Source organism: Dendrobates tinctorius, unplaced genomic scaffold, assembly GCF_039654945.1.
Source record: "Dendrobates tinctorius isolate UK_male_01 unplaced genomic scaffold, ASM3965494v1 ptg000017l, whole genome shotgun sequence".
NCBI lineage: Eukaryota > Metazoa > Chordata > Amphibia > Anura > Dendrobatidae > Dendrobates > Dendrobates tinctorius.
In genome coordinates, this window is record NW_027361685.1 from 14,758,062 (window position 1) to 14,830,150 (window position 72,089).

General features: G+C 44.2%; 2 protein-coding genes across 2 annotated transcripts in view; both read left to right on the forward strand.

Moving 5' to 3' along the window:
* The first annotated feature begins 13,868 nt into the window (after window positions 1–13,868).
* On the forward strand, window positions 13,869–38,851 carry LOC141082358 (uncharacterized). The gene is made up of 5 exons (XM_073566299.1): window positions 13,869–14,204; window positions 30,269–30,392; window positions 30,476–30,573; window positions 30,772–30,862; window positions 37,354–38,851. The coding sequence occupies exons 1-5, from the start codon at window positions 13,869–13,871 to the stop codon at window positions 38,535–38,537; spliced, it is 1,833 nt and encodes a 610-aa protein (XP_073422400.1). The 3' UTR covers window positions 38,538–38,851.
* A 31,021-nt stretch (window positions 38,852–69,872) lies between these two features.
* Window positions 69,873–72,089, forward strand: part of LOC141082359 (uncharacterized) — a 3,884-nt gene continuing 1,667 nt past the window's right edge. Inside the window, exons 1-2 of the mRNA XM_073566300.1 lie at window positions 69,873–69,879; window positions 70,859–72,089. The exon at window positions 70,859–72,089 is cut by the window's right edge and continues 1,667 nt beyond it. Coding sequence (XP_073422401.1) covers window positions 69,873–69,879; window positions 70,859–72,089 — 1,238 coding nt within the window. The remainder of the gene's footprint in view (window positions 69,880–70,858) is intronic.

The window sequence follows — 72,089 nt, forward strand, 5'->3', positions numbered from 1 at the left end:
CCCATGCTTAATGCGAATAAGATTATACGCCCCCCTGAGGTCAAGCTTGGTAAACCAGCAAGCACCTTTAACTCTGGAGAATAGATCCGAAATCAGGGGTAACGGATACTGATATTTAACAGTAATCTTGTTGAGGGCACGATAATCAATACAAGGTTTTAATGATCCATCCTTTTTGGCTACAAAAAAAACCCAGCACCTAAGGGTGAAGAGGATGGTCTAATATGACCCTTCTCCAATGCCTCCTTAATATAGGATCGCATAACCTCGTGCTCGGGTACAGATAAATTGAAAAGCCGACCCTTGGGGAATTTACACCCCGGGTTCAGCTCAATAGCACAGTCATAACTCCTATGAGGAGGCAAAGACGCAGACTCATTCTCACTAAATACATCATAAAAGTCAGCCAAATAGTCAGGAACATCATGCGACTGGGGAGAGGTGGAGAAAACAGGAGCATCACTAAGGGCACACCGACAACCCCAACTCACCCCAGAGAAAGATTTCCAATCCAGAACTGGATTATGGATTTGTAACCAGGGAAACCCCAGAACAATAGTATCATGCAGATTATGCAACACCAAAAATCTGCAATTTTCCTGATGGTCTGGGGCGACCCGCATTACCACCTGGGTCCAAAACTGAGGTTTATCTTTAGCCAAAGGAGTAGCACAAATCCCCCTCAAAGGGATAGGCGTCCGCAGAGGTGTCATAGGAAATCCACAACGTTTAGCAAAATCCAAGTCCATTAGGTTTAGAGCGGCTCCCGAATCCACAAATGCCTTGGCGGAAAATGTGGACAGGGAGCAGTTCAGAGTAATAGCCAGAAGAAACTTAGGTTGAACACCACCAACAGAAAACGTGTGTGCAAAGCGTTTCTCTCGTTTAGGACAGACAGAAATAATATGTGAGGTATCTCCACAGAAAAAGCACAACTTATTACGCCTTCTGAACTCCTGACGCTGCTCTCTGGAGAAAACTCTATCACATTGCATAGGTTCAGTCATTTGTTCAACAGGTGGCAACACCTCTCGTGCAGTCTTGCGTTCGCGCAAACGCCGATCAACCTGAATGGCTAATGACATAGAATCGTCAAGACCAGAGGGAACAGGAAATCCCACCATAGTATCTTTTACGGCTTCTGACAAACCCTTCCGAAAGAGAGCAGCCAAGGCATTATCATTACAAGTAGTAAGTACCGCCCACTTTCGGAATTTTTGACAGTACAATTCTGCAGCATCTCGACCCTGATTCAATGCCAGCAGGGTCTTTTCAGCCTGATCAATGGCATTAGGTTCATCATACAACAAGCCCAAGGGTTGAAAAAATGCATTCACATTAGTCAGAATAGGATCATCTGGTTTCAAAGAAAACGCCCAATCCTGGGGATCGCCACGCAGCAAAGAGATGACAATTTTAACCTGCTGCGCGGAGCTCCCTGACGAGTTAGGCTTCAAGGCAAAAAATAATTTACAATTATTTTTGAAATTCAAAAATTTAGACCGATCACCACAAAATACATCAGGTGTAGGAATCTTTGGTTCAGCAGCATGTGAATGAGCAAGGTAGGCGGAAATTCCCCACACTTCCACAGCGAGCTGCTCCACACGATCAGACAATTGCTTTATCTCCATTGAGAGAAAAAAAAAATTCCCCCTACGGCCTCAGAGATATAGAGTAAAAAATATACACACTTTTTTTTTTTTTTTTGCAATTCTTCCCTGCTATTGAGTACCCTAGGATCTGCAGTCAGGCAGGTGATTCTGTTATGATTGAGTGACCGTAGGAGGCAGACACAAAAATAGAAGCTACGTCCAGAAAACCAGAGGATCTGGCAACTATCCGATTGCAGACCCCTGAACCTAACAACACAACTAGCAGTAGCCGTGGGGGGTACCTACGGTGCCCTAGACCCCTCGAACACAGCCGGAAGACTATATAGCCTAAAGATAGAAAGGGAAATCTAAACTGCCCCAGAGCAGACCCCAAAGTAAAAGGCTGCCCCCAAAATATAATGACGGTGAAGCAAGATGAAAAAACACTGACACAGATAGAAAGAGAGGCTGAGCAAACGTTGGGGCCCAATCTAATCTAAACAGGAAAGGAAAGGAAAGCTGCTGTCTGCAATCGGCAAAAAACCCTATCAAAAACATAGGCCAGCAAGCTGAAATGGAAAAAGACCCTGAAGCAACTAAGCTTCAAAACTAAAACAGCACTCTGGTATTTTCAGGAGACAGCGCTAAGGAGTTCAGCTCACCCCAGCAGGGGATGGCTGAAATCCAGAAAAAACAAAGCAAAGCACAAATGCAAAAAGCAAGGAAGAAAACTTAGCTTTAGCAGAGCAGGAATTCAGACTGGACTCCAAGGATACCACAGAGTAATCACCCGCAGGGAGAATGGGCGTATGCAGCCTTATATCCAGTCTGTGACTCCACTCAGCCAGTCATCATCATTAATCTCAGGTGTCTGATAATCAGATTCACTACCTCTCCTTACCAGAAGAGGGAGTTCCTCGGGCCTCAGTGATGAAGGGGAAAATGAACTCACAACAGCAGGTGGTCTTCTCTTCCATCCTCCCAGTGGATGGCCATGGAACAAGGAGGTGGAATAAGATTCTGCAGGTGAACAACTGGCTACGTCGATGGTGCCGTCAGCAATGATTTGGATTTCTGGATCACGGAGTGAATTACTTATACGATGGACTACTTGCTAGAGATGGGGTGCACCTTACGAAGACTGGAAAACATGTATTTGGAAGTCGCCTTGCTACACTTGTAAGGAGAGCTTTAAACTAGAACAAAATGGGAAGGGAAGCAAAAGACCAGAAAAAGCCATACACCTGACAAATATATATGTAAAAACTCAGGAGGGCACTACTGAGTAAGATATGCGGATCAACCAGCAGTCAGTATAAACACAAACTGAGAAAATGGAGAAAAAGCTACTGACCAAAATGCAGGGATCACTGCAAAATTACAAATTTTATTGGTAACAAAAAGACAACATCCATGTAAAAACATTTAAAAAGTTATACAATGACATGAAACTATCACAAAGGCTTATAATAAAGCCCAAAGAGCTCCCTCCAGTAAATGGACATATATAAAAAAGGCTCTAGAATATATCACATACAATAGCATACCTGCAATGAAGAAATGTTCAGAGATGTAATACTAAACATAATGATCCATTGAATAATCCATCCAAATAGACTATAGTACAATAATGAATGCAAGTGATAACAAATGTAAGCAACTGAGCCATGAAAATAAACACCATAGGGTACTAAGCATAGATGAAAAGTATAGCAATCATGGTGTAGCCAAGAGGCTAAAATGACCAAGATTAAATCCTGCCTGCATAGTCCCTATATAATGCCACTTACAAGGGGGAGCTTGTGGAGTGCCCTACGTGTGTCGCACAACAAAAGGTGGCTTCATCAGGGGCTAAACTAGAACAACATGGGAAGGGAAGCAAAAGACCAGAAAAAGCCATACACCTGACAAATGCTATTGAGAACTCTGCTATTAGAAGTGGAAAGGAAGAACAAAGACAAAAGAATCTAATTAATAAAAATATTGGAGAAAGAGAAACCAATCACAAACTAAAATGTTTCTATACTAATGCACAAAGCATGGGCAACAAACAAGGAGAATTGGAACTACTAACACAGGAAAAGAAATATGATGTCATTGGAATCACTGAGACTTGGTGGGACAATACACATGATTGGAATACAAGACTAGAAGGATACAACTTATTTGCAAGAAACAGACTTGATAAACGAGGAGGGAGTGTCGCATTGTATGTTAGAAACGCGTATATCTGCACAGAGATTGAAGCTTCAGAGACTGGGAGTTCTGTGGAAACTGTTTGGGTAAGAATACAAGGACAAAACAATGGAAAGGACACCATTGTAGGCATTTACTACAGGCCGCCTGTGCAAGCTGAAGATATGGATGAACTCTCTATGCATCAAATGGCCAAGTTCTCCAAAAAATATGACATAGTTGTCATGGGAAATTTCAACTATCCAGACATTTGTTGGGAATCTCTCTCAGGCAAAACTAACAGGTCAAGGAAATTCTTATCCTCTCTTGCTGACAACTTTATCTTCCAAAAGGTAGGGGAGAAAACAAGGGGAACTGCTACCTTGGATCTAATCCTTATAAACAGGAAGGAAATGGTTGAGGAGGTAAAAGTGGCTGGGACCCTAGGAGGTAGCGACCATGCTATTTTAGAATTTTGGATAACTAGAGGAGGAAGACCTGTGAAGACTCAGACGTCAAGGTTAGATTTCAGAAAGGCAGATTTTAACGGATTCAGAAAGAGAATTGGAGGGATCCAATGGCTGGATAATCCTTAAAGACAAAAATGTCCAGGAAGGATGGGAAATCTTGAAAAATGAAATTCTCAAAGCACAATCGTTAACAATTCCGAAAAGAGGGAAGAATAGGAAGCATTTAAGGAAACCAGGATGGATGAACACAGAACTTAAGCACATGCTAAAAAGGAAGAAAGAAATGTTTATAAAATGGAAAGAGGGAGGCATATCTAAAGAAGAATATAATGCTGTCTGCAGGGCACAAATCAGATTAACTAAAGCTGACAATGAATTGAGGCTTGCAAGAGATGTCAAAAGCAATAATAAAGGATTTTGGGGATATGTCAAAAGTAAAAGAAAAGTCAAAGATGCTATAGGATTTTTACAGGATGAAAATGATGAAATGGTAAGACAGGATGTTGAGAAGGCCGAACTTTTAAATTCCTATTTTGCATCTGTTTTCTCTCAGAAAGGAAATGTAACATCAACTGTTCTTCACTGTCCTATTAAGGGAATAGAGGAATCCAGGATATCTATAAACAGAAAGATAGTGAGGAAACACTTAGCTAATCTAAATGAATTCAAGTCTCCATGTCCAGATGAATTACACCCGAGTACTGAAGGAGATAGCAGAAGAAATTTTTGAACCCCTCTCCATAATCTTTGAAAATTCTTGGAGAACAGGAGAAGTCCCAGAAGACTGGAGAAGAGCAAATGTTGTTCCTATCTTCAAAAAGGGGAAGAAGGTGGACCCAGGCAACTATAGGCCGGTGAGTCTGACTTCTATACCAGGAAAGATCTTTGAACAAATTATTAAACAACATGTATGTCAGTACCTGGATAAGAATGAAGTGATTAAACAGAGTCAGCATGGGTTTGTAACTAATAAGTCATGTCAGACTAACTTAATTTCCTTCTATGACGGAATCACTGATTGGGTGGATCAAGGAAATGCTGTAGATATAGTATATCTTGACTTCAGCAAAGCATTTGACAAAGTCTCTCATACAATCCTTATTGCAAAAATGACTAAGTATGGAATGGACAAGGCAACTGTTAGGTGGATTCATAACTGGCTTAGTGATCGGACCCAAAGAGTGGTCGTAAATGGCTGCACATCCAGTTGGAAGAATGTCTCAAGTGGGGTACCACAGGGCTCTGTCCTGGGCCCTGTATTGTTCAACATCTTTATCAACGATTTAGATGAAGGAATTGAGGGTAAACTGATTAAATTTGCTGATGACACAAAGCTAGGAGGGATAGCTAATACTAGAGAAGAGAGAGAGGATTCAAAAAGATATAAATAAACTGAAGCAGTGGGCAGCAACTAACAGAATGGTTTTTAACAGGGAAAAATGCAAAGTACTACATCTGGGCAATAAAAATGAAAAAAGCATATACAGAATGGGAGAAATAGGGCTAAGCAACAGCACATGTAAAAAAGACTTGGGTATACTAATAGATCACAGACTGAATATGAGTCAACAGTGTGATGCAGCAGCAAAAAAGGCAAATGCAATTCTAGGATGTATTAACAGAAGCATACAGTCTAGATCACGTGAAGTCATTATTTCCCTCTACTCCTCTTTGGTCAGACCTCATCTGGAATATTGTGTCCAGTTTTGGGCACCACATTTTAAAAAAGACATCAACAAACTGGTGCACGTTCAGAAAAGAGCGACCAGAATGGTGACCGGTCTGCAAACCCTGTCTTATGAGGAAAGGTTGCAGGATTTGAGAATGTTTAGCTTGCAGAAGAGAAGACTGAGAGGAGACTTAATAGCTGTCTACAAATATCTCAAGGGCTGTCACATTGTAGAAGGATCATCTTTATTCTCATTTGCACAAGGAAAGACTAGAAGCAATGGGATGAAACTGAATGGGAAGAGACACAGATTAGATATTAGAAAAAACTTTTTGACAGAGTGATCAATGAGCGGAACAGGCTGCCACGAGAAGTGGCGAGTTCTCCTTCAATGGAAGTCTTCAAACAGAGGCTGGACAGACATCTCACTGGGATGATTTAGCGAATCTTTGAGCAGGGGGTTGGACCAGATGGCCCAGGAGGTCCCTTCCAACTCTACGATTCTATGATTTTATGGGTTTTATAGAGAAAAATATCAATTACGCCATTTTGTTTCTCCCGTAACTTACCGATTCCTGTAAATAGTCTGATCGCTGTGTTCTGCAGGTCATTACAGTTATGTGTATTCTACAACTATGTGTAGAGAAAAGAACATATTCTCACTTTCTTAAGTAAGAGCACGGTGAGGATAGAAAGGAAAACAGTATTGAATTGTGTGGCTAAAATAAATCTTGTTTAACCCCTTAGTGACAGAGCCATTTTGCAGCTTAATGACCGGGCCAATTTTTACAATTCTGACCACTTTCCCTTTATGAGGTAATAACTCTGGAACGCTTCCATGGATCCCGGTGATTCTGACATTGTTTTCTCGTGACATATTGTACTTCATGTTAGTGGTAAAATTTCTTCGATATGTCTTGTTTTTATTTATGAAAAAAACTTTAAATTGTTTATGCCCTTAAATAAGAGAGATGTATCACACAAATTTCTTAATAAATAACATTTCCCACATGTTTTCTTTACATCAGCACAATTTTGGAAACAAAATTTTATTTTGTTAGGACGTTATAAGGGTTAAAAGTTGACCAGCGATTTCTCATTTTTACAACAAAATTTACAAAACCATTTTTTTTAGGGACCACCTCACATTTGAAGTCACTTTGAGGGGTCTATATGGCATAAAATACCCCAAAGTGACACCATTCTAAAAACTGCACCCCTCAACCTACTCGAAACCACATTCAAGAAGTTTATTAACCCTTTACGTGCTTCACAGGACCTAAAGCAACGTGGAAGGAAAAAATTAACATTTAACTTTTTTTGCAAAAAATTTACTTCAGAACCAATTTTTTTTTATTTTCACAAGTGTTAAAAAAGAAAATGAACCACAAAATTTGTTGTGCAATTTCTCCTGAATACGCCGATACCCCATATGTGGGGGTAAACCACTTTTTCAGTGCACGGCAGAGCTCGCAAGGGAAGGAGCGTCGTTTGACTTTTTCAAAGCAGAATTGGCTAGAATTGAGACCGGATGCCATGTTGCGTTCGGAGAGTCCCTGATGTTCCTAAACAGTGGAAACCCCCAACAAGTGACCTTATTTTGGAAACTAGACCCCTTAAGGAGCTTATCTAGATATGTGGTGAGGACTTTGAACCTTCAAGTGCTTCACAGAAGTTTATAACGTAGAGCCGTGAAAATAAAAAATCATTTTTTTCCACAAAAATGATATTTTCGCCCCCAAATTTTTATTTTTACAAGGGTAACAGCAGAAATCATACCCCTACAGTTGTTGTGCGATTTGTCCTGAGTACGCCGATACCCCATATGTGGGGGTAAACCACTGTTTGGGCGCACGGCAGAGCTCAGAAGGGAAGGAGTACCGTTTGACTATTTCAATGCAGAATTGGCTGGAATTCAGATAGGATGCCATGTTGCTTTTGCAGAGCCCCTGATGTGCCCAAACAGTGAAAAAACCCCACAAGTGACACCAACAGCAATGAAAATAAAAATCACTTTTTTTTCCTCAAAAATGATTTTTTTCAGCCCGCTATTTTTATTTTCCTAAGCGTAACAGGAGAAATTGGACCACAAAAGTTGTTGTGCAATTTGTCCTGAGCAGGTTGATACCTAATACTGTATGTGGGGGGAACCACTGTTTGGGCGCATGGGAGAGCTTGGAAGGGAAGGAGCGCCATATTGGAGAAAGTAAATGGATAATGGGAAAATAATGTAAATAAAGCAAATGAAATGGGAATAAATGAATGTGAAAATAACGGAACAAAATCATTTTTGGGATGAAATTTATACAAAAGAATGGATGAATAAAAAAAATGGATGAATAAACCAAATGAAAAAATGTTGAAAAAAAGGGAAAAAAATTAAAATAAAAAGGGGGAAATTTTTTTTTAAGAAAAAGGAAAAAAAAAATGAAAAAAAATGAAAACAAATATATTATTATTTATCTTACCGCCAGGGAAGGTGTCAATATAGACTCATAGGGGCACCTGTTCAGTGGGTCTGAAGGGAAGAAAAAACCCTGACTGTTGCATCACCATCGCACCAAAACCACCTAGACTCCCTTTTGTTCATGGCAACCATCCTGCAGAGGGTCCATAATCTCATCCATAAACATTGGTTTCTACTTACCAAAGCCTGCCCCAAAATTGACATTTTCAAGAACCCACCATTGATGTGTTTAAGAAGACCTCAAAACATCAAAGACAAGTTGGTCAGGGCCGACCTAGGACATTGCAATCAGACTTCCACACGAACACTGTCAGGTCAAAAAAGGACGGGTACTTTCCCTTGCCTCAGTTGCATGAGTTGTTCCAACATCATTAAAGTTAATGAAGTCATTCACTCACGTACAGGCAAATCTTACCCCATTAGGGACTACTTCACATGCAAAACCAATTTCGTAGTATACCGTATTTTTCGCTTTATAAGACGCACCTGATTATAAGACGCACCCCCAAATTTGGTGAAGAAAAAGAGAAAAAAATGTATTTTTATGTTAAATGGAGGTGTGTCTTATAATGCCAGTGTCCGTCTTACAAATCATATATATGTCCCTCATCCTGGTATCTATATAACCCCCATCCTGGCACATGGCCCCCTTGTGCTGGCACATAGCCCCCATCCTATCCTGGATATGACCCCCCCCAGTCACTATATGCCTCCCTGCTGACACTCACATGGCCCCCCTCTCTCTATATGCCTCCCTGCTGGTACGGACACGGCCCCCCGTCCCTATATTTCCCCTGCTGGCACACATTGTCCCCCTGTCCCTATATTCTCCCCTGCTGGCATTCACACAGCCTCCCCCGTCCCTATGTTCCCCCCTGCTGGCACACATTGTCACCCCGGTCCTATAATCCCCCCTGCTGGCACACATTGTCCCCCCGGTCCTATAATCCCCCCTGCTGGCACACATTGTCCCCCCGGTCCTATAATCCCCCCTGCTGGCACACATTGTCCCCCCTCCATATATTTCCCCCTGCTGGCACACATTGTCCCCCCCTCCATATATTTCCCCCTGCTGGCACACATTGTCCCCCCCTCCATATATTTCCCCCTGCTGGCACACATTGCCCCCCCTCCATATATTTCCCCCTGCTGGCACACATTGCCCCCCCCTCCATATATTTCCCCCTGCTGGCACACATTGTCCCCCCTCCATATATTTCCCCCTGCTGGCACACATTGTCCCCCCCTCCATATATTTCCCCCTGCTGGCACACACTGCCCCCCCATCCCTTTATTCCCCCCTGCTGGCACACATTGTCCCCCCCTCCATATATTTCCCCCTGCTGGCACACATTGTCCCCCCCTCCATATATTTCCCCCTGCTGGCACACATTGCCCCCCTCCATATATTCCCCCCTGCTGGCACATATTGCCCCCCCATCCCTTTATTCCCCCCTGCTGGCACACATGGCCCCCCCTCCATATATTCCCCCCTGCTGGCACACATTGTCCCCCCCTCCATATATTCCCCCTGCTGGCACATATTGCCCCCCCATCCCTTTATTCCCCCCTGCTGGCACACATTGTCCCCCCTCCATATATTTCCCCCTGCTGGCACACATTGTCCCCCCCTCCATATATTTCCTCCTGCTGGCACACATTGTCCCCCCCTCCATATATTTCCCCCTGCTGGCACACATTGTCCCCCCCTCCATATATTCCCCCTGCTGGCACACATTGCCCCCCCTCCATATATTCCCCCCTGCTGGCACATATTGCCCCCCCATCCCTATATTTCCCCCTGCTGTCACACATGGCCCCCGTCCCTATATTTCCCTCCTGCTGGCAAGCACATGCTAAATTAATAAACAGTTAACTCACCTACTGATGATCGCTCCTGCTCCCAGCTCCCCTGTGGCTTACCTGTGTCTGTGCTGAGTCATCCTCCTCCTGCAGGGCACACGCAGCTGCTGCTCATTCAAGCAGCTCATTGTAGCTACAGGACCTTCCATGATGTGACCAATAGGAGCTGCTCAGCTGCGGTCATGTGACTCGCAGTGCACGGGAGTCATGTGACCGCAGGTCCTATGGTCACATCATGGAAAGTCCTGAATTGATGAGCTGCCTGAATGAGCTGCTGCTGCCGCTCACCCTGCAGGAGGAGGATGACAGCAGACTAGACACAGGAAAGCCATGGGGGAGCTGAGAGCAGGAGTGATCATCAGTAGGTAAGTGTCTATAGTGACTGGGGGTGAGTGCAGGCACATGTAATATGCACCGCTCCCCTGTCTACCAACTCGGCACTGTTTCAGCACCAAGGTGATGGACAGCGGGTGCAGTGAATATTACATGAGCCTAATGAGCGGGAGCACAGGACCTCCCGCTGTCTCTGCAGCCCCCATCCAGCCCACCCCAGCCCCGACTCCATGCCAGAGCCGCCCCCCCCACTCTATAGCACAGCAGCACACATTCGCTTTATAAGACGCACTCCCCACTTTCCCCCAAAATTTGGGGGAACAAAAGTGCGTCTTATAAAGCGAAAAATACGGTATATGTTTTTTCTATTAGTCATCTATTGACTAACCTTCAGGGGCAAATTATGGGTATAGTTTTAGATTTGGAATTAATAAAGTTTAGTTTTATCCTTTTGCCAGCAAACATGAGGAATGACAAGAGACAACCCAATTAAGAAAATTCAATTTTGATTAAAACTATTCCAAGACTATGAACATAAAAAGGCTTCTCCCCTATGTGACATCTCTGATGTTTATTAACACTTGATTTCCAAGTATAATATTTCTCACATTAAGAAAATGAAAAAGGCTTCTCCTCTGTGTGACTGCTCTGATGGCGATCAAGAAGCACTTTCTGGTTAAAATATTTCCCACAATCTGAACAGGAAAAAGGCTTCTTCCCCGTGTGAGTTCTATGGTGATTAGCCAAATTTGATTTCCGGTTAAAACATTTCCTACATTCTGAACATGAAAAAGGTTTCTCCCCTGTGTGAATTCTCTGGTGATTAACCAATTGTGATTTCCGGATAAAACATTTCTTACATTCTGAACATGAAAAAGGTTTCTCCGCTCTGTGAGTTCTTTGGTGCCTAACCAATTCTGATTTGTTGACAAAACATTTCCCACATTCTGAACAGGAAAAAGGCTTCTCCCCTGTGTGAATTCTCTGGTGCTTAACACAATCTGATTTACTGTTAAAACATTTCCCACATTCTGAACAGGAAAAAGGCTTCTCCCCTGTGTGAGTTCTTTGGTGCCTAACAAAATGTGATTTCCAAGTAAAACATTTCCCACATTCTGAACATGAAAATGACTTCTTTGCTTTAGGAGCAGTTTGTTTTTTACTGCCTCTTTTGTGACTTTGATTTTCCTTAGTAGTCAGTAATGAATCAGAAGATGGGACCTGTTTCATAGGATCAGATGACAGATCTTTGCTGTGAATGGATGATGGCATATCTGGAGTAATGGCATTCACTTCAGTTGTATCTTGTAGGATCTCAAGATCATCAGATTTAAAAATTGAAGATGTCAGCTGTCCTTCTGATCTCCTGGTACAGTCATCTGCTAAGATAAAAAACAATTTTTTTAATAACATATCCTTGAGTTTTATATTTTTAAACATTTCCACTTAAACTGTCCATAAAAATGGCAAGCTATGTAAAAAACGTTAATTATTTACCAAGACAATAACTGTTCACAGTCTAATAGGAAACCTTGTTGGATGAACCAGTAGTGTGCGGTGTCCAACTGTTTGTTCATTCTGCCTCCCAAATATCGAATAAAAAGGAACCAATCAATGTTATGTAGGCAAAAATAATACCAATTCTCATCTCACAAAAAACAAGTCCCCACTCAGGTCCATCATCTGTCAATAGAAAAACAGATAAGGCAGGTTACAGTTAGCGCTATAGTTAGGGTTAGTGTTGGGGTAAAGTTAGGGTTACTTTTAGGTTAAAGTTAGGGTTAGTGTTATGCTAAAGTTAGTTACTGTTAGGCTAAAGAATTAGGCTTTTCTCAATTGTCTCCCCAATAATTTGGTCACGTCAGTCATGTCAGAGATTTCTATTTCCGGAAAAAGAAATAAAAACAAATAAAATGGCCCGTCAGTATTATAGTGCAGAGGAGGCTTATGCACTTTTTATGTTCTGACAGTGAAAAAAGCGCAGTGTCAGATGGCGATGTGGATTTCGAGGGCTTTAGTAGCAGCGACAGTGATAGCTCAGAAATGAGCAGTGATTCCGGTCCATCCTCACACACAAGGACCAGTACAACAAGAAGGACAAATAGCGCTTCTGGAGAAATGTCTCCAACTCAGGGAACAATGCCCAGTACTAGTGCTGTCCCTAGTGCTCGTGAATTGGTGCACACCAATGTCCAAGGGGCTTTGCCTCTTGATGTAGCATTTCCCAGATGGGAGGCTTCGGATTCGGCTACTCCATTCATCCCTAATTTTAATGCCATTCCTGGTATATATGTGGAGGTGGAAAATTTTGGACCAATTATTTTTTTATGACAGATAGCTTGCTAGAGCATATTGTCCTACAAATTTATGTGTCCCAATTCGTCAGCCAGAATCCACGATCCGATTATGCTAGGTCAAATTTATGGACACCAACTAATGTCCTAGAAATGAAAACATTTTTAGGACTTACATTCGCTATGGGGCTTGTTAAAGAAACGAGCATGACGTTGGTAGTGTCGAGTTGCCACCAGACAGGCGTGGGAACAAATCTCACCCTGTCACCAAACCTCCCCCCGCATCACCTCCAATAATCCCCACCACAGAACACGGAGACTCGGAATTTCTTTTGGAATGTTATGGCCACAGCAGCCTTTATTATAAACACCAAAAACACAAACAGTGAATCATAAATCACTTTAACAAAAACATGAACCTGAGAAGGAGTCCTTGAAGCCCCAAGATCTTGGTGAATAACCCCAAAAATTGCTGTGGACAAAAATCCCTCATGATTGCTCCCAGCCGATACCCCACTGGCTCGGGAGCACCAACACCGATATATCTTGTCCACTAAGCTACTCGGGGATCCGCCACTTCGGCCGGAAACTCCCCCCCACCTTTCACCAGATCATCCCCAAGATACCTGTTTAACCAAGGAGACCCTAGACACTGAGTTTCCACACCCAATTTTTACCGACTTCAAGGACTCCCCCCTCTTGAAACCGCCACAACAAGGGCCCATTGATCACCTCAATGGCCCGAGACCCCCCCGAACCCGCCATGCCATGGGCCGCTCAATACCCTCCTGGAATCCGAGAGCCGAAATGTCAGAACCAACCGAATTCAAATGAACCTCATCGGCCAGCCAGAAATCACCCTCGCCTTTTTCCAAATCAAAGTGTCGCACCGCCACCCCTCCATTCCTGATAACAAAAGAAGACACAGCCCTGTTCACTTTTATCCGGGCCTTATTAACCTTAGCGAGAGACCTCATGGAACGCCATCACCTCTGAGGAACAATGTCGGACCAAACGATAGTGACCCCTCGGTACAATAACCACAAGCGCAGACAGTCCTGTTTGATGTCCCGTATCAACTCCCGAAAAGGTCGAACCGCCAAGTCACTACCCCCCAACATGCAACACCAGGATGTCCAGAGCGCGGTCCAACCGAACGCACTCGTGTATCTCCGGCAAGACACGTCTCCACTCCATCCCCCTAAAACCACACCAACGCACCAAGGCCGTGTTCCTGGAAAAACCGAGCTGTCTGCCTTCGTTCCGGACATCCACCCGCAACGCTCCCCAGTAAACGAAGGAATGACCAAAAATCCACACCAGCAACGGCTCGACAGAGTCAGTGATATCGTTCTTAACACCTGGAACATGCGTCACGGTCACTTGTGCATTCAGGTCCAAACAGAGGAGAACCAACCGCTGTAACACCCGAACGACTGGGGGAGACGATGCAGTAAGGCCATTAATCGTGCACACAGCGCCCATGTTATCGCAATTAAAACGCACCCGCCGATCCCGAAACTCACGTCCCTACAAATGGACGGCTACCAGAATCGGAAAGATCTCCAGCAAAGCGATATTGCGCACCAAGCCATCCGCAATCCATCCCTTAGGCCACCGGGACGCACACCACTGCCCCCGAAAGTAAGCCCCAAAACCAACACCGCCAGCCGCATCTGTGAACAACTCCAACGCGTCACTGCTGACCACCTCTTCATCACCAACGAACGGCCGTTGTACCCCTCCAAGAATGACTCCCAAATCGCCAAATCGGCCCTGAGTTCCGCTGACAACCTGATGAAATGATGAGGGGCTCGAACACCCGCGGTCGCACTGGCCAGACGACGTGAAAAAACATGCCCCATTGGCATGACTCGACATGCAAAATTGAGCTTTCCCAGCAACGACTGGAGATCACGCAGCGAGAACTTCTCGACCCTGCGCGCTCAGACCACCTCCGCCCGCAAATCAGCCAACTTATCCTCAGGCAGCCTGAACTCCCAATTCACCGTATCAATGACAATTCCCAAAAAACGCAAACACGTACAGGGGCCTTCGGTTTTTTCAGGCGTGAGAGGAACACCAAAACGCTCCGCCACCCACTCGATGGCCTGTAACAGTCTCTCGCAACAATCGGAATCCCCGGAGCCCACGCACAAAAAATCATCCAAGTAATGAATGACCGAATCAAAACCGGAAACATCGCGCACGACCCACTCCAAAAAAGAACTGAAGGCTTCAAAATACGCACAAGACAACGAACATCCCATGGGTAGACACCTGTCCACAAAAAACATGCCTTCCCAATAGCAACCTAACAACTTCATGCTATCCGGATGAACCGGGAGCAAACGAAAAGCGGATTCCACGTCCGTTTTAGCCATAAGGGCACCCCGACCACATTTTCGCACCCACCCCGCTGCTTCATCAAAGGAGGAGTAAACCACCGAACAGCTTTCCGGATCGATACCATCGTTAACAGAACCCCCGCGAGGGTACAACAAATGTTGGATAAGCCGAAACTTATTCGGCTCTTTCTTCGGAACCACTCCTAGAGGAGAAACAACCAAATCCGAAAAAGGGGGGAAACAAAGGGGCCAGCCATACGGCCCAACGAAACCTCCTTTTCCAGCTTTTCTGAAACCACTGAACCATGTAACAAGGCCGAACGCAAATTTTTTAAAACCCGCGGAATAGCAAAAGGGGGGTGAGGGATAACAAAACCGTCCTTGAAACCCGCGTACAGCAAAGCCGACTTCTCCCTGTCCCCATATCTATTTAGATAAGGGACCATCCTTTCCAGCCTCACTGGAGTCTCCCCCTTGGGAATTACCACCGCCGGTTCGGGGCTTCCCTTTCTTGAAACACTTGGCGGCTCCATGGGACGCGCTATTGCAGTTGGAGCAAAGATGTTTAAATTTGCAGTTCGCCCCGAATTTACATGGGCCGTCGTTGAACTGCCAGCACACCCCCAACTTATGATTTCCCGTTTGAACCTGCCCGCCCCCTCCTGAGACGCCAGAACTGCCGCTACTCCTGCTGGTACTCCCAGCCCCCCCATGAAAGGAGCTACCAAATTTATTTTGAGCTATGACCCGCATCCACAGCCCAATGTCCTTCTGGTCCCAACGGATAGCCGGACGGACGGCCTTCCTCTGCCGAAATTGCTCATCATAGCGCAAACAAGCCTGACCCCCGTACACCCTATAGGCCTCCCCTATGGCGTCAAAATAACGCCGAGCAATTATCAGGGGACTTTTCTCCAATGACGCTCGCCAAAATAGCGAACGCCTGTTGCCAATTAACGAACGTTTGCGGGATCAGACGCCATCTACGCTTCTCTTCATCCTCCTTTTTGCTATCCTCCTTCTTGCCCTTATCCAAATTAAATTTCTCTAATGGCAAGAGGGAAAATATTTCCACATACTCGTCCTTCCAAATGCACTCCTTTACTTCTTTCTTTAAATGAGCCCCCAACTGACCCTCAAAACAAACATACCTCCCCATGCGCTCTATCGTCCAATTGTATGCGACATTCTTTCTCTTTCTCAGTCTGCATCGACACCGACACCGGTTCACTTGCGCGCCCGGCCAAATCCGACCCACTGCCTGGGGATGATGATGGCAGCCCTGCCAGGCTGCAGGCCGAAGCTTCCCCGATGTCCACCCCCCTGCTGGAGGGGGAGGCAGGCCGCGCGGCGAGGAGGTTACCGCCGCGGCCTCCCGCTGATGCAGGAGCTTGCTGCCGCCCGGCGCCTGACAGGCCCGCCCCCCGCCTGGAGGTAGGCCGCGGCCTAGCCATCGCCGCGGGCCCTCGTCTGGCCTGCGGATTCCTCCCAGGCCGGATAGCGGCGACAGGCACAGAACGCTGCGCCCGGCCTGGAGGGTCCCCGAAGGGGCTCCGGCGGCGTCACCAGGCCCTGGGGGATGAATCGGGTGAGAGCCGCTCGGGATGCCTCACCTGTCTGTAGCGCCGTTCCCTCCCCGCTGCTGCTGCAGACTCTCTGGACGTCCCAGGAACAATGCCGGCCACCTGTGACGCCAGCCAGCCTGGGGGCTGTGACCGCGCCGCCGCTCGCAGCTGCTCCAACACCCGCTCCACATCAGACATGGTAAAGGTGACTTCTTCTTGGGGGGACCAGATCCAAAGAGGAAGGGGACACCCACACCCCTCCTCTATATACTCCCCCACTCCAGGGTACTCCCCCTGGTAGCCGACCACCCCCCATCATGCTGGCCTCCGCCTATGCCTCCTTGGGGGGGGCAGGGGAGGCTCAGCTCCGGCCAATTCTTTCAGTCCTATTGGTCCAACCGCCCTGTTCAAGCCACGCCCTACTTATTTGGGGACATCTGGAAAAATCGCTTGGGAGCTGATGACTCCATTTTTACAAAAATGCTACAATCTGTATGTTGACAACTACGGCACCAGCATACCCCTATTTAAAAGTCTGTTTTGAACATTAGGGGCTTCTGGGACCATTCGAAAAAACCATCAGGGGTTTCCACAATCAGTGGTCAGCAAAAAGTTCCGAAAGGGGCTGTCAGGGGCTTTACACAATGGAGAGCTGCTTGCCCTTAAATATAAGTATAATAAAGATATTTTTATCCTGAGCTCGATCCACACAGATGCCACAAGGGCCACTGCAGACCAACAGGGATCCACTACTCCAAAACCTTTGTCTGCCATTGACTACAACAAATATATGGGGGTGTGGACCTTGCTGATCAGGTTCTACAGCCATACCAAGCATCAAGAAAATCATATATCTGGTATAAAAAGTTAGTCATGTATTTGTTTCAGGTGGCCACATATAATTCTTTTGTGTTATACAAAAAAGTCAGAAATGCAGATACTTTCCTTGATTATCAGGAAAAGGTCACTGAAAATCTTGTTTTTGAAAATTTTGTCCCCACCAATCCTTTAGAATGTGAAGATGTCAGAAGACTCACTGAGCGACATTTTATTGCACTCATCCCAGTAACTGAAACAAGAAAGAACCCCCAGAGAAGATGTCGTGTATGTTCCTAGAGAGGAATGAGGCATGATCCCCGCTATTATTACCCACAATGCCCATCACTGCCAGCCTTATGCCTCCATGACGGCTTTACAATCTTCCATACAGAACCACGTTTTTGAACTGTTTTCACATTCAAGCATTTGGTTTATTTAGTGACAGACACATTTGAGTAGAGCTGACTTAACAATTTCCGGGGGTAGGTGGGGGCAGGTCTCCAGAGACACAAGCTGGGCACAATATGTTATTGTGAGGCTTAGAAAAAAAATGACATTCAGCAAAATGTCACCAGTCATGGCGGCTCCTGCGCAGTAGCATCTATAAGTAAGAGATAGATGATACTGTGCAGGCGCCGCTGGTGTCATTTTGCTGGATGTAATTTTTTTCTAAGCCTCACAATAGCCACAATATTATAGGAATTATCACCAATAATATCAATGCTATTATATGCATTAAGTAATAATGGGGGGTATGTCAGTGAGGGATCAGCGACCTGTCATAAGCCAATACAGATGAACATGTAATCAGAGCACCACATAAAGCCCCGCCCACAGCCCCACCCACAGCCCCGCCCCAGAGCACGAGAATCTCATTAACTGAAAACTACAAATACAGATTACACAACAGTAAACCAGAGTTGCCCTCATTTATGGTGGACCATTGGAGCTACTATGGATCCTGAGCAGAAGATTAGAGGAAATAATATTGCTCCCCATTTCAGGAGAGATTGTGCAGTAATCTGAATTCCTTAGGATCAAAAACAATGTAATTTATGACGTGGAGTGAATCCATGACACCAGGGCTGGAGCCAACACATCTCCTGCAGGCGGGAATAAATGTATATTACAGCCATCAGCCACGCACAGCTTAGAGATCTATCATGGCACAGGTGGAATGTTTGTCCTGGAGATTATCACAATCCTCCTTGAAGTTAGTTGGTTTTAATACAAATTGAAAAGTCAGGATAAAGGGAAACTCTGCTGTTATTGGACAGAAATTCACACTTGGCCTCACTGCACATTTACTGTTGTCGATCATAAAAGGGAAGTTTGGCCAGAAAGACTGGACCTGGTCTTGTAGGGACCATGAGACATTGAGCAGCACAGAAGGGAGAGAAGATTCATCCGATAAGATCTCAGGGATCTAGGAAGCCAACAGCATCATTACCCTCCGCTTTCTCTTACAGGCCGAGCATAAGATTTTTCTCCAAGTGATTTTCTATCTTGTCAGCACATTATACGTACGCTGTCATTTGGCTTTATAGTTACAGATCTGGGCAGGTAACGGTCAGTGTCTTCTAATGTGAAGCAGAGAATGGCTGATGAAATCAATTATTAACCCTTATACAAGTCAGTTCACATATGGTGTACCAAGATGGCGTCTGTGTCTTCAGACAACACCCTGTAAGGAATCCTTGGAATGCAGAAGCTGAGATACTGGATACCATATATGGAAGTGAAGCTGAAATGGACCTATCATAGACTGACACTGGCTACTCAGGAGATTGTGTGACACCCATTTCCTGTCTCTTTGTCTTGAGAATAAACTCCAGTTCTGTGCAAGCCTTTGCTGAGAAAGGAGTAGACATCTAACTCTGTGTTCGGTGTGACTCCTTAAGCACGCACTCGGCCTATATTAGGTCAGGTACAAGCAATTATATAGATCTCGCTTTAAAGGTTCACCTTCACACTAATACCAGGGGGTAGGTAGATACTCCGGGTTGTAAGTTCTATAGAAAAGGGCTTTCATTGCCCAAAGTCGTTGAACAGTTTTGGGTGGAGGAGAATGTTGTGGTCTAGAGGCAAAATGGTGATCATGGTAATACGGCCGGACTACACCACCGATAAAGCAGCCACAGCCGGTGACTGAGAGGAATCTGTGACGTCTCTGCATTCAGTGGTTACTACTCACCTGGGTAGTCATATGTGGGAATCTCCTCTTTACACCGCTCATCATCTCTCACATATGTCTCTGTAGTATTAATATGGGTCATATCTTCACCCTGAAACAAATATTGTAAAAGTCACAGACAGATGGAGAAGTCCCATCTATGATCAGCTCTAATCCTGCCATCTCCACCGTTCTCATTACACAAGTATAAAACATATAATACTGGTGGATAAAACAAGACTGAGCACAAGACCTTCACAGCCATCTACACATCATAGGGGAGATCTCCTGACACCTTCTCTCCATCTACCTGATGATCCTGAGGAGCACTGGGATCTACTTGGTTACAGTCCTGTGGAAGAAGAGGACGGGGACATCTCTCTGGTGTTGTCCTCTTACTGGATAGATCTGGAGGAAACACATACAGGGACTGAATTCATTCTCTACATACAGATAATTATAGGCCGTGTGTACTTAGTCCTGTCTATTACCTGGAGATGTGAGGGGCTGGGGAACCTCCATTATGACGTTCTTGTACAGATCTCTGTGTCCTTCTAAATACTCCCACTCCTCCATGGAGAAATAGACAGCGACATCCTGACACTTTATAGGAACCTGACACATACAATGATACCGTCATCCCCTGATCCCTTCATAGTGTTACTGTATAATGTCCCAGCATTCCCAGCAGTGTCACCTCTCTAGTCAGCAGCTCAATCATCTTGTAGATGAGTTCTAGGATCTTCTGGTCATTGATGTCCTCATGGATCAGGGGGTGAGGTGGAGGCTCCGTGATTGGGCTCAGGGGTCTTCCCCATCCCTCAGACACAGGGTCCTGACAGCGATCACTAGAGGTCTTCTTCATCACTGTGTAATCCTGGTTATGGAGAGACACATTAATAAATCTCACTCCAGACATTTCCAGAGTCCTCACCTCTCCAGTTCTGTCCATCTGTTATTCCCATAGATAAGAATGATGTAATGTGAAGTCATCAGAATCTCTCACCTCTCCAGTGAGACGGAAGAGGATCTCTAGGGTGAGGTGTAACATCCTCTCCGCCATCTTGTCTCTGTCGATATCCATCCTTGATGGGTAAATCAGGAAAACTCTCTTATGTAGATCTTCACTGAGAGGATCCGATATTGTAGAGACCTGAATGAGAAGAAGATGATCCGATGTAACATCATAAGAATCCTGTGTAATAATACAATTACTGGAGATAATAAGGGAAACATATGAGGAGATTTATTCTCTTACAGGGTTTAGTTTTCTTCCCTGACATCTACTAATAAAACCTATATATTTAGGCCACAGACAACAAGCAGTTTCCTCCTCGGAGTCGGCAGCTGAACACGTTCCTCATAGACTCATCTTCCATAACGCTAATTCTCCTCTCATTACCGACACTGGAATCGGCATTAGCAATACTGCAGGAGATATTCATTACACGCGACATGAGAAATAACTCCTTCATGATGAGGACGACATCTTCATCTTCTACTGCGGCTCTAGAGACAGATTTGGCCAGAGTCGGTCACTGCCTACATCCCCACCGGCCGTCTATATGAAGGTTTCCCGTCTTCCCCGCACTGGAATCTTCTATCACGTTAGATCTCAGCTCTGAGTCACACACAGAAGTTTGAGGCTTTTAGAAAAGATTTTTTGTTTCCACAAACACAACGGACAGAAATGATCTGATCCCAAAGTCTCCATGTACAGTGATTTATGGGGATTATTTCTGGCCTTAGGCTTTCCTATATTACAAGAAAAACTCCAGAAAAAGCCGATATTAAAATGTTTCTAAAGAAAATTGGCTCCAACAATTCTTGTAAGAAGAAAAAAATATGTAAAAAGCAGAAGACACATTTTATAATTTTTAACATGTTGAACATTTATTAAGAAGAAATGAATCTTTTTGGGCCCCAGAACATAGATGTACACCGCAGGGACGGCACAGAGGAGGCTTCAACAAAAACCCTGAAAAGCAAACATGGCATCTAAGACGGTGTGACAGAGTTTGACTGAATGCCCCCCGCCTCCAAGTACTCGATAGTATGGGGCGGCCTAGATACTCTGATACTTAGGCCTGTTTCACACTTCAGTTTTTGTCCATCAGTCAAGATCCGCCGTTTTGCAAAAAAAACGGATCCGCTATTTTGTTTGGCGGATCTGTTTTTTTTCCCATTGAGTTGCATTACCAGTGGATCTTGACGGACGGCCAACCGTTGGATCCGTTTTTTTGCGGATCTGCCAAAATTTTGCCGTCTGCCGACATGCCCGAACGGAGCATGTAACGTTTTTTTGGGCGGAAGGATCCGCACTTCACACTGCGCATGCCCGAAAAACTTCACTCACCCTGAAATGTAACCCTAAAGTCTGTTCTGGTGCCTGGAAAAAAAAAATCTCTCTCTCTTTCTTTCTCTCCCCCCTCCTCCCCCCCCCCAGGCTGCAGTTCCTTTAAAATTCTTCAATCATCGGATCCATCAAAAAAACGGTCCGGTGGCATCCGTTCACATCAGTTAGCAACGGATCCGCTTTCCGCCATTTTGGCAGATTTTAACTGACACAAAAAAACTGAAGTGTGAAACAGGCCTTACATGCCTAATAATGGTGTCTGGGCTGCAATGTATGAAGGTCTATTAGGCCGGGCCAGAGGCAGCGTCCAATAAGTTACCTTATAACGCCCCCATACACATTAGACTAAAGTTCCATGAAAGCTCTGATTTCGGGGGGTTTGGCCGACCATATAATGTATTTGGGGGCCTCCCGACAGATGATGTCAGGGCAGAGAAGGATCTGGCATCCTGAATTTCAGCGGATAATCCGTCTGTTCTTCCAGTAGATAATCCTCCTCTAGAGGAGTCTGGAGGCGATTCTCTCATACAGACCACAGGAAAGCTGGAATATTTGTGTGTATGGCGGAGTCGGGAGAGATAGCCATCTGCCAAATGACCGATCAGCCAACTCTGATCTCATGTGTATGGGGCCGTTAGTATTACACTGACAGGCAGTGATGATACACGGCACTACAGTAGTACAGGGCATCACCGGAGCCATCAGAGGCTTGTATGTTGTGTGATCGCACTGATCAGAGGGGTTTAAAAAAGGTTTAAAGTGGAAAAAATCACAGTTTCAGCAACAAGAAATATCCATCACTATATGGAAAGCGGAGTCACTGCACAATGTTAGTTACGTCACGTCCATAACTACTTTATTATACTCTATTATCCTGTACACAGTGGAGTAGATAGAAATCACAGATCCCACAGCAATAGCTGGAATTGGACCCTCCAACGTAAAGAAAAAAAAATCTCTCTATCTATATACACTGCTCAAAAAAATAAAGGGAACACTTAAACAACAGAATATAACTCCAAGTAAATCAAACTTCTGTGAAATCAAACTGTCCACTTAGGAAGCAACACTGATTGACAATCAATTTCACATGCTGTTGTGCAAATGGAATAGACAACAGATGGAAATTATTGGCAATTATCAACACACCCTCAATAAAGGAGTGGTTCTGCAGGTGGGGACCACAGACCACATCTCAGTACCAATGCTTCTGGCTGATGTTTTGGTCACTTTTGAATGCTGGTTGTGCTTTCACACTTGTGGTAGCATGAGACGGACTCTACAACCCACACAAGTGGCTCAGGTAGTGCAGCTCATCCAGGATGGCACATCAATGCGAGCTGTGGCAAGAAGGTTTGCTGTGTCTGTCAGTGTGGCACCCCCAAGAGTATGGTCGCCACACTGGCTTTGCCTTCCTCCAGGGGAGGGTAATGCCAGGCTTGGAAGCAGTGATGGGTCTCTCCAGCAGTTAACCTAATGCATGCAACACAGTTCCACTCCGGGCCAGCAGGGGGAACTCTGAACCAGGATTCTGGAGAGGAGTGTCCTCTGAGGGCCAGGAGGAAGAAGGGGCAGATAGCCTGCGGAGGGTGAAGTGTGCAGACGGGAGGAACGAAGCTGAGCTGCAGAAGGCGAGCTCCCTCAGCTTGAGAGCGCACAGAACTGGAGCCTGGTCTCCACGGTGGTACGGATACTAACGGTCCTGCCACAGATACCAGAGGAGTAGGAGGCTGTAAATGCCCTGCTCTCACCAAAGACTAGGGACACAACAGCAACTGACTAGAGAGCGAGGACTCAGGAGAGTAGTCCCCGAGAGAGGCTACAGCTGTCTGTCATACAAGTAAAGTTCTAGGAACATCTGCAGAGAGGCATTTCAGAGTAACTAAGTACTGGAGTGCTTCACACTACAAAGCGCTAGGAAGGAGACTGCACAGCCCTTCTGCAGAGAGAGAATCATGATCTGCTTCCAGGCTAACCTGCTAAATACCATCTGTAATCAGGACTCTGGACTGCATATACTCAGTAAAGGTACAGAAACTGCAACCGCTGTGTCTTGTCTGTTCCCTATGCTTTTGGCACTGCTACATCCCGTGCCAGCTACATCTACACTGCCCTAGTACTACAGCTCCACCTGTGGGGAGCTTTACCATCTAAGCTGCACATACCATCAGTCCCAGCGGATCTGTATGCAGCGTTGGCCTAACACCATATTTACCAAACACCACGGGTGGCGTCACAAACTATTCCACCATTAACTACATCTCCCCATTGCTTGGGCGCCCAGGGCCACGGACCGGGTCACCGCTGCTGTGACACATCCCCATGACACCGGCCCGATACCGAGTACCCCACAGCCCTGGGAGGGCGACCCATCAGCGTAGTGTCCAGAGGCTGGAGGCACGACCAGGAGACAGGACACTACACCAGGAGATGTGGAGGGAGCCGTATGAGGGCAACAACCCAGCAGCAGGACCGCTACCTCCACCTTTGTGCAAGAAGGAACAGGAGGAACACTGCCAGAGACCTGCAAAATAATCTTCAGCAGGCCACAAATGTTCATGTGTCTGCACAAACGGTTAGAAACTGACTCCATGAGGATGGTCTGAGGGCCCGAGGTCCACAGATGGGGGTTGTGCGCACAGCCCAACACCGTACAGGACGCTTGGCATTTGCCACAGAACACCAGGATTGGCAAATTCACCACTGGCGCCCTGTGCTCTTCACAGATGGAAGCAGGTTCACACTGAGCACATGTGACAGACGTGACAGAGTCTGGAGACGCCGTGGAGAGCGATCTGCTGCCTGCAACATCCTTCAGCATGACCGGTTTGGCAGTGGTCAGTAATGGTGCGGGGTGGCATTTCTTTGGAGGGTCACACGATGTTGGGCTGTGAGCACAACCCCCATGGAGACACAATTGTGCCTTTACCTGGAGATAAATTCCCAGTGGGGGCAATTTCCAAAATGCAATAACTTAAGTGGGGAATTCAGCTCTTTTCACACTTAAGGGATCTGTATATGGAGTCTACAAACTACAGTGGGGAAATAAGGATTTGTTACGCTGCCAATTTTGGGGCTAAAGTCACATTTTTGTGAGGAAAAAAGTAAAATTGTCATTTTTTCCTTCCACATTGCTTAAATTCCTGTCACACTGTCCGAATTCAGATATTGTCCTGTCAGAAAGGAGAATACAGGGAGCGAAAGGGTTAATAGGACTCACAGGAGGAACCGGCCCAGAAAGCAGAAGATCCAGGAGTGTCTGCCACATATATGACCGCTCTGTGTGCACAGGACCTGTGATGAGGTCACAGGAGGGGAGGAGTCAGGGGTCACATGATCAGGGGCCTCAGTGTGTGCAGGACTCAGTGTGCTGGAGCGCTCCCGATAATCAGCTGCGTGTGTCGCGCTGTGTGATAGTCACAGCACCTGCATGGAGGGCGACACATGCAGCTGATTATCGGGAGCGCTCCAGGGATCCGGGGTCCCGATGCAGCTATTCGGTAAGCGATATTAGCCAATAACAACTTCTCCGACGATATTCACTCATCTCTAGTAATAACAGCTCAAAGAAATTCACCGAACTTTTCATTAAGTTTAATAGTGAGACCCTATTAAATATTGAGCACCAGCGGGACGAAGCATTGACAGCGGCATGTAAAAGTGTGGGCGCCCCTGGTCAAAATGACTGTTATTGTGAGCAGTAGTAAGATGAAGATGAAATGATCTCTAAAAGGCCGAACCTCTAAGATGGCACATGGCCTTTGTATTTTAGGCAAAAAGAATAATAAAACATATATATATATATCTATCTAATATATAAAGCTCAAAGTGTGTATGTATGTACAGTCATATGTTAAAGTTTGGGCACCCCTATTAATGTTAACCTTTTTTCTTTATAACAATTTTGTTTTTTGCAACAGCTATTTCAGTTTCATATATCTAATAACTGATGGACTCAGTTATATTTCTGGATTCAAATGAGGTTTATTGTACTAACAGAAAATGTGCAATCTGCATTTAAACAAAATTTGACAGGTGCAAAAGTATGGGCACCTCAACATAAAAGTGACATTAATATTTCGTAGATCCTCCTTTTGCAAAAATAACAGCCTCTAGTCGCTTCCTGTAGCTATTAATTAGTTCCTGGATCCTGGATGAAGGTATTTGTGATCATTCCTGTTTACAAAACAATTCCCGTTCAGTTCAGTTTGATGGTCGCCGAGCATGGACAGCCCGCTTCAAATCATCCCACAGATGTTCAATGATATTCAGGTCTGGGGTCTGGATAGATGGGCTTCCTCAAAGTTATCCTGGCTCGGCAGAACACAGGCATTAAAAATGGTGTCACTGCCTCGCTTCTTATATCTATTTAGGTCCCTCCCAATTATGGTACCAGCCAGAACGTTCACTCATTTACACTGTACGATGTCTAAGTTTCTTTGGCTAGGAAAACAACCCAGAATTGTGCAAAAACTTATGTTCCGACACAGAAAAGAAGGGGGTTTATCCCTCCCTAATTTTACACTTTATTACAAGTCGGCACAGATTGCTCCATTAATAAGTGCGTGTTCATATCCCAATAGTCCGAGATGGGTTATTCTGGAATCATTTCTCTCCAAACCATTCTCTTTATCAGGCCTAATGTGGACCATAGACCGACTTCCACGGGGGTTAATGAATGTGGCTCCTTTTACAGTCCACTCGTTGCTTCTTTGGAGGAAAGTCCGGTTTAAATATAACTTACAATCAAGCCCTTCTCCCCTGACAGCTATATTACAAAACCCCATGTTCCCGCCAGGCCTTGAGCCACAAATTTTTTCTTGGTGGAAGCTGAAAGGTATTCATATACTTAAACATTTGTGTTCCCCATTTAATATCTTACTTGACAGACAGGAATTTGTTCAAACATTTGACCCTCCAGTTAGTGAGGTAATGCGATTGAACCAGATCTCCCACTTTGCAAAGCAGATCCTCCCGAGCGGTACTACTCTCAGGGGAACCAGTTGTGAAAAAAAATGTCTAAATGACCCTTTGGGCAGGGGAACGATCTCATTGATCTACTATGCTATAAATTCTCCACAAAATGATAAAAAATTGAAGTATACACTATGTTCCAGTGGGAGGAGGATCTGGGGTTTGAACAGTCAATTGATGAATGGTATCGTAGCTGTGACACCATATCAGAAGGTAGTCACCAGACTTCCCTTGTGGAGACCTCCTTAAAACTATTGCACAGAGTCTATTATGTACCGGAAAAAATTCACAGCATTTTTCCTAAAATCTCGGGAGACTGGTTTAGGGGCTGTGGAATATCTGGTGACATGAGACATATTTGGTGGACTTGTACGGTGGTTTCTGGGCTTTGGGAGAAGGTGAAGCGTCTGATAGCACAGATGTATGGTGGACCGGTTGATCTGGAACCTTCTACCCTTTTACTGGGAACCAGGCCTTCCCGGCTTCCAGAAAGCTTTCAGAAGCTAGTAAACTACTTATGTATGGCCACTAAAATCCACATTGCGGCAAAGTGGAAGTCGCCCTCACTGTCAATATCTATGGTGAAAGAGAAGATGACGACATTATGTTATTCTCATTTGTGGCCCCAGCGTTTCTTGTAGAATAAATCCCTTTCTCACACAGTCCTGTAGTAATGACTTTGTTCTCACGGTTTGTAGGAGGGTTCGTCTGACTCCATCTTATGTTATCGGTATAAGTGCGAGAGATGAGAGACAGACGACCGCAGTTTTACCGTGTGTGTCCGGCGTCAGTTCTACAGTGTGAGATGTGCGGGGTCTGTGACCGAAGCTGGGGGTATATGGGTGTATACAGAGTACACAGGGGTCTGCGACCAAAGCTGGGGTTATACGGGTGTATACAGCGTACACAGAGGGGTCTGTGACCAAACCTGGCGGTATACGGATGTATACAGCATACACAGGGGTTTGCGACTGAAGCTGGGGGTATACGGGTGTATACAGTGTACACAGGGGTCTGTGACCGAAGCTGGGGGTATACGGGTGTATACAGTGTACACAGAGTGGTCTGCGACTGAAGTTGGTGGCATACGGGTGTATACAGAGTACACAGAGGGGTCTGGGACCGAAGCTGTGGGTATACAGGTGTATACAGCATACACAGAGGGGTCTGTGACCGAAGCTGGGGGTATACAGGTGTATACAGTGTGAGAGATGCGGGGTCTGTGACTGAAGCTGGGGGTATACGGGTGTATAAAGAGCACACTGAGGGGTCTGCAATCGAAGCTGGGGGAATACAGGTGTATACAGCATACACTGAGAGGTCTGAGACTGAAGCTGGGGGTATACAGCGTACACAGAGGGGTCTGTGACCGAAGCTGGGGGTATACAGGTGTATACAGTGTGAGATGCGGGGTCTGCGACTGGAGCTGGGGGTACACAGAGGGGTCCACACAAACGCGGCTCCGCTCCGTACACCTCGTACACACGCGGCTCCGCTCCATACACCTCGTACACATACGACTCCGCTCCGTACATCTCGTACACACACGGCTCCGCTCCGTACACCTCGTACACACACGGCTCCACTCCGTACACCTCGTACACACACGGCTCCGCTCCGTGCACCTCGTACACACACGGCTCCGCTTCGTACACACACGGCTCCGCTCCGTACACCTCGTACACACACAGAAACTTCCCCTCATCTAGCACCATGACAACCAGCACAGCAGAGTCCTGCACACACTGAGGCCCCTGATCATGTGACCCCTGACTCCTCCCCTCCTGTGACCTCATCACAGGTCCTGTGTGCACAGAGCAGTCATATATGTGGCAGACGCTCCTGGATCTTCTGCTTTCTGGGCCGGTTCCTCCTGTGAGTCCTATTAACCCTTTCGGTCCCTGTGTTATTCTTTCCTTAGTTTCCCTGTCTCTGTGTTTCGGGTCGTTGTTCTGTTGTAAGACCCAGCCTCCACCCATCTTCAATGCTGTTACTGAGAGAAGGAGGTTGTTAGCCAAAATCTCCCGATACATGACCCCATCCATCCTTCCTTCAATACGTTGCAGTTGTCCTGTCCCCTTTACAGAAAAGCACCCCCAAAGTATGATGTTTCCCCCACTAGGCCTCTCTGTTGGGACTGTGTTCTTGGGGTTGTACCCATATATTACATATAGATAGAAGATTCCAGTGCGGGGAAGACGGGAAACCTTCATATAGACAGCCGGTGGGGATGGAGTCAGTGACCGACTCTGGCCAAATCTGTCTCTAGAGCCGCAGTAGAAGATGAAGATGTCGTCCTCATCATGAAGGAGTTATTTCTCATGTCGCGTGTAATGAATATCTCCTGCAGTATTGCTAATGCCGATTCCAGTGTCGGTAATGAGACGAGAATTAGCGTTATGGAAGATGAGTCTATGAGGAACGTGTTCAGCTGCCGACTCCGAGGAGGAAACTGCTTGTTGTCTGTGGCCTAAATATATAGGTTTTATTAGTAGATGTCAGGGGAGAAAACTAAACCCTGTAAGATAATAAATCTCCTCATATGTTTCCCTTATTATCCCCAGTAACTGTATTATTACACAGGATTCTTATGATGTTACATCGGCTCATCTTCTTCTCATTCAGGTCTCTACAATATCGGATCCTCTCAGTGAAGATCTTCTATAGAAGAGAATTTTCCTGATTTACCCATCAAGGATGGATATGGACAGAGACAAGATGGCGGAGAGGATGTTACACCTCACCCTAGAGATCCTCTTCCGTCTCACTGGAGAGGTGAGAGATTCTGATGACGTCACATTACATCATTCTTATCTATGGGAATAACAGATGGACAGAACTGGAGAGGTGAGGACTCTGGAAATGTCTGTAGTGAGATTTATTAATGTGTCTCTCCATAACCAGGATTACACAGTGGTGAGGAAGACCTCTAGTGATCGCTGTCAGGACCCTGTGTCTGAGGGATGGGGAAGACCCCTGAGCACAATCACGGGGCCTCCACCTCACCCCCTGATCCATGAGGACATCAATCACCAGAAGATCCTAGAACTCATCTACAAGATGATTGAGCTGCTGACTGGAGAGGTGACACTGCTGGGAATGCTGGGACATTATACAGTAACACTATGAAGGGATCGGGGGGATGACGGTATCATTGTATGTGTCAGGTTCCTATAAGGTGTCAGGATGTCGCTGTCTATTTCTCCATGGAGGAGTGGGAGTATTTAGAAGGACACAGAGATCTGTACAAGAACTTCATAATGGAGGTTCCCCAGCCCCTCACATCTCCAGGTAATAGACAGGACTAAATACACACGGCCTATAATTATCTGTATGTAGAGAATGAATTCAGTCCCTGTATGTGTTTCCTCCAGATCTATCCAGTAAGAGGACAACACCAGAGAGATGTCCCCGTCCTCTTCTTCCACAGGACTGTAAACAAGAAGATCCCAATGCTCCTCAGGATCATCAGGTAGATGGAGAGAAGGTGTCAGGAGATCTCCCCTATGATGTGTAGACGGCTGTGAAGGTCTTTTGCTCAGTCTTGTTTTATCCACCAGTATTATATGTTTTATACTTGTGTAATGAGAACGGTGGAGATGGCAGGATTAGAGCTGATCATAGATGGGACTTCTCCATCTGTCTGTGACTTTTACAATATTTGTTTCAGGGTGAAGATCTGTCCCATATTAATACTACAGAGACATATGTGAGGGGTGATGAGTGGTGTAAAGAGGAGATTCCCACATATGACTACCCAGGTGAGTAGTAACCACTGAATGCAGAGAAGTCACAGATTCCTCTCAGTCACCGGCTGTGGCTGCTTTATCGGTGGTGTAGTCCGGCCGTATTACCATGATCACCATTTTGCCTCTAGACCACAACATTCTCCTCCACCCAAAACTGTTCAAATGACTTTGGGCATTGAAAGCCCTTTTCTATAGAACTTACAATCTGGAGGATCCACCTACCCCCTGGGATTAGTGTGAGGGTGATCCCTTAAAGCGAGATCTATATGATTGCTTGTACCTGACCAATATAGGCCGAGTGCGTGCTTAAAGAGTCACACTGAACTCAAAGTTAGGCCGGAATCACACTACAGTGTGTGATGCAAGAAACTTGTACGAATCTCTCGCATCAACATGCGGCGCTTCCGCCGCTACTCGGGACCGGAGCTGCGGCTGCATAGAAATCCTAAAGTTTATTCTCAAGACAAAGAGACAAGAATTAGACAGGTAACGACCAGAGTCTTCTAAACTATAAAGCCAAATGACAGCGTACGTAGAATGTGCTGACAAAATAGAAAATCACTTGAAGAAAAATCTTATGCTGGGCCTGTAAGAGAAAGCGGAGGGTAATGATGCTGTTGGCTTCCTAGATCCCTGAGATCTTATCGGATGAATCTCCCTTCTGTGCTGCTGAATGTCTCATGGTTCCTACAAGACCAGGTCCAGTCTTTCTGGCGAAACTTCCCTTTTATGAGCGACAACAGTAAATGTGCAGTGAGGCCAAGTGTGAATTTCTGTCCAATAACAGCAGAGTTTCCCTTTATCCTGACTTTTCAATTTGTATTAAAACCAACTAACTTCAAGGAGGATTGTGATAATCTCCAGGACAAACATTCCACCTGTGCCATGATAGATCTCTAAGCTGTGCGTGGCTGAAGGCTGTAATATACATTTATTCCCGCCTGCAGGAGATGTGTTGGCTCCAGCCCTGGTGTCATGGAGTCACTCCACGTCATAAATTACATTGTTTTTGATCCTAAGGAATTCAGATTACTGCACAATCTCTCCTGAAATGGGGAGCAATATTATTTTCTCTAATCTTCTGCTCCGGATTCATAGTAGCTCCAATGGTCCACCATAAATGAGGGTAACTCTGGTTTACTGTTGTGTAATCTGTATTTGTGGTTTTCAGTTAATGAGATTCTCGTGCTCTGGGGCGGGGCTGTGGGCGGGGCTTTATGTGGTGCTCTGATTACATATTCATCTGTATTGGCTTATGACAGGTCGCTGATCCCTCACTGACCTGCCCCCCATTATTACATAATGCATATAATAGCATTGATATTATTGGTGATAATGCCTATAATATTGTGGCTATTGTGAGGCTTAGAAAAAACATTACATCCAGCAAAATGTCACCAGCGGCTCCTGTCCAGTAACCTCTATCTCTTACTTATAGATGCTACTGCGCAGGCGCCGCCATCACCGGTGACATTTTGCTGGTTGGCCCTATCTTCTCTGCTTTCCATATCCCAAGGATTGCCTTGCTCATCGCCCTATAACACCCTTACATGGAATCTGGACTTACACTGGGACCCCTAGGCTTGGACCATGGTGTTACCTGCTATTCTGTGGTGTTAGATGGTAAGAAGAATAGTCAGGTAGCTGGGTCAGAACCAGAAGGACAGAATACAGAATCAGAAGACACAAGAGTAGTCAGTAAACGGGCCACGGTCACAGCAGGAAACAAATACACAAGCCGCAAGCTGAGCACAGAGGACTGAACCAGAGGAGAACAGCGCTGTATCTGGCAGATTCCGGCCATGTGCTTTGCGCTTTAGTAGGGTGTGGTACTTTCCAATTGGCTGAAGTAGGGAGCAGATTACTCCAGCTGGACAGCAGGAACAGATCCCAGATGAGATTGGACACACCATATGCAGAAGCCCTAATATAACTAAATGACAGAAAACCAGAATAATCGAAATCCCCATAAAGTGATTCCATGTTATAAATTAATTCACTGAGGGTTATAATCTATACACACGGGGTCAAAATTGTTGTTACCCCTCGTTTAATGACAGAAAAACCCACAATAGTCACAGAAATAACTTGAATCTGACAAAAGTAATAATCTATCAAAAATCTATGAAAATGAACAAATGAAAGTCAGACATTGCTTTTCAGCCATGCTTAAACAGAACTTAAAAATAAATAAAACTCATGACATAGGCCTGGACAGAAATGGTGGTACCCCTGAAAATGTGACAAAAGGGACATGATAAATCGCGGTGTGTCCACTAATTATCATCACAGGTGTCTACAATCCTGGAATCAGTGAGTGGCCTGTATAGAGGCTACAGATACTCACTGTGCTGTGTGGTGACATGGTGTGTATCACACTCAACATGGACCAGAGGAAGCGAAGGAAAGAGATGTCTCAGGAGATTAGAAAGAAAATTATAGACAAACATGTTACAGGTAAAAGTTATAAGACATCTCCAAGCAGCTTCATGTTCCTGTGACTACAGCTGCACATAATATTCGGAAATGTAAGCTCCATGTGACTGTAGCCGACCTCCCTGGACGTGGCCGCAGGAGGAAAATTCATGGCAAATCAAAGAGATGGATAATATGAATGGTAACAAAAGAGCCCAGAAAAACTTCTAAACGGATTAAAGGTGAACTTCAAGCTCAAGGAATCACACCATCACAAAAATTTTCCTTTAGACCTAATTTTTTTTTACTTTCGCAAGGGTAATAGAAGAAAATGGATGATACATTTTGTTTTGCAATTTCTCCTGAGCATGCCGATACCCCATATGTGGGGGAAATCTACTGTTTGGGCGCACGGCAGGGCTCGGAAGTGAAGGCACGCCATTTGATTTTTTTGAATGTAAAATATGCTGTAATAATTAGCGGTTGCCATGTCGCGTTTGGAGAGCCCCTGATCTGCCTAAACAGTGGAAACCCCCAATAAGTGACACCATTTTGGAGACTAGACCCCTTTAGGGAACTTATGCAGATGTGTATTGAGCACCTTGAATCCACAGGTGCTTCATAGAAGTTTATAACTTAGAGTCGTGGAAATAAAAAAAATAACATTTTTCACAAATAATTCATTTTTTGCCCCATATTTTGCATTTTCATAAGGGTAACAGGAGAAATTACTCCATGTGATTTGTTGTGCAATTTCTCCTGAGCTCGCCGATACCCCACATGTGGGAGAATACTACTGTTTGGGCGCATGGCAATGCTTGGAAGGGAAGAAGCGCCATATTGGAGAGCAGATTTTGCTGGAATTGTTTGTAGGTGACATGTCAAATTGTCAGAGCCCCTGACGTGTCTAAACAGTGAAAACCCCCAACACATGACCCCATTTTTTAAACTAGACCCCCAAGGAGCTTATCTAGATGTTTGGTTGGCTCTTTGAACCCCCAAGTGCGTCACAGAAATTAATTACGTAGAAATGTGAAAATAAAAAATCATATTTAAAAAAAAAAAAAGATCTTTTCGCCCTCCATTTTGTATCCAAAGGGTAACAGGAGAAATTGGACCGCAAAAGTTGTTCAATTTGTCCTGAGTATTCTGACACCCCATATGCGGGGGTAAACCACTGTTTGGGCGCATGGCAGAGCTCGGAAGGGAAGGAGCGTCATACTGGAGAGCAGATTTTGCTGGAATTGATTGTGGGTGACATGTCACATTGTCAGAGCCCCTGAGGTGCCAGATAAGCATAAGCCCCAAAAGTGACTGCATTTTACCAAATACTTCCCTGAATGAATTCTTCTAGTGTCGCAGTGAGCATACTGACGCCACCGCTGTTCCATAGAAAATTATACCATTGGCCAGTGAAGAAAAAATAATTATATTTTTACCACTAAAATGTTGTTCTAACCCCAGATTTTACATTGGAAAATAGGTAGATGGTCATCATAGGTAAATCTATGGGTGTACATACATGAATTTGCAAGAGGTGTCATTTCCTATTCCCAGAGGGGTGTCATTTCCAACATGGGGTCACTTCAGGGAGGATTCCATTGGGCAGTGAAGAAAAATAATTACATTTTTACCACTAAAATGTTGTTCTAACCCCAGATTTTACATTGGAAAATATATAGATAGGTAAATGGTCACTACACCCATAGATGAATTCACAGAGGGGGGTCGTTTCCAATTCCCAGAGGGGTGTCATTTCCAAAATGGGGTCACTTCAGGGGGGATTCTGCTGTTGTGACACTTTGGAGAGCCGCTAAGTGCCAGAACAACAGAATCCCCCATAAAGTGACCCCATGTTGGAAATGACACCCCTCTGGGAATTCATCTATGGATATAGTGACCATTTTCACTACATGGAAGATTTCCAGAAACTCGTAGTAGAAGTTTTAGAGCAAAAATTGCAAAAATGTCATTGTAGTGTCCAATATATTGTTCCCAGCTTGTGTCTCTGGAGACCTCCCCCCACCTACCCCCAGAAATTGTTAAGTCAGCTCTACTCAAATGTGTCTGTCACTAAATAAACCAAATGCTTGAATGTCAAAACAGTTCATAAACGTGGTTCTGTGTGGAAGAGTGTAAAGCCGTCATGGAGGCATAAGGCTGGCAGTGATGGGCATTGTGGGTAATAATAGCGGGGATCATGCCTCATTCTTCTCTAGGAACATACACGACATCTTCTCTGGGGGTTCTTTCTTGTTTCAGTTACTGGGATGAGTGCAATAAAATGTCGCTCAGTGAGTCTTCTGACATCTTCACATTCTAAAGGATTGGCGGGGACAAAATTTTCAAAAACAAGATTTTCAGTGACCTTTTCCTGATAATCAAGGAAAGTATCTGCATTTCTGGCTTTTTTGTGTAACGCAAAAGAATTATATGTGGCCACCTGAAACAAATACATGACTAACTTTTTATACCAGACATATGATTTTCTTGATACCTGGTATGGCTGTAGAACCTGATCTGCAAGGTCCACACCCCCATATATTTGTTGTAGTCAATGACAGACCCAGGTTTTGGAGTAGTGGATCCCTGTTGGTCTGCAGTGGCCCTTGTGGCATCTGTGTGGATCGAGCTCAGGATAAAAATAGCTTTTTTATCCTTATACTTAAGGGCAAGCAGCTCTCTATTGTGTAAAACCCCTGACTGCCCCTTTCGGAAATTTTTTTGACTACTGATTGTGGAAACCCCTGACGGTTTTTGCGAATGGTCCCACAAGCCCCTACGTTATGTTCAATAAGATTTTTAAATAGGGGTATGCTGGTGTAGTAGTTGTCAACATACAGATTGTAGCCTTATTGTCAAAATGGAGTTATCAGCTCCCAAATGATTTTTCCAGATGTCCCCAGATAAGTAGGACATCCTTGTGGGTTTAGTTGGCTATCTTTCCTCTCATATATGCGAAAAGCTTTCTTAACGGGTCCTAGGAAGAATGGCAGAAAGCATAGGGGTGTCTTGAACAGGGCGGTTGGACTAATAAGACTGAATGTTCGTTTTTTAACAAGCCCCATAGCGAATGTAAGTCCTAAAAATGTTTTCATTTCTATGACATTAGTTGGTGTCCATAAATTTGACCTAGCATAATAGGATCGTGGATTCTGGCTGATGAATTGGGACGCATATAAATTTGTAGGACAATATCCTCTAGCAAGCTATCTGTCAGAAACAAATTAAAAAAAATAATTGGTCCAAAATGTTCCACCTCCACATTTATACCAGGAATGGCATTAAAATTAAGGATGAATGGAGTAGCCGAATCCGAAGCCTCCCATCTGGGAAATGCTACATAAAGAGGCAAAGCCCCTTGGACATTGGTGTGCGCCAATTCACGAGCACTAGGGACAGCGCTAGTACTGGGCATTGTTCCCTGAGTTGGAGACATTTCTCCAGAAGCGCTATTTCTCCTTTTTGTTGTACTGGTCCTTGTGTGTGAGGATGGACCAGAATCACTGCTCATTTCTGAGCTATCACTGTCGCTGCTACTAAAGCCCTCAAAATGCACATCGCCATCTGACACTGCACTCTCTTCACTGTGAGAACATAAGTGCCTAAGCCTCCTCTGCACTATACTACTGACGGGCCATTTTATTTTTTTTTTATTTTTTTTTCTGGAAATAGAAAACTCTGACATGACCAAATCATTGAGGAGACAATTGCGAAAAGCCTAATTCTTTAGCCTAACCCTAACTTTAGCCTAACAGTAACCCTAACTATAGCACTAACCCTAACCTGCCTTATCTGTTTTTCCATTGACAAATGATGGACCTGAGTGGGGACTTGTTTTTGTGAGATGAGAATTGGTATTATTTTCGCCTACATAAAATTGATTGGCTTCTTTATATTTGATATTTCGGATGCAGAATGAACAAACAGTTGAACACCGCACACTACTGGCTCATCCAACAAGGTTTTCTATTAGACTGTGAACTGTCATTGTCTTGGTAAATAATTAAAGTTTTTTACATAGCTTGCCATTTTTATGGACAGTTTAAGTAGAAATGTTCAAAAATATTAAAAAAAATTGTTTTTAGCAGATAACTGTTCCAGGAGATCAGAAGGACAGCTGACATCTTCAATTTTTAAATCTGATAATCTTGAGATCCTACAAGATAGAACTGAAGTGATTGCTATTACTCCAGATATATCATCATCCATTCACAGCAAAGATCTGTCATCTGATCCTATGAAACAGGTCCCATCTTCTGATTCATTACTGACTACTAAGGAAAATCAAAGTCACAAAAGAGGCATTAAAAAACAAACTGCTCCTAAAGGAAAGAAGTCATTTTCTTGTTCAGAATGTGGGAAATGTTTTAGCAAGAAAGCGATTCTTGTTAGACATCAGAGCATTCACACGGGGGAGAAGCCTTTTTCCTGTTCAGAATGTGGGAAATGTTTTAACCAGAAATCAGATTTGGTTAATCACCATAGAACTCACACGGGGGAGAAGCCTTTTTCCTGTTCAGAATGTGGGAAATGTTTTAACAATAAATCATATTGTGTTAAGCACCAGAGACTCCACACAGGAGAGAAGCCTTTTTCCTGTTCAGAATGTGGGAAATGTTTTAACCGGAATTCACAATTGGTTAATCACCAAAGAACTCATACAGGGGAGAAACCTTTTCCGTGTTCAGAATGTGGGAAAACTTTCAACCAGAAATGTCATCTTGTTAGTCACCAGAGAACTCACACAGGGGAGAAGTCTTTTTCCTGTTCAGAATGTGGGAAATGTTTTAACCGGAAATCATATTTGGTTGATCATCATAGAACTCACACAGGAGAGAAGCCTTTTTCCTGTTCAGATTGTTGGAAATGTTTTATCCAGAAATCACATTTGATTGATCACCAGAGAACTCACAGAGGGGAGAAGCCTTTTTCATGTTCAGAATGTGGGAAATGTTTTGCACATAAATCACTGCTTGTTACTCATCAGAGAACTCACACAGGGGAGAAGCCTTTTTCCTGTTCAGAATGTGGAAAATATTTTAGACTGAAAGTCAATCTTGTTATGCACCAAAGAACTCACACAGGAGAGAAGCCTTTTTCATGTTCAGAATGTGGAAAATATTTTAGACTGAAAGTCAATCTTGTTAAGCACCAAAGAACTCACACAGGAGAGAAGCCTTTTTCATGTTCAGATTGTGGGAAATGTTTTAACCAGAAAGGGAATCTTGTTAGGCACCAAAGAACTCACACAGGAGAGAAGCCTGTTTGATGTTTAGAATGTGGGAAATGTTTTACTCAGAATTCAAGTCTTGTTACACATGAGATAATTCACACAGCAGAGAAGCCATATTCATGTTCAGAATGTGGGAAATGTTTTAAATGGAAAATAGATCTTGATCGCCATCAAAGAACCCACACAGGGGAGAAGCCTTTTTCCTGTTCAGAATGTGAGAAATGTTTTAACCGGAAAGCTATTCTTGTTAGACATCAGAGCAGTCACATAGAGGAGAAGCCTTTTTCATTTTCTTAATGTGGGAAATATTTTACTTGGAAATCAACTGTTAATAAACATCAGAGATGTCACACAGGGGAGAAGCCTTTTTTATATTCATAATGTTGGAATAGTTTTAACCAAAGTTGAATCTTCTTAAATGCGTTGTCTCTTGTCATTCCTCATGTTTGCTGACAAAAGGATAAAACTAAACTTTATTAATTCCAAATGTAAAACTATATCCATAATTCACCCCCTGAAGATTAGTTAATAGGTGACTAATAGAAAAAACATATACCCCACAGTTGAATACATAGGGTGAGGTGAAGTATACACACTCGCTCTCCAAGCCTCTCATTTCTATGGGTTTCATCATCCTCACCAAAGGCGACTCATCAGGAGACTATTTAATATTAACCTATATTCAAGCGAGACTAGACAAAAAAGCTAAAATCATGTATCATGTTATCCGAAACAGTCAGAAAACTAGCCACATATTGGCAGATCCCAGACCTCAAACTATATACTGTGTAAGTATATAAGCCACTCCAGTGTCAGGAATAGATGGTATGTGACAATACAGTATAATTCTTGTGTTTTTCTCCTATAGGGACTGCCCTAGTTTGGTAATGTAACTGCTGTTAATTAGTAGTGCAGACAAATTGTCCTAGACTAAACTCAGTCTTCAGACGGCCCAATATGTACCACTCAGGGAAAACTTACCTGCTTCAAAGATCATTAGCAGCTTCTAACTAATGGCCATGCTGCGGTCTGTCAGGGAATGAGTGCAATATCGTTATAAAGACTAGGGATATGTGCAATCATAATGTCTGGGAGATCTGTGCCATTATTTAGTATGAATATGGAAATTATCTCTGAAAGGTAAGTGTTCCCTGAGTGGTATATACGGTATTCTCACTATCTATTCCTGACACAGGAGTGGCTTATAAACTTACAAAGTAGCGATTATCTAAAAAAGCACATAGTTCGTTTCTTAGAGCTTGAAGACAGACTGATAATTTTATGATTTATTCCCCAAAGAGGGCAGTAATTACATAGATAAAAAGTTGTTACAAAGGTTAGACATTAAATATGTACAAGGCAAATATAAAATAACAGGGATGATAGCAGAAAGTACACTTACATGTGCTTAGTTGGTATTAGGCAAACAATGTGCTAGGGGGAGGGGCAGCCAGCCAGCCACACATCCCCAGACATCTGCAGGTCTTTGCAGCATGAAAACTCCAGCTTAACTGAAGAATTTTAAGGCAGGGATATCTTATAGCCTAGGGTCGGTTACATCACGAAAGGGGCAGTCTGGAGAAGTTCAGCCCCCCTTTCTGCAAGTTGCAATTCAACTGTAAAACTTATAATAACTATATCTTAACGAGGGAAGCTCGTATAAACTCGCTCATGGTCTCATTTTTCTCAGTTTATCGAATCCAGTAAAACAACACCAAGCATGCCATGATATGGACACTCCATTTGGGAATAATCCATATCTCAGTTTCGGGAGGTTTTAGAACTTTGCAAGATCCACTGTAGCGGAGCTGGGTCTGCGCAGATCACAGAAATGTCTGTATAATTTTTCTGCCGCGACCGGAGCCCGTGCTAGCTTAGTTTAATATCTCTCATAGTTTTGTTCAGCCACATGTCTCAAACAAAGAAATGCTCTCCTCTCCAGCTTAATTAACACTCCTTTCACTTAGCTGTGACAGGCCAATTTTCATCTGTGTGTGGAGGAAGGGAAGATTCTAGAGTGTTCCAGAACATCATATCTTACAGTAATATCTCACGTAACATTACAGAAATAAATACATTTTTTTTAATTGTATTATTTTTCCCTAACTAAGGTGATAAAGGGGGGTTTGATTTACTATATATGGCGGGTTTTTATGTTTGGTAGCTGTCGCACGCTAAAATACGCTTTTTATTGTAAAAATAGTTTTTGCATCACCACATTTTGAGAGCTATAATTTTTCCATATTTTGACCGACCGAGTCATGTAACATAGTAACATAGTTATTAAGGTTGAAGGAAGACTTTAAATCCATCTAGTTCAACCCATATCCTATCCTAACTTGCCCTAACATGTTGATCCAGAGGAAGGCAAAAAAACCCATGTGGCAAACAGTAAGCTTCACATTGGGGAAAGAAATTCCTTCCCGACTCCACATACGGCAATCAGACTAGATCGCTGGATAAACGCAATATTAAGGAAACTAGTGTATATACCCTGTAATATTATATTTTTCAAGAAAGGCATCGAGTCCCTTCTTAAATTTTAGTAGGGAATCACTCATTACAACATCACATGCCAGAGAGTTCCATAGTCTCACTGCTCTTACAGTAAAGAATCCGCGTCTGTGAGTATGCTTAAACCTTCTTTCCTCCAGACGTCGAGGATGCCCCCTTGTCCCCGTCACAGGTCTAAGAGTAAAAAGATCATTAGAAAGGTCTTTGTACTGTCCCCACATATATTTATACATTGTAATAAGATCACCCCTAAGCCTTCGATTCTCCAAACTAAATAACCCCAAATGTAATAACCTGTCCTGATATTGCAGACCCCCTAGTTCCCTAATAACCTTGGTCGCTCTTCTCTGCACCCGCTCCAGTTCAGCTATGTCTTTCTTATACACCGGAGACCAGAGCTGTACACAGTATTCTAAGTGTGGTCGCACTAGTGACTTATATAGAGGTAAAATTATGTTCTCCTCATGAGCATCTATGCCTCTTTTAATGCATCCCATTATTTTATTTGCCTTTGCAGCAGCTGCCTGACACTGGCCACTAAATGTGAGTTTGTCGTCCACCCATACACCCAGGTCTTTTTCAGTGACAGTTTTGTCCAGTGTTTTACAATTAAGCACATAATTATACATCTTGTTCATTCTACCCAAGTGCATGACCTTACATTTATCCCCATTAAAGCTCATTTGCCATTTATCAGCCCAAGCTTCTAGTTTACATAAATCCTCCTGTAATATAAAATTGTCCTCTTCTGTATTGATTACCCTGCAGAGTTTAGTGTCATCTGCAAATATTGAAATTCTACTCTCTATGCCCCCTATAAGGTCATTAATAAAAAAGTTAAAAAGAAGCGGGCCCAAAACTGACCCCTGTGGTACCCCACTGCTAACCTTGACCCAGTCCGAGTGTGCTCCATTAAAAACTACCCTTTGTTTCCTATCCCTGAGCCAGCTCTTAACCCACCTACACATATTTTCCCCTATCCCCATTGTTCTCATTTTATGTATCAACCTTTTGTGTGGCACCGTATCAAAAGCTTTTGAAAAGTCCATGTACACCACGTCCACTGCATTCCCTTGGTCCAGTCCGGAACTTACCTCTTCATAAAAGCTTATCAGATTAGTCTGACAGGAACAGTCCCTTGTAAACCCATGTTGATATTGGGTCATAAGGTTATTCTTCTCCAGATTCTCCAGTATAGTATCTCTTAGAAAACCCTCCAGGATTTTACCCACAGTTGAGGTTAAACTTACTGGCCTATAATTTCCAAGTTCAGTTTCTGTCCCCTTTTTGAATATTGGCACCACATTTGCTATACGCCAGTCCTGTGGTACAGACCCTGTTATTATGGAATCTTTAAAGATTAAAAATAATGCTCTATCTATGACTGTGCTTAATTCCTGCAGTACTCGGGGGTTTATCCCATCCGGGCCCGGGGATTTGTCAATTTTACTGATTTTTAGACGCCGCCATACTTCCTGCTGGGTTAAGCAGGTGACATTTAATGGAGAATTTTTTATCCCTGATCATGTTATCCGTCATGGGATTTTCTTGAGTAAATACTGTTGAAAAAAAGTCATTTAGCATATTGACTTTCTCCTCATCCTCATCCACCATTTCACCCAGACTATTTTTAAGGGGGCCAACACTATCATTTTTTAGCTTCTTACTATTTATGTAGTTATAGAATATTTTGGGATTATTTTTACTTTCTCTGGCAATGAGTCGCTCTGTCTCAATCTTTGCTGTCTTGATTTGCTTTTTACAGAATTTATTTAATCTTCTGTATTTAGTTAATGCCTCATCACTACCTACTTGCTTTAATTCTCTAAATGCTTTATTTTTGTCTGTTATTGCACCCCTTACAGCACTGTTTAGCCATAGTGGTTTCCTCCTATTTCTAGCATGTTTATTCCCATATGGTATACCTTTGGCTTGGGACAGCTCATAGAATCCCACGGTTTGCAGTATCACCACTATGCCGATGACACTCAGATCTACCTATCTGGAACCGACCTCGCCTCCTTATTGAATGAAATCCCACAATGTCTGTCTGCTATCTCAGCCTTCTTCTCTGCTCGCTTTCTCAAATTGAACATGGACAAAACAGAATTCATCATCTTTCCCCCATCTCGCTCAACCCCTCCACCAGACCTATCCATCAATGTCAACGACTGCTCTCTTTCCCCAGTCCCGTACGCTCGGTGCCTTGGGGTGATCCTCGACTCTGCGCTCTCTTTCAAACCACATATCCAAGCCCTCGCCTCCTCCTGCCACCTCAAACTCAAAAATATTTCCCGGATCCGCTCATTCCTCAACCACGAAACCACAAAAACACTAGTGCATGCTCTTATCATCTCCCGCTTCGACTACTGCAACCTCCTACTCTCTGGCCTCCCCTCTAGCACTCTGGCTCCGCTCCAGTCCATCCTACACTCTGCTGCCTGACTAATCCACCTGTCTCCCCACTATTCCCCAGCCTCCCCCCTATGCCAGGCCCTTCACTGGCTTCCTATCGCCCAGAGGCTCCAATTCAAAACCCTAACCATGACATACAAAGCCATCCACAACCTGTCTCCTCCATACATCTGTGACATGGTCTCTAGGTACCTACCCGCAAGCAACCTTTGATCATCTCAAGATCTCCTCTACTCCCCCCTTATCTCTTCTTCCCACAACCACATACAAGACTTCTCCCGTGCTTCCACCATACTCTGGAACTCCCTGCCGCAACACATCAGACTCTCACCATCAACGGAAACCTTCAAGAAGAACCTGAAGGCGCACCTGTTCCAACAAGCCTACAGCCTGCAATGATCCTCGGTCTACTGAACCACCGCCCGACCTGCTCTACCCCCTCCTACTGTATCCTCACCCATCCTTGTAGACTGTGAGCCCTCGCGGGCAGGGTCCCCTCTCCTTATGTACTTGTGTGTCCCTTGTCTTACACATGTTTGCTATACTTGTCTATATTTCCCCTTTTCACATGTAAAGCGCCATGGAATAAATGGCGCTATATAAATGCATAATAATAATATGGTATATATTGTGCACAGGTCCTATTCAGGATGCTAATAAACGTCTCCCATTTTCTTTGTGTATTTTTATGTCTCAGGATATCATCCCAGTTAATTGCACTAAGATCATCTCTCATCCGTTGGAAATTTGCCTTCCTGAAGTTTAGTGTCCTTGTAACCCCTCTACTACACATCTTATTAAAGGACACATGAAAACTTATTATTTTGTGATCACTATTACCCCAGTGACCCCCAACCCTTACATTTGATCTGCGGTCTGGCCTGTTGGTTAATATTAGGTCTAGCAGTGCCCCCCCTCTTGTTCGGTCCTGAACCAGTGGTGAAAGGTAATTGTCTCTCATAGTTGTCAGACACCTATCACCTTTGCTGGAACTGCAGGTTTCTGTTCCACAATGTATTTAAGGGTAGTTGAAGTCCCCCATAATAATGACTTCTCCTTGAGTCGCTGCTTCATCTATTTGCTTTATGAGGATATTCTCTGTTGCTTCCATTATTTTTGGAGACTTATAACAAACCCCTATCACTAATTTACTATTTCTTCCCCCTCCCCTTATCTCCACCCACCGATTCCTGCCCTAAAAGGCATCTGCCCAGGTGATGAGTCGCCACATCTTTTCTTCCCTGTTTTGGCCCACTGCTATGATGCACAGTGGCTGTGGATAACGTGGGTTGCAGCGCTTTAACATTATGTGGCTAATGAGCTGTCCGGGTCTATAGCCCATGTGGACACTTGGGCACCCTGGCCGGGTCTGACCTAACTTCCTAGAAAATCCTGTCTTACCACCCGGCAGCCCCTCCTATACTTAACCCTCTATAACCATCCTATCAACTATACCTAACAGAGCACACTAGTATGCCCCCATCTAGTGGTCCACAAATGAACTACACTTGCCCTTGTATATCATCAACATGTAAGGAAAAAGCCAGACAGCACTGCCAAAACTACTGCCGATATAAAGCTGTTATATCCATATTGCTGATAGAGGCTGAACCCCGTGATCTCGGGTGCTGGAACAGAAGACACAGTATATAAATCCACATGGAAGAAAAGAAGACCATAGCACTCACCGATCCAGGTGAAAAAGTCTGCTTTATTTAGCAATCTACATGAAAACGTCATGGCCAGGAGGCTGGAGGAAAGAGTGAGCATAATCTGACGACGTGCCTACTAGCACTTCAACGGGTCAGTGAGTAGAAGAATGTGACGTGGGAAATTATACCTTGCCACCTTATTGCTCCTCCTTCTACAGCTGCTGCCATAATGACATGAAATACATAGACATTTAAAAACAATTAAAACCAAGTCACGAACGTGAAAACACAGAAATTCACATAAATGTGTAGGGAAAAATCTTTTACACTATAATGTAGTTCATCAGATTCCATATATATACATTTATCTGCAAAACTATTTTACTATAAATATCACTGTCTTGCACACTGAATGGATAATCAAATTAGATATTAAATTAAACATTAATAACATGTAACCTAATTATACAAAAATTATGCGATCTAAATATAGCGATAATAATTAAAGAACAGACATGTGATGACTAAAATATACTCAATGATATATCATATACACTCACTGGCCACTTTATTAGGTACACCATGCTAGTAAGGGGTTGGACCCCCTTTTGCCTTCAGAACTGCCTCAATTCTTCATGGCAGAGATTCAACAAGGTGCTGGAAGCATTCCTCAGAGATTTTGGACCATATTGACATGATGGCATCACACAGTTGGCGCAGATTTGTCGGCTGCACATCCCTGATGCGAATCTCCCGTTCCACCACATCCCAAAGATGCTCTATTGGATTGAGATCTGGTGACTGAGGAGGCCATTTGAGTACAGTAAACTCATTGTCATGTTCAAGAAACCAATCTGAGATGATTCGAGCTTTATGACATGGCGCATTATCCTGCTGAAAGTAGCCATCAGATGTTGGGTACATTGTGGTCATAAAGGGATGGACATGGTCAGCAACAATACTCAGGTAGGCTGTGGCGTTGCAACGATGCTCAATTGGTACCAAGGGGCCCAAAGAGTGCCCAGAAAAAATTCCCCACACCATGACACCACCACCACCAGCCTGAACCGTTGATACAAGGCAGGATGGATCCATGCTTTCATGTTGTTTACGCCAAATTCTGACCCTACCATCCGAATGTCGCAGCAGAAATCGAGACTCATCAGACCAGGCAACGTTTTTCCAATCTTCTACTGTCCAATTTCGATGAGCTTGTGCAAATTGTAGCCTCAGTTTCCTGTTCTTAGCTGAGAGGAGTGGTACCCAGTGTGGTCTTCTGCTGCTGTAGCCCATCTGCCTCAAAGTTCGACGCACTGTGCGTTCAGAGATGCTCTTCTGCCTACCTTGGTTGTAACGGGTGGCAATTTGAGTCACTGTTGCCTTTCTATCAGCTCGAACCAGTCTGCCCATTCTCCTCTGACCTCTGGCATCAACATGGCATTTCCGGCCACAGAACTGCCGCTCACTGGATTTTTTTTCTTTTTCGGACCATTCTCTGTAAACCCTAGAGATGGTTGTGCGTGAAAATCCCAGTAGATCAGCAGTTTCTGAAATTCTCAGACCAGCCCTTCTGGCACCAACAATCATGCCACGTTCAAAGGCACTCAAATCACCTTTCTTCCCCATACTGATGCTCGGTTTGAACTGCAGGAGATTGTCTTGACCATGTCTACATGCCTAAATGCACTGAGTTGCCGCCATGTGATTGGCTGATTAGAAATTAAGTCTTAACACACAGTTGGACAGGTGTACCTAATAAAGTGGCCAGTGAGTGTATGTTCTTAGTTATGGATACATGCCCTAATAATTATTATATTTAATCTTCCCTGTAAATAATCTTCACATGATTATAATATTATCTACCATCTATACAAGCAAAATATTACTAAGGATACCGCAAACGATAAGTGACTATTATCAGGGAAAATTTGCTACAGAAAAATGGACATGTCCACCCTATCATTAAATCCTGTGGGGCCCATTGCATTAGTCTGCATAATCCACCTAGCCTCACGTCTTAGTAGAAGTTAGTGTAGGTCTCCCCCCTGTGGGGGCAAATCCACTTTCTCCAAACCCGCAAATGCCAGAACATTCGGGTCCCCTGCATGTGCCTGTCTGACATGATGAATCAATCTCGGTACACCCTTATTCGACATGATAGATTTATAATGTTCCCTAAAACGGACATATAGTGGCCGTGTGGTCTTCCCTATATAAAAGTATTTGCACGGGCAGAGCACTACATAAACGACATCATTCGTTTTACATGAGATAAACTCTGCAACAGAATGGCTTACAGCTCCCATGCAAATAATTTGGTCGGTTAAATGGAATTTGCAATAAGGGCAATGGCCACACTTATGGTTTCCTTTCGTTATGCCGGTGTGTAACCAATTCACACTATGCATCCCAATGCGATTTTTTACCAAGATGTCCCTTAATCTGGTGCTTCTACATGAAATAAGAGGTCCCCTTGCTACAATCTCAGCTGGTTCTTTGTCCCTTTCCCTTAGTTTACCCTTGTATATAAGAACTATATACTAAGGTGTCCTCTCTTATGTCCCCAAAAGAAAGCACCTTACTCTCCCTAAACTGTACATGAACATTAGTACACATCACATATGTTATATAGAATATTATGCTAAAGGAACACAACACAATATAATTCAGCTCTCTAAAGAATGGTAACACATACACTACCATTCAAAAGTTTAGGATCACGTAGAAATTTCCTAATTTTTGAAAGAAAAGCACAGTTTTTTCCAATGAAGCCATCATTAAATGATTCAGAAATACACCCTATACATTGTGAATGTGATAAATGACTATTCTAGCTGCAAACGTCTGGTTTGTAATGCAATATCTTCATAGGTGTATAGAGACCCATTTCCAACAACCATCACTCCAGTGTTTTTATGGTACTTTGTGTTTGATAACTGTGTAAGAAGGCTAATGGATGGTTAGAATACCCTTGAAAACCCTTATGCAAGTATGTTAGTGTTAAGGGGACAATATATGGCATATGAATATATATAAGAATCAAAACTGCACCACTATATGGACGCTTTGCTGAATATTGGGATCATGTTGCTTTAAGATACTTCTGATTTTCTGAGAATTGTTTCTGTATTGTATAACCCACCTAGGCTTCATGTAATACTGGGTGGACTAGGGTGGATCGGGCTAGAAGACGATAATTATGTACATAATGATTATGTAGCAATATGGGAACATATGAGATCATATGAGAGCAATACTAATTTGCTATTTGGGGTAAACAGTAATTTGAAATGCACCCATGATGTAACACAATGAGACAGCGCGATTTCTGTTATAAAAACTGTACACCTTGGATTAAAGACAGAGAAGAATCATATTGACATGATACACCTTGTCTTGTGTATTCTTTTCTCCGTGCACGTATAATCTCTGCCAGAGATCCAATTCGGCCACAGACAATTAAGACGGGCCACACCCTAGTGTGGCAGAATCCATAGAAATCAACAGTTGGCGCTCAAACAGTGGGGCTCAGGACGATACCAGACGATCACAGCCGCAACAAAATCTCCCCCAGGACGGACGTCTTTCCAGCAGGACGAGGCTGCAGCTCGAGACCTGGTGAGAAAATATATAACCTTACCTACCCCTCTGTATTCACGTCCGGCTGGGAGGAGATAGCTGGCTGTCTTCTCTGAACCCTTAAACTGACCACGTTTGAAAGTCCTGAGCCTACGGACCCGGTCAGGTATATAATTCCTTAATTGTCTGTGTGTATTGTCCGGTCTAACCAATTCAGAGGGTGTGTCTAGAATCTGTCAAGTATCTGCTAAAAACTATTTCATACTGCACTAGGGCTACTAGAAACAAAACAGAGCAGAGTACAAAGGGGGTGTTCACACTGGGTTATCACCCTGGTACTGACCTTAGATGGTCGAAGAAGTTATATATATATATTATATATATACACATATAGGTGCTCACGTCCGGCCATACGCCCACGGTATAAACTGGGCCCGGTGACGTGAATGACACGGCATATATATATTTTTAAGGAAAGAGGTGATTACTATTTTTCCCCCTCTGCTGAAATGTCAACCACCTATCTAGAGGTGATTACCACTATTTATTACAAGTCCTAGCACCAAAAACCCACCCTGGTCACGATTTCCTTAATTGTCTGCCTTATCTGCTTTGCCTCTCTGCTTTGCTGTTTTCATTGTTTGCATACGTGATTGTTACCTCAGCCAGCCTGAAAAGGAAAAAATATAGATAGGGAGACGTACTGAGCAAATTCACGGTCACTCTGGTTCCGGTCCTGCTCTCGGCTTGACCGATGATCGCGGAAGTCTGAACTGTGTCTCTCCCAGTGGGCAAGTGGGAGTAGGGGCTTGATTACTCTGAGTGATTTTCCAACCTCTAAATGGTTGGTGACTTCTTGCGGGTTTCCCACCGGACATCATCTGGCTAAGATGATGGTGTTTTAGCTGCAGCATAGGTTCATAAGTTATACGGGTGGAAGGGTAATTATACTAATTTCAATTATTGTGTTGATGTGACAGTGATTGCTCTCTCCCTGAAAAGTATGGTTTGCCCAGGTGTAGATTTTTCACCTCTACAAATCAGGCTGGCATATGGATAGGTAAATTGTGAATTGTTTTGGTGTCAAGGATTCGCAGTATTTGATGTCAGTACCAGTTTTAAATTTATTGTCTTTTGTCTTTTGTAGTGTATATGATTTGCCAGCAGGAGGCGTACTAGCATGTGGTTAAAATTTTTGAATGCATTCTATGTGTGTATACATATATATATGTTGTGAAATTAGAGAATTGGTTAAACTAGTTTTGTTCTGCATACTATAATTATAAGGTTAGTTGTTAAAATTTGTTCAGGTAGAAAGAGAATTGCTTGAATGGTAATTGCTTGATTTGTACAGATATCTCTGTGAGATCCGAGGTCTATTGTTACTTTTAAGTTATTGTTTTACTAAGGTCACTACATTTCTCTGTGAGGTGTTTTCTTTGAAATGTTTTAAAGCAAAAGTTTTGAGGAAACAGAAATTTTAACAATTTATTTGGTATTTTTAGACTACGCAGTTTCTGGATACACGAGATTTGTGAAATACTCTGGTGTTAGTTGTGGGTTAATTCCCTATATTACTGTGTTCAAGATAGCTAGACATCACTATGTTCACTGAAGACCCCTTTACTCGGACATAAGGAGTACATACAGCCTTTACTGTCACATATCCAACTGTTCATAACCCCGTGAGAATTTGTTTCAAGACGCCCACATACATATGTCCCTCAGACGCATTCAGATGATAGAATGGGTGGGAGCAGTCAGTCGATATCTATAAGACAGATATGACCCATAGTGGAGTGAGGAAGAAAATGTACGTTAAGAAACCCTCCGATCCCGAGGGGAGGAGCATTAGATAAGAAGGGATAGAAGAATGTGCTAATGAGTAGAGAGCAGCGTCCCAGCCTCAGGTGTTATAGAATCATAGAATCATAGAATCTTAGAATCATAGAATTATGAGGTGTTACAGGACCCAGAAGCATTTTATAAGATGGCAGAGGAAGTTAGGAAAAAAGGGCATGAGGAGAGGAATATAACAAGATTGCTGAATTTTGTGCAAAACAAATATTTACACAGGAAGATGTCAGTTGCAATATCTGCATTACATTCATTCATACTTCTATATACATTCCCGATGACTGGACGTGTGCCAGCTGTCAAACGCAGAATATCGTGAGACTTGTTCTGACTGTCAGATGACCAACCCAAAGAGCCGTACCTTCTTTCCAACTATTTATATAGACGGCACGTCTTATGCTACATCCTGTCCAGCATCCATTATAGGTTTATTTATTAATGTTGTTTATGAAAAGAATAATGAAGAAAAAGATGAATATGACATGGAGGTATATAATTAAACAGAACCGGAGAATAAATAGCTCAGACTGATCTATATTATTTATCGTTATATGGTGGGGGGACATAATTATCATCATCATCTTTTAAGCCTCAAAGCTCATTCTTTTGTACACAATCTACTCCACACAAGGACTCCTGGAAATACCAGGAGACAGATACCCTAGTAAGCAGCTTGCCAGACCCCCATTCTCCAGGATGTCATGCAGGGAGCTATGCAATTGAGATGCTGTTGTGTCTTAAAAAGGCGGTCCATGCTCGGAAATTCTGCTAAGATGAGTGGCCAAAATTCCTCCAGAAACTCACTGCCAGTTATTGCAAGCGCTTGATTGCAGTTGTTGCTGCTAAGAGTGGTCCAACCAGTTATAAGGTTTAGGGGCAATCACTTTTTCACACAGGGCCCTGAAGGTTTGGATTTCTTTTTCCCTATATAATATAGATCTTCATTAAAAACTGCATTTTGTGTTATCTTTGGCTAATATTTACATTTGTTTGGTGATCTGATACATGTAAGTGTGACAAACATGCCAAAGAATAGGAAATGTGTATGCATATGTCTATGTATACATATATACAGTGTGTGTGTATATATATGGTGAAGGTGAGCAGGCAGGGAGGAGTTTGTGTGGAAAATGGAGAAGGCGTGCTAAGTGCTGCAACGCATAGCGTAGCTTGTAGTATTAGAGCGCAACGCATAACGGAGCTTGTAGTATTAGAGCGCAGTACGCCGGGGGACAAGAAGTGATTGATAAACATCAGAGTTACATCGAGCAGACACCAAGTGATGCTATCTGCCTTATAAAGGTATATATTACTATAATAAGAGTATGGATCCATTACTGGCACATAATAGTAAGATTAATGAATACAAAATGAAATTAGGGTAGTGGATAACTGTTTTAATATTTGGTACAGAAACCTTTGTTTGTAATTACAGAGGTCAGACGTTTCCTGTAGTTCTGACCAAGTTTGCACACACTGCAGCAGGGATTTTGGCCCATACTTCCATACAGATCTTCTCCTAATCCTTCAGGTTTCAGGGCTGTCGCTGGGCAACATTGATTTTAAGCTCCCTCCAAAAATTTTCTATTGGGTTCAGGATTAGCGACTGGCTAGGCCACTCCAGGACCTTGAAATGCTTCTTAGTTCCTCTTGTGTGTTTTGGGTGATTGCCATGCTGGAAGTCCCAGCCACGACCCATTTTCTATGTTCCAACTGAGGGAAGGAGGTGTTTGGCTAAAATCTCGCGATCCTTGACCCATCCATCCTCCCTTAAATACGGTGAAGTCATCTTGTCTGTTTTGCAGAAAGACACCCCTAAAGTATGATGTTTCCCCCCACCGTGCTTCATGGTTGGGACGGTGTTCTTGGATTTGCACTCATCCTTCTTCCTCCAAACATGGCGGGTGGTGATGATAGCAAAAAGTTCTATTTTGGTCTTATCTGACCAAATGACATTCTCCCTTGCCTCCCCCGGATCATCCAGATGGCTATTGGCAAACTTCTAATGGGCCTTGACATATGCTGGTGTGAGTAGCAGGACCTTGCGTGCCCGGAAAGATTTTAATCCATGATGGCTTAGTGTGCTTGTAGCTCTATTACCGGCACCCCTGCATGGTGGGATGCCAGTTTACTGCCTCAGACCCTCGGCACAATCCCCAGCGTTCTCCTGCTTCCTGGCTGTGTGAGCGCCGCAGCTCCCAGCAGTGCACCTAGTACACACATGCACGCACTCCCCCATTCTTAAAGGGGCAGAGCAAGTATATACTAAATACTCTTAGCTTGTTGCTCAGAGATATTTAGTATAATTACTACACCTGGAAGATGGCTTCCAGCTAATTGCTGGGAGTCATCCTATATAAAAGACTCCCTCTCCCTTAGGGATTCGCCATGCAACGTGTAGAATCAATAGTCAGTAAGGTGTACTACTAGTGAGTTATGAGGTCCCCTGGTCCTGGTTTGGCTAGTGTCCTAAACCTGTATTCCTTGCCTCAGTGTGGCCAGTCCTGAATACGTCATCCCCTGGTCCCAGAGCAGCCAGTGTCTGAAACTCATTCCGGTGTGGCAAGTCCTATATCCATAGTCCCCTGGATCCAGAAAGGCCATGGCTTGAATCTCATTCCCGGAGCGGCCAGTGCTTGAAGCTTGTCCATGAGTGGCCAGTGCCTGAACATTGTCATCTGGTCTGTGTTCGCCCAAACCCTGTTCCAGTATCATAGACCAGAGTGTCTTAACCTTGCCCTAATCAGTGTCAGTAACCATTCTGTAGAGGTACCAGAACTTACTAGTCTGAACAGAGACGTATCCTTATTCAGTGTCAGCGAACCTCTGCAGCTGCAATATTGGGTTCTGCCCAGGAGTGGTACCTGGCGGCTACCTGCAGGTCAGTCTGTATCCACCAGTGAACGCTAGGTAGCTGATTAGCTATGCACACATCCTGAGCAGGCCCAGTCCTGTGATCCCAGCTCTCTTCAGGTCATTGACCCAGTCTTACCATGTAGTTCTGGGCTTTCTGACCTTTCTCAGAATCTTCCTTACTCCACGAGACGAGATCTTGCATGTAGCCCCAGACCGAAGAAGACTGACAGTCAACTTGTTTTTCTTCCATTTTCTAATAATTTTGTCAACAATTGTTGCCTTTTCACCAAGCTGCTTGCCTATTGTGCTGCAGCCCACCCCAGCCTTGTACAGGTCTGCAATTTTGTCCCTGGTGTCCTTAGACAGCTCTTTGGTCTTGGCCATGGTGGAGAGGTTGGCGTGTGACTGATTATCTGGAAAGGTGTCTTTTATACAGATAACAAGTTCAAACTGGTTGCAATTAATACAGGTCACAGCAGAGTAGAAGGGCTTTTTAAAGAAAAACTAACAGGTCTGTGAGAGTCTGAATTCTTGGTGGTTGGTCGGTGATCATACACTTATTTCATGCAATAAAATGCAATTTCATTATTTTAAAATCATACAGTGTGATTTTCTGTTTTTTTTATTTTTAGATTTTCTGTCACCGTTGAAGTGTACCTGTGATAAATATTACTGACTTCTCCATTCTTTGTAGGAGGGAAAACTTGCAAAATGGCAGCGTATCAAATACTTATTTTCCGCACTGTGTCAGGATCTTGGCTGTACATGTCCTTAAAGATTCATTTCTTACATTCGCATCAAGACATGTTTCAACCAAACTGTGAAGTCGTGAGCGATGAGCACGGTGAGAGATTTCACCAAGATATTGCACCTATGGAAAAAAGAGATCAGGGACAATGGAATCCATCAATGCTTGTAGATAACGTTGGACCATTGTAAGAGATGACCCGGTGCAGGAGTACAAGAGACGAGCAAAAAGAGCTGTCACTGAATGAAGGCCACATTTCATAATGCAATTTCTGTGACAGTGTGTAATCCGTAATAGTGTTTAGATATGTCTTAGATATTGGAATTGCTGCTAAGCTTCCTCTAAGGCTGGTTTCACACTTGCGTTTTTTCGCGCTGGATTTTAGCGCTAAAAAACGCATGCTTTTTTTCCCTATATTTTGCATGGGATGCGCTTATGTACGCATACACATGCGTTTGTATGCATTTTTCCGCGCATGCGTTTTTTTGCGGTATGCGCTCGGGCGCACAAAGTGCATCCTGTTGCATTTTTTGGGCGTCCGACTTGCCTCAAAAAAACGCATGCGCGCGCAACGTGTTTTTTTACAGCAAGATACCCATTATAAGTCTATGGGTGCGCATATGTGCGCATTGGCATGCTTATGTATGCTTTTTTTGCGCATGCGTTTTTTTTTTAACCATTAGTTGGACAATGGAATTTAGGGGTTTGGGTTAGAGTTAGGGTTAGTTAAGGGGGTTTAGGGCTAGGGTTAGGGTTAGGGTTAGCTAGGGTTTAGGGTTAGGGTTTGGGTTAGGGTTACTAGGGTTTGGTTAAGGGTTAGGGTTAGTATGGTTTGGTTAAGGGTTAGGGTTAGGGTCAGGGTTAGGGTCAGAGTTAGGGTTAGGGTCAGGGTATGGTTTGGTTAAGGGTTAGGGTCAGGGTTAGGGTTAGGGTCAGGGTTAGGGTTATGGTCAGGGTTAGGGTTAGGATCAGGGTATGGTTTGGTTAAGGGTTAGGGTCAGGGTTAGGGTCAGGGTTAGGGTTAGGGTTAGTAAAGTCATGGTTTGGGTTAGTGTGAGGGGCCACCTAATGTTGGAAAAAAACGCAAACGCGGTTAAAACGCATACAAACGCATAAAAACGCTGCGTTTTTTTCATGCATGCTCATAAAAATGCTTGAAAAAAACACAGCATTTGTATGCGTTTGTATGCGTTTTTTCAATGCGTTTTTTGCAGGAAAAACGCGCTGCAAAAAAAAAGCAAGTGTGAAAGTAGCCTAAGTATCAGACAATTGGCCTAACAAAATATTATGCATTTTTATATTTGCAAAAGTAATGTTTCCGAGTACTGAAACTATTATGTATCAATAACATGTAGCGGTAAAAGGAAAAAACAAGGGACAAGTAAAATTGTCATTGTCAGATCTGAATTCAGAAGGGGAGAATCAGGAGGACACGGCTCGTTTCATAACTCAACCGGACAGCTTCTTTATAACCAATGAATTTTTATTAAATTTCAAACAGCTACAAGTCCTACAGTCAGCGCAGAGACAATAGAGTCGGTGATAGGGGCATCACATGTGACTTGGCTCCTAGAGAAAAGGCCTTCTCAGCGTCCAAGGACAAGAATGCACTGGGAAGGCCCAACAGTTCCGCCACCCAAATGAGATTCAAATTCGGTGGGTACCATCCTTGGTTTCCTGGCCAGCCACAAAACCGACCTGGTCAGGAGAGACAAGAGAGGGGATTATCAAATGAAGGCGGGAGGCTAGCAATTTGGTATATATCTTTAAATCATAATTCAATAAAGCAATGGGTCTAAAATTCCCAGGACTATCAGGGGTGTTACCTGGCTTAGGGAGAGTGGTAATAGTAGCTTCCAAATTAGGGGCAGCAACTTTGCCTGAATCCCGCCAACTTGAAAACATCCTCAATAGATATGGGGCCAGAAGTTCCTGAAAAGTGCGATAATGTTCATTTGATAGTCCATCCGGACCAGGCGCAGTGTGTAGCTTCCTGCTTTTAATAATTTTTTTGATCTCCTCTTCTGTAAATGGGGTGTTTAACAATAATAATTGTTCTTGGGATACACGTGGTAAATTAACTGATTGCAGATATGAATCGATTGCTACCTGAGTGGGTTGACGGGTCTGCGGGTCAGAATGTAAGTTATATAAATGGGAGTAGTACTTTACAAATGTCTCCGTAATGTCAATCGGATTCCTAACCAGACACCCATTCTGATCTTGTAAACCATCTTTTCTGGATTTAGCCTCTCGCTTACGTACCCTACGTGCCAGTATTGCTCCCGTTCTATCTCCAGTGGCGTAAAAGTGAGTTTTAAGCTTATGTAAATTACGGGCATAGGCAGAAAGCAAAATCTCCCGCAACTGAAAGCCAACCCCATATATCTCATCCGACACCGCCTGTGAGGGTGAGGTTTTATTCAGTGATTACAACTGGTAAAGTCTAGCTAAGAGGTCATCCCCTATCCCTCTATTACGCTTCAGTATGGAGGCTTGTTGTATGAGATATCCCCGTATAACTACTTTATGCGCAGCCCATAGCGTTTCATCTGAAACTTCCCCATTATCATTAATATGGAAGTAGTGAGTCAACTCAGTAGAGATACCACACGTCACCTTCTCATTTAGTAAAAGGGTTCAGACGCCACCGAAAAGCAGGGTTCGCATGATGTTTTAACGCTAACTGTAACACAATGGGAGCATGGTCAGACCAGGTAATTAATCCTATGCTGGAGGAGATGCATCTAGGAAGAACCGAAGTATCCACCAGAATATGGTCTATCCTAGTATATGTACGGTGTCGGAAGGAATAAAAGGTATAATCTTTTTCACTCGCGTGGGAGTACCTCCAGAAATCGTGTAGATGATATTCTTTGGCTATGCCTTTCAACACCCCCCTAGGCCGAATGCCACCTCGTGAGCAGTCTAGATCCCTGTCCATGGGAAGATTAAAGTCTCCACAGTATATCTTTTCACCCTGCGCCAGACCACCCAATCTATGTAGTACTTTGCGGATAAATGTCTGTTGCGAATGATTTGGGGCGTAGATGACTGTGATAGTGTGCAACTCGCCATTCAATGTGCATATGAGGGACAGAAATCTGCCCACAGGATCCGCTACCTTCCGAATACATTTGATGGCTAATGTATTTTTAAAGATGATGCACACCCCAGCCTTTTTAGTGTTATTATTAGCTAAGTAAATATTAGAGAATTGTGGGTGACGCAGCCTAAAATTATCAGCTTCTATCAGATGCGTCTCCTGCAGGCAGATAATCTCCGCACCTGATTTTTTCACCTCTTTCCATAGGATGGACCTCTTATTGGGGGAGTTCAACCCCCTAACATTTAAAAACATAATGGTAACACTCATAATTCTACATTATAAAACTTGCTATCACACATACATCTTCATGAACCCATATCACCTGCATCTGGGCTCGTGTGTTGGCAACATAGAGAACCACAGTAACCACATTAAAAAGACCCATCTCGGAGTGTACCTAAAAAACAGGAGACAAGGGAAACAAAACACAGAGAAAAGTAAAAAAAATTCTAAACACAAAGTCATGCAGCCACTAGTGGTCAGTCCTAGACCGCAGGTAAATGCCAGCTCAGGGCAGTTCCAAGGTTCACTCCCAAAAAGATGGAAAATAACCAGGAGTTATCTTGGACAGGGTGCTGGAGCAAAAAGAAAAAAAAAATGGTGACAAAATCCGTTGCACCCTCACAGCAGAGTCCTGCATCCGGACAGCATCTCATCCTCCTCTTCAAGTTTGAATCCAGTCCTGAACAATTTTCTTTCCCATCGGGTTCTGGCGGGGAGCAAAGGAAATCTTCCAATCGGTTAGCTTGTTCTCAGCCTGTTTGGGAGATTGGCAGACCACACCACGACCTTCATAAGATATTATCAGCCTGACAGGATTGAATCCCCATTTGTATTGGATATGAACATCACGTAGTGCTTTACAAACATGAGCGAATTCTCACCTCCTTGGCAGCGTGGACGCTAATAAATCTGGGAACACCTGTAAGCCTTGGTATTCAGCAGGGAGCTCAGGGGGTTTCCTCATCCCCTGCATGAAGGCGTCTTTGGTAGTATAGAAGTGGACACGCGCCAAAGTGTCTCTCGGCAAGGCTGGGTCCACATGCCGGGGTTTGGGGAGTCTATGTATCCTGTCAATCAGGAAATCCCTGGGGAGCAAGGTTGGGAGTACAGTTTGCATGAATTTAAGCAAAAAGTCAGCCAGCTCCTTATCTGGAATGTCGCCCTGTATGCCCCTGACACGCACATTATTCCTCCGTGATCTATCTTCTAGGTCATACATCTTATCCTGGACCACAGTCATATCCTCTCTCAAAGCTTTGTTCTCATCCACTAGGGCATTTATAGTCTTGGCATATTCAGCCATCTTGTTCTCAACATGAGCAGTTCTCTCCTCCAGGGACGAGACTTTCCCTCTAATCTCCTAAAGCATGGACTGCATGTCTTCCTTTAGGGAAGCACGAATGAAGGCCAGAAAGTCTCTCCTTTAGTAATAGGAGACAGGTTGATGTGAGTCTCAAATGTTCCCCTCCCCCCAGAGCCACCCGACGAGCGGGAGGAAGCTGAGGGGGAAGCCGCCGCCATTTTACCTGCAGCATGTGCAGCTTGTCCTCGGGGGAAGAAGTCTGGGAGCTTCCACGGGGAACAGGATTTCTGCGCTCTCCCTCGGGTAATCATGTGCCCAGGACCTTCCAGGAGCCATTACTGTGCACAGGGAGGAGAGGTAATATAGAGTGCTGTTATTATCCGGTTTAAGTCTGGAGAAGCAGGAGCCTGTGACTTATGTGGCCTCTCTGGTCTGCCTGCCTGCCACGCCCCCCATGAGAGGGCTTTCGATTCGGTGTCCTGGACATATCCTTTTATGGTTCTATCGGAAGTCGGATTCTCCCCTAAACTTATAAAGTGCCTCCAATTGTTATATGATAGCCCTATCGGTTATGTAAAACTCCCGTCACCACATCCCACTCCAATTAATATTCAGAGGGTACCAGGCAGGGCTGTCCTCTATCTCTGGATCTTTTTGCACTTGCAATGGAACCCATTGAGGAAGCAATAAGGAGAGATCAGAATATCCTGGGCCCTGAGAATATGGGAGACCAATATAAAGTCAGCCTCTTTGCGGATGATCTCCTGCTAACATTAATAAGTCCCCACACTACACTCCCTCACTTGTTTTCCCTCCTTCACGAATTTGAGAAGATCTCAGGGTTGAAGATTAACATTGATAAATACAAAGCATTATTTGTAAATTTTCCTAAGACAGAGCAAACTAATATAGCCTCCCATTTTGGGTTTATACACAAAGAACAATATCTAATATATCTTGGTATCAACTTAACAGCCAACAGGTCACCTCTGTTTAGGAGGAATTACACTCCACTGATCCATAACTTCCAGAGGGACCTGGATAGATGGGCTTCCTCAAAGTTATCCTGGCTCGGCAGAATACATGCATTAAAAATGGTGTCACTGCCTCGCTTCTTACATCTATTTAGGTCCCTCCCAATTATGGTACCAGCCAGAACGTTCACTCATTTACACTCCATGATGTCTAAGTTTCTTTGGCTAGGAAAACAACCCAGAATTGGGCAAAAACTTATGTTTCGTCACAGAAAAGAAGGGGGTTTATCCCTCCCTAATTTTACACTTTATTACAAGTCGGCACAGATTGCTCCATTAATAAGTACGTGTTCATATCACAATAGTCCGAGATGGGTTATTCTGGAATCATTTCTCTCCAAACCATTCTCTTTATCAGGCCTAATGTGGACCACAGACTGACTTCCACGGGGGTTAATGAATGTGGCTCCTTTTACAGTCCTCTCGTTGCTTCTTTGGAGGAAAGTCCGGTTTAAATATAACTTACAATCAAGCCCTTCTCCCCTGACAGCTATATTACAAAACCCCATGTTCCCGCCAGGCCTTGAGCCACAAATTTTTTCTTGGTGGAAGCTGAAAGGTATTCATATACTTAAACATTTGTGTTCCCCATTTAATATCTTACTTGACAGACAGGAATTTGTTCAAAAATTTGACCCTCCAGTTAGGGAGGTAATGCGACTGAACCAGATCTTCCACTTTGCAAAGCAGATCCTCCCGAGCGGTACTACTCTCAGGGCAACCAGTTTTGAAAATAAATGTCTAAATGACCCTTTGGGCAGGGGAACGATCTCATTGATCTACTATGCTATAAATTCTCCACAAGATGATAAAAAATTGAAGTATAGAGTATGTTACAGTGGGAGGAGGATTTGGGGTTAGAACAGTCAATTAATGAATGGTATCGTAGCTATGACACCATATCAAGAGGTAGTCACCAGACTTCTCTTGTGGAGACCTCCTTAAAACTATTGCACAGAGTCTATTATGTACCGGAAAAAATTCACAGCATTTTTCCTAAAATCTCGGGAGACTGTTTTAGGCTGTGTGCACACGCTGCGGATTCCGCTGCGTTTCCGCAGCGGTTTTGGCCGCTGCGGACACGCAGCAGTTTTAGCTGCGGTGTACAGTACCATTCATTTGAATGGGAAAAAAAAAACGCTGTGCCGACGCTGCGGAAAAAACCGCGCGGATTTGCTGCGGTTTTGAATCCGCAGAAAGAATTGCATGTCAATTCTTTCTGCGGAAACCGCTGCGGGTTCCTATCTCCACCATTGTGGAGATAGTGAATCCACAGGACCAAACTGCAGGCAAAACCGCAGATAATCCGCATGTCTTTGGACCTGCGGATTATCTGCGGTTTTTGCAAAATCCGTGCGGATTAATCCGCAGCGGATTCCGCAGCGTGTGCACGTACCCTTAGGGGCTGTGGAAAATCTGGTGACATGAGACATATTTGGTGGTCTTGTATGGTGGTTTCTGGGCTTTGGGAGAAGGTGAAGCGTCTGATAGCACAGATGTATGGTGGACCGGTTGTTCTGGAACCTTTTACACTTTTACTGGGAACCAGGCCTTCCCGGCTTCCAGAAAGCTTTCAGAAGCTAGTAAACTACTTATGTATGGCCACTAAAATCCACATTGCGGCAAAGTGGAAGTCGCCCTCACTGTCAATATCTATGGTGAAAGAGAAGATGAACGACATTATGTTATTCTCATTTGTGGCCCCAGCGTTTCTTGTAGAATAAATCCCTTTCTCACACAGTCCTGTAGTAATGACTTTGTTCTCACGTTTTGTAGGAGGGTTCGTCTGACTCCATCTTATGTTATCAGTATAAGTGCGAGAGATGAGAGACCGACGACTGCAGTTTTACAGTGTGTCTGGCGTCAGTTCTACAGTGTGAGAGATGCAGTGTCCGTGACCGAAGTTGAGGGTATACGAGTGTATACAGCATACACAGAGGGGTCTGTGACCGAAGCTGGGAGTATACGGATGTATACAGTGTACACAGGGGACTGCGACTGAACCTGGGGGTATACGGGTGTATACAGTGTACACAGGGGTCTGTTACCGAAGCTGGGGATATATGGGTGTATACAGCATACACAGAGGGGTCTATTGCCAAAGCTGTGGATATACGGGTGTACACAACGTACGCAGGGGGGTCTGTGACCAAAGCTGGGGGTATACAGGTGTATACAGTGTACACAGGGGTCTGCGACCGAACCTGGAGGTATACGGGTGTATACAGCATACACAGGGGTCTGCGACCAAAACTGGGGATATACAGGTGTATACAGCATACACAGAGGGGTCTATGGCCAAAGCTGTGGATATACGGGTGTATACAGCGTATGCAGGGGGGTCTGTGACCAAAGCTGGGGTATACAGGTGTATACAGCGTACACAGGGGTCTGCGACCGAACCTGGAGGTATACGGGTGTATACAGCGTACACAGGGGTCTGCGACCAAAACTGGGGATATACAGGTGTATACAGAGTACACAGGGGGCTGTGACTGAATCTGGGAGTACACGGTGTATACAGCGTACACAGAGGGGTCTGTGACCGAAGCTGGGGGTATACGGGTGTATACAGCATACACAGAAGGGTCTATGACCGAAGCTGGGGATATACAGGTGTATACAGCATACACACAGGGTTCTGAGACTGAAGCTGGGGGTATACTGATGTATACAGTGTGAGAGACGCGGGGACTGTGACTGAAGCTGGGGGTATACAGGTGAATACAGTGTACACAGGGGTCTGCAACTGAAGCTGGGTGTACATGGGTGTATACAGTGTACACAGGGGTCTGCGACCAAAACGGGGGTATAAGGGTGTATACAGCGTACACAGAGGTGTCTGCGACCGAAGCTGGGGTATATGGGTGTATAAAGAGCACACTGAGGGGTCTGCGACCGAAGCTGGGGGTATATGAGTGTATACAGCGTACACAGGGGTCTGTGTCCGAAGATGGGGGTATATGGGTGTATATAGGGCACACTGAAGGGTCTGCGACTGAAGCTGGGAGTATACGGGTGTATACAGCGTACACTGTGGGGTCTGCGACCGAAGCTGGGGGTATACAGAGTACACAGAGGGGTCCACACAAACACGGCTTCGCTCTGTACACCTCGTACACACACGGTTCCGCTCCGTACACCTTGTACACACACAGCTCGGCTCCGTACACCTCGTACACACATGACTCCGCTCCGTACACCTCGTACACACAGGGCTCCGCTCCGTACACCTCGTACACACACGGCTCTGCTCTGTACACCTCGTACACACACGGCTCCGCTCCGTACACCTTGTACACACACGGCTCCGCTCCATACACCTCGTACACACACGACTCCGCTCCGTACACCTCGTACACACAGGGCTCCGCTCCGTACACCTCGTACACACAGGGCTCCGCTCCGTACACCTCGTACACACACGGCTCTGCTCCGTACACCTCATACACACACGGCTCCGCTCCGTACACCTCGTACATACAGGGCTCCTCTCCGTACACCTCGTACACACACAGCTCTGCTCCGTACACCTCGTACACACACGGCTCCACTCCGTACACCTCGTACACACACGGCTCCGCTCCGTACACCTCGTAGACACACACGGCTCCGCTCCGTACACCTCGTACACACGGCTACGCTCCGTACACCTCGTACACACACAGCTCTGCTCCGTACACCTCGTACACACACGGCTCCGCTCCGTACACCTCGTACACACAGGGCTCCGCTCCGTACACCTCGTACACACACGGCTCTGCTCTGTACACCTCGTACACACACGGCTCCGCTCCGTACACCTTGTACACACACGGCTCCGCTCCGTACACCTCGTACACACACGACTCCGCTCCGTACACCTCGTACACACAGGGCTCCGCTCCGTACACCTCGTACACACACGGCTCTGCTCCGTACACCTCGTACACACACGGCTCCGCTCCGTACACCTCGTACATACAGGGCTCCTCTCCGTACACCTCGTACACACACAGCTCTGCTCCATACACCTCGTACACACACGGCTCCACTCCGTACACCTCGTACACACACGGCTCCGCTCCGTACACCTCGTAGACACACACGGCTCCGCTCTGTACACCTCGTACACACGGCTCCACTCCGTACACCTCGTACACACACGGCTCCGCTCCGTACACCTCGTACACACACGGCTCCGCTCCGTACACCTCGTACACACACGGCTCCGCTCCGTACACCTCGTACACACACGGCTTCGCTCCGTACACCTCGTACACACACGGCTCCGCTCCGTACACCTCGTACACACACGGCTCCGCTCCGTACACCTCGTACACACACGGCTCCGCTACATCCACCCTGTAAACCCCTCCTGACCCCACACAGAAACTTCCCCTCATCCAGCACCATGACAACCAGCACAGCAGAGTCCTGCACACACTGAGGCCCCTGATCATGTGACCCCTGACTCCTCCCCTCCTGTGACCTCATCACAGGTCCTGTGCACAGAGCAGCTGTAGAAATCTCCGGCCTCGGGGGTCTCACCAGACTTCGCTCTTTTCTTGCAGGGGCCGCAGTGGATTTCATCCTGGATCCATAGAGCTGAATAGAGGAGCGATGTTCCTTCACTCTGATGGGAATTGATGGTGATGTTGAGTCTATGAGGAACGTGTTCAGCTGCCGACTCCGAGGAGGAAACTGCTTGTTGTCTGGGGCCTAAATATATAGGTTTTATTAGTAGATGTCAGGGAAGAAAACTAAACCCTGTAAGATAATAAATCTCCTCATATGTTTCCCTTATTGTCTCCAGTAATTGTATTATTACACAGGATTCTTATGATGTTACATCGGATCATCATCTTCTCATTCAGGTCTCTACAATATCGGATCCTCTCAGTGAAGATCTTCTACAGAAGAGAATTTTCCTGATTTACCCATCAAGGATGGATATGGACAGAGACAAGATGGCGGAGAGGATGTTACATCTCACCCTAGAGATCCTCTTCCGTCTCACTGGAGAGGTGAGAGATTCTGATGACGTCACATTACATCATTCTTATCTATGGGAATAACAGATGGACAGAACTGGAGAGGTGAGGACTCTGGAAATGTCTGTAGTGAGATTTATTAATGTGTCTCTCCATAACCAGGATTACACAGTGGTGAAGAAGACCTCTAGTGATCGCTGTCAGGACCCTGTGTCTGAGGGATGGGGAAGACCCCTGAGCCCAATCACGGGGCCTCCACCTCACCCTCTGATCCATGAGGACATCAATGACCAGAAGATCCTAGAACTCATCTACAAGATGATTGAGCTGCTGACTGGAGAGGTGACACTGCTGGGAATGCTGGGACATTATACAGTAACACTATGTAGGGATCGGGGGATGACGGTATCATTGTATGTGTCAGGTTCCTATAAGGTGTCAGGATGTCACCGTCTATTTCTCCATGGAGGAGTGGGAGTATTTAGAAGGACACAGAGATCTGTACAAGAACGTCATAATGGAGGTTCCCCGGCCCCTCACATCACCAGGTAATAGACAGGACTAAATACACACGGCCTATAATTATCTGTATGTAGAGAATGAATTCAGTCCCTGTATGTGTTTCCTCCAGATCTATCCAGTAAGAGGACAACACCAGAGAGATGTCCCCGTCCTCTTCTTCCACAGGACTGTAACCAAGAAGATCCCAGTGCTCCTCAGGATCATCAGGTAGATGGAGAGAAGGTGTCAGGAGATCTCCCCTATGATGTGTAGACGGCTGTGAAGGTCTTGTGCTCAGTCTTGTTTTATCCCCCAGTATTATATGTTTTATACTTGTGTAATGAGAACGGTGGAGATGGCAGGATTAGAGCTGATCATAGATGGGACTTCTCCATCTGTCGGTGACTTTACAATATTTGTTTCAGGGTGAAGATCTGACCCATATTAACACTACAGAGACATATGTGAGAGATGATGAGTGGTGTAAAGAGGAGATTCCCACATATGACTACCCAGGTGAGTAGTAACCACTGAATGCAGAGAAGTCACAGATTCCTCTCAGTCACCGGCTGTGGCTGCTTTATCGGTGGTGTAGTCCGGCCGTATTACCATGATCACCATTTTGCCTCTAGACCACAACATTCTCCTCCACCCAAAACTGTTCAAATTACTTTGGGCATTGAAAGCCCTTTTCTATAGAACTTACAACCAATTACATTGTTTTTGATCCTAAGGAATTCAGATTACTGCACAATCTCTCCTGAAATGGGGAGCAATATTATTTTCTCTAATCTTCTGCTCAGGATCCATAGTAGCTCCTATGGTCCACCATAAATGAGGGCAACTCTGGTTTACTGTTGTGTAATCTGTATTTGTAGTTTTCAGTTAATGATATTCTCGTGCTCTGGGGCGGGGCTGTGGGTGGGGCTGTGGGTGGGGCTTTATGTGGTGCTCTGATTACATATTCATCTGTATTGGCTAATGACAGGTCGCTGACCCCTCACTGACCTGCCCCCATTATTACATGATGCATATAATAGCATTGATATTATTGGTGATAATGCCTATAATATTGTGACTATTGTGAGGCTTAGAAAAAAATTACATCCAGCAAAATGTCACCGGCGATGGCGGCGCCTGCGCAGTAGCCTCTATATCAACTATATGAATTTTTTTTTGTTAGGAAGTTATAAGGGTTAAAAGTTGACCAGCAATTTCTGATTTTTACAACAAGATTTACAAAACCATTTTTTTTAGGGACCACCTCACATTTGAAGTGAGTTTGGGGGTCAATATGACATAAAATGCCCAAAAGTGACACCATTCTGAAGAGTGCACCCCTCAAGGGGCTCAAAACCACATTCAAGAAGTTTATTAACCCTTCAGGTGCTTCACAGGAATGAATGGAATGTGGAAGGAAAAAATATACATTTACTTTTCTTTCACAAAAATTTTCATTTAGACCTAATTATTTTTTACTTTCGCCAGGGTAACAGGAGAAAATGGACTATACATTTTGTTTTGCAATTTCTCCTGAGCATACCGATACCCCATATGTGGGGGAAATCTACTGCTTGGGCGCACGGCAGGGCTCGGAAGGGAAGGCGCGCCATTTGACTTTTTGAATGTAAAATATGCTGTAATAATTAGTGGTTGCCATGTTGCGTTTGCAGAGCCCCTGATGTGCCTAAACAGTAGAAACTCCCAAAAAGGGACCCCATTTTTTAAACTAGACCCCTTAGGGAACTTATCAAGATGTGTATTGAGCACCTTGAACCCACAGGTGCTTCACAGACGTTTATAACATGGCGCCATGCAAATAAAAAAAGAAAATAAGATTTTTCACAAATCTTTTTAGCCCCATATTTTGCATTTTCATAAGGGTAACAGGAGAAATTGCTCCATACAATTTGTTGTGCAATTTCTCCTGAGCACGCCGATACCCCATATGTGGGAGAATACTACTGTTTGGGCGCATGGCAGAGCTTGGAAGGGAAGGAGCGCCATATTGGAGAGCAGATTTTGCTGGAATTGTTTGTGGGTGACATGTCACATTGTCAGAGCCCCTGAGGTGCCAGAACAGCATAAGCCCCAAAAGTGACTGCATTTTACCAAAATACTTCCCTGAATGAATTCTTCTAGTGGTGCAGTGAGCATACTGACACCACAGCTGTTCCATAGAAAATTATACCATTGGGCAGTGAAGAAGAAATAATGACATTTTTACAATTAAAATGTTGTTTTAACCCCAGATTTTACATTGGAAAATAGGTAGATAGGTAAATGGTCACTACACCCAGAGATGAATTCACAGGGGGATGTCACTTCCAATTCCCAGAGCAACAGAATCCCTCCTGAAGTGACCCCATTTTGGAAATGACACTCCTCTGGGAATTCATCTGTGGATATAGTAACCATTTTCACTACATGGATGATTTCCAGAAACTTGTAGAAGTTTCAGAGCAAAAATTGCAAAAATGTCATTGTAGTGCCCAATATATTGTGCCCAGCTTGTGTCTCTGGAGACCTCCCCCCACCTACCCCCGGAAATTGTTATTTCAGCTCTACTCAAATGTGTCTGTCACTAAATAATCCAAATGCTTGAATGTCAAAACAGTTGAAAACCGTGGTTCTGTGTGGAAGATTGTAAAGCCGTCATGGAGGCATAAGGCTGGCAATGATGGGCATTGTGGGTAATAATAGCGGGGATCATGCCTCATTCCTCTCTAGGAACATACACGACATCTTCTCTGGGGGTTCTTTCTTGTTTCAGTTACTGGGATGAGTGCAATAAAATGTCGCTCAGTGAGTCTTCTCACATCTTCACATTCTAAAGGATTGGTGGGGACAAAATTATCAAAAACAAGATTTTCAGTGACCTTTTCCTGATAATGAAGGAAAGTATCTGCATTTCCGGCTTTTTTGTATAACACAAAAGAATTATATGTGGCCACCTGAAACAAATACATGACTAACTTTTTATACCAGATATATGATTTTCTTGATACTTGGTATGGCTGTAGAACCTGATCTGCAAGGTCCACACCCCATATATTTGTTGTAGTCACTGACAGACACAGGTTTTGGAGTAGTGGATCCCTGTTGGTCTGCAGTGGCCCTTGTGGCATCTGTGTGGATCGAGCTCAGGATAAAAATATCATTTTTATCCTTATACTTAAGGACAAGCAGCTCTCCATTGTGTAAAGCCCCTGACTGCCCCTTTCGGAGCTTTTTGCTGACCAATGATTGTGGAAACTCCTGACGGTTTTTGTGAATGGTCCCACAAGCCCCTATGTTATGTTCAACCAGACCTTTAAATAGAGGTATGCTGGTGTAGTAGTTGTCAACATACAGATTGTAGCCTTATTGTAAAAATGGAGTTATCAGCTCCCAAACCATTTTTCCAGATGTCCCCAGATAAGTAGGGCGTCCTGGTGGGTTTAGTTGGCTGTCTTTTCCCTTATAAATGTGAAAAGCTGATGTGTATCCGGTTGAACTCTCGCACATTTTATAGAGCTTTATTCCGAACCTTGTCCTCTTAGAAGGAATAAATTGCTTGAGGTGCAGTCTTCCTCTGAATTTTACAAGGGGCTCATCAATGGAAATGTTTTCTGTTGGGGTGTAGAGCTTTAACAACTTTTCTGTCAAGTCTTCGATGATGGGTCTGATTTTGAATAGTCTGTCATGTTCTGGGACATTTCTGGGCAGGCATTGACTATTGTCATTAAAATGCCAAAATCTCATGAGCATTTGATAACAGGTCCTAGGAAGAACGGCAGGAAATATAGCGGTGGCTTGAACAGGGCAGTTGGACCAATAGGACAGAATGGTCATTTTTTTAACAAGCCCCATAGCGACTGTAAGTCCTAAAAATGTTTTCATTTCTAGGACATTAGTTGGTTCCATAAATTTGACCTAGCATAATAGGATCGTGGATTCTGGCTGATGAATTGGGACACATATAAATCTGTAGGACAATATGCTCTAGCAAGCTATCTGTCAGAAACAAATTAAAAAAATAATTGGTCCAAAATTTTCCACCTCCACATTTATACCAGGAATGGCATTAAAATTAGGGATGAATGGAGTAGCCGAATCCGAAGCCTCCCATCTGGGAAATGCTACATCAAGAGGCAAAGCCCCTTGGACATTGGTGTGCGCCAATTCTCGAGCACTAGGGACAGCGCTAGTACTGGGCATTGTTCCCTGAGTTGGAGACATTTCTCCAGAAGCGCTATTTGTCCTCCTTGTTGTACTGGTCCTTGTGTGTGAGGATGGACCAGAATCACTGCTCATTTCTGAGCTATCACTGTCGCTGCTACTAAAGCCCTCGAAATCCACATCCCCATCTGACACTGCAGTTTCTTCGCTATCAGAACATAAAAGTTCATAAGCCTCCTCTGTACTATAGTACTGACGGGCCATTTTATTCGTTTTTATTTTTTTACCGGAAATTGAAAACTACGACGTGACCAAATAATTTGGGAAGCATTTGAGAAAAGCCTAATTCTTAGCCTACCCCTAACTTTAGCCCCAACACTAACCCTAACTATAGCACTAACCCTAACCTGCCTTATCTGTATTGTTACTTTATAGCACAATCGCTGACTGACACAGCTGTTGGCAGCAGCACTTGTAACACTGCTTCTCCTCTAATCTCTCACTGACAGGAGATCTGAGGAGAAACAGCGTTTTTATGGGGCAGATCACCCGGGAAAGTTCACTGCTGCAACAAACTTTCCCAGTGATTTGACTCATTGGCTGGTGTGACGCTGATGTCATAAGGACCTGAACCAATCAGATCTCAATGAGGTCGAGGGTCACAGGATGTGTTGTGCGGCGAAATCCCCTAGTTATAAGGTATGTGGGGTCCCGATGAGCACAAAACTGCCGACCGTAGACAAACGTCCGCGCTGCACAAAGCCCTGCTAGCGCCGATGTTTATCTAACGTTGGTGGTCACGAAGCGGTTAAGTTAAGGGTACAATCATTTCTGTCCAGGCCTATTTCATGAGTTTTATTTTTTTATAATTCTGTGGAAGCATGGTTGAAAAGCAATGTCTGACTTTCATTTGTTCATTTTCATAGATTTTTTATTTATTATTACTTTTGTCAGATTCAAGTTATTTCTGTGACCATTGTGGGATTTCTCGTCATTAAACGAGGGGTACCAACAATTTTAACCACGTGTGTAGGAGGAGTGAATATTTTGACTCCACAGCCACTTTCTGGAAATTAACACGCAGTGGATGTTGGAGAGTGAAAATTACACATTTGCCATGTTATTACCCAGCACATAGCGCCCAGATTGTGCTCCAGGAGACACCGCAAATTAAGTGGATTCTTCTCACTATAATATTGCTAAATACAGGGATCCTAAATGTTGTTTGCGCACACTGCAAGACTCCGAAGTGAGAGCGGATTTTGCTGGATTGGTTTATAGAAACTCTGTTACTTTTCAGCCGCCTTTGAGCCACTAATAGTGCGGGAACCTCTGTTTTTCCATTGACAGATGATGGACCTGAGTGGGGACTTGTTTTTTGTGAGATGAGAATTGGTATTATTTTCACCTGCATAACATTGGTTTCTTTATATTTGATATTTGGGAGGCAGAATGAACAAACAGTTGAACACCGCACACTACTGGCTCATCCAGCAAGGTTTTCTATTAGACTGTGAACTGTCATTGTCTTGGTAAATAATTAAAGTTTTTACATAGCTTGCCATTTTTATGTACAGTTTAAATAGAAATGTTCAAAAATATTAAACTCAAGGATATTTTATTAAAAATAATTGTTTTTTTTATCTTAGCAGATGACTGTACCAGGAGATCAGAGGGACAGCTGACATCTTCAAGTTTTAAATCTGATGATCTTGAGATCCTACAAGATACAACTGAAGTGAATGCCATTACTCCAGATATACCATCATCCATTCACAGCAAAGATCTGTCATCTGATCCTATGAAACAGGTCCCATCTTCTGATTCATTACTGACTACTAAGAAAAATCAAAGTCACAAAAAAGGCAATGAAAAACAAACTGCTCCTAAGGCAAAGAAGCTTTTTTCATGTTCAGAATGTGGGAAATGTTTTGCACGTAAATCACTGCTTGTTGCTCACCATAGAACTCACACAGGAGAAAAGCCTTTTTCATGTTCAGAATGTGGGAAATGTTTTGCACGTAAATCAAATTTTGTTATTCACCATAGAACGCACACAGGGGAGAAGCCTTTTTCCTGTTCAGAATGTGGGAAATGTTTTAACCAGAAATGGCATCTTGATCGCCATCAGAGCAGTCACACAGGGGAGAAACCTTTTTCCTGTTCAAAATGTGGGAAATGTTTTAACCAGAAAGGGAATCTTAATGAACACCAAAGAACTCACACAGGAGAGGAGACTTTTTCATGTTCAGAATGTGGGAAATGTTTTAACCAGAAAGGGAATCTTGATATACACCAAAGAACTCACACAGGGGAGAAGCCTTTTTCCTGTTCAAAATGTGGGAAATGTTTTAACCAGAAAGGGAATCTTAATGAACACCAAAGAACTCACACAGGAGAGAAGCCTTTTTCCTGTTCAGAATGTGGGAAATGTTTTAACAAGAAATGGCATCTTGTTAGTCACCAGAGAACTCACACGGGGGAGAAGCCATTTTCCTGTTCAGAATGTGGGAAATGTTTTAACCAGAAAAGGAATCTTAATGAACACCAAAGAACTCACACAGGAGAGAAGCCTTTTTCCTGTTCAGAATGTGGGAAATGTTTTAACCAGAAATGGCATCTTGTTAGTCACCAAAGAACTCACACGGGGGAGAAGCCATTTTCCTGTTCAGAATGTGGGAAATGTTTTAACCAGAAATGGCATCTTGATCGCCATCAGAGCAGTCACACGGGGGAGAAACCTTTTTCCAGTTCAAAATGTGGGAAATGTTTTAACCAGAAAGGGAATCTTAATGAACACCAAAGAACTCACACAGGAGAGAAGACTTTTTCATGTTCAGAATGTGGGAAATGTTTTAACCAGAAAGGGAATCTTGATGAACA

What these genes read in the sequence shown, in the direction of transcription:
- LOC141082358 (XM_073566299.1), top strand. Translation starts at nt 13,869, where the DNA reads ATGTCGGACCAAACGATAGTGACCCCTCGGTACAATAACCACAAGCGC. An exon ending in CCAGCCCCTCACATCTCCAG is followed by an intron (nt 30,393 to 30,475) that starts GTAATAGACAGG and finishes TGTTTCCTCCAG; the next exon opens with ATCTATCCAGTAAGAGGACA. An exon ending in TCCCACATATGACTACCCAG is followed by an intron (nt 30,863 to 37,353) that starts GTGAGTAGTAAC and finishes AATTGTTTTTAG; the next exon opens with CAGATAACTGTTCCAGGAGA.